Here is a 72,089-nt window from a genome sequence, read left to right as displayed (position 1 = left end):
CCTACACAGCCTAAATCCACGTCAGTCGGGATCCAACAGATTTAAACGGTCAATAAAGTATGCGAACAAACAAATAATTTGCAAGGAAAATACTACTCTGCCGTTTCAAGTTGATCGTTCTTTTTAACCTCTTCATAAAATTATTTTTTTTTTTTCTATTTAGTAATTAAGAAAGTATTTTTAAATATATTGATGTATTTTTTTTATTTTTTAAATATATTTAAATATATTAAAAAAATATAAAAAATAAATAAAAATTAAAAAATAAAAATTAACGCTGGCGGTAAGAGTGGGCGGCAGAGTAGCCCCAACTCTAATTGCAGTCCCTGCGCTGTTGCAGTTGGAAGAAGGGTTCGCAGAGGAAAGTACCAAAATTTTAAGTCAAACGCCTTCATTATACCATTTCCATACACCCACCTGCTGCGTTATATCTTCCCTGTTCACTGCGTCTGTGCGTCAAGCTCTCTCTCTCTCTCTCTCTGTCTCTCTCTCTAATCTTTCAAAAGGATCAATGGCTAACAGTAATCTACCCCGAAGAATTATTAAGGTTCACTTTCCGATCTTTGCCGTTCTGTCTCTCTCTATCTTTCTCTGTATGTTTGTAGATACGTTAATGTTCTTACACGCGGTTTTGATTTTGGTTCTACGTGACATTGGAAATGGACAGGAAACCCAGCGGCTCCTCAGTGAACCAGGTCTCTCTCTCTCTCTCTCTCTCTCTCTCTCTCTCTTTATATATATAATATTTTAAATAATGTCTATTTTCTTATGTGTTTTGGGTCGCTGAATCTGAAATTCTACAATTTGGGTTGGTGGCTTTCCTTCGACAGTGGTGGTAGTTTGGGTTTACACATAAATGCTATCGAAAACTATGCTTATCGTTGAAGAGTGCCTTTTGATTCGCTGTTTTGTTTCATTTGCTGGGATGAGCCCCTGTAAAGAGGAAGAAATGTAAACGACATTTATTTTTGTTTGTGAAGTCTTGATTAATATATGAAAATTGCAATACCTGGCTTGGAGAACGAATTAATTCCTGGTTTTGGTGCGATTTCCCCTGGCTCTTCGTGGCCTGAGATTATTAGAAGGTGTTTGTCCCGTGGTATTTAGACATGGGTAATGCTAGTTAAAGTCTTGAATTGTGCAATTCACGCCTACTCCTTTTGAAGAAAAAATGAGGTCCATCATTAAAAAAAAAAATTATTTTTTCATGTGGGTTCCAGATTTACCCAATTTTTTCAAAAAGAGTGTGCGAGGTTGAACACCCAAAGATTGTAAATATCATTTCTCTTTTGACATCGCATTTAATTTTGTTTTGTTTTCTCATAAGAATAGTAGTATAGTGAGGCAGAGAATTGTAAGTGGCATATCAAGGACAGCGTTTGGGAAAACATGGTCACAGTGGAGTGGTTTATTTCTTTTCATTTTGCCCCTACCCAAACATTGTAACATTTTCCATGTGTTCAAAACATGTTTCTGTGCTGATTTGGGATAGTATACCTCTCAAACAAGCAACAGAATATGCTAGAGTATGCTTGAATGTTAGACAATGGACAGAGTAACAGACACCAAAATCATCATTGTGCTGACAATATTATTTGACATGAGACTCAAGGTACATTTGGTATGCAAAATAGGTCCGTGGAATGGAATAACTATTCCTAATTCCTCTATAGTTTGGGTAGCTTTTGATGACAAGGAAAAGATATCCCTAAAAAATGAGGATTACCTATTCCTCTAAAAAAATTAGAGGAATAGCTATTCCTAGGGTATTAGAATAGGATTTTTTAAAAAAATCTTAAATTAAAATTAAAACACAAATTGTTGAAATACACCCACAGGAATGGCAGAAATAGATGCAAGGAAATGCACTTTTTACCCCCGATGACATCAGGAATGCCTAGGCCGCCCCAATGATAGTCAAGGGTGGCTGGTTGCCATGTTGTATTTTTGAAAAAAATGGTTGAAAAATAAAAGAGGGGTATTTTTAGGAAAAGACTTTTGGATTTGGGTATTAAGTTACCTCGTATATGCCATCTTGTGTACTTGGGATATGCCTATTCTTATTAATACAATCATTTACTTATATAAAAAAAAGTATTTTAGAAAATGACATTGTATATTGCCACCAAACAAAGGCACAGGAATGACATTCCTATTCTTTTGGGAACATTAATGGACTTCCCCTTACCAAACCCACCCCATGCCATCAGCCAAACCACCTCAGACCAGGTGTGCCCAAAAGCTTATTTTGTTTTACTACTTTTTCAAACAGTCTCTTTAGAATTTTTAGTATACCCAAAGTTCAATGTACTTGTTCGTATATATAGCAAAGCAAATGGAAAACAAACCACTTAATGCACTAATTACAGAGTAGGATGCCTGCACTAATGCAATTTTATTTAAGCTTGTGTTGGGGTCACAATATCTTTCTGTCCAGAAGATCATATGTATCAAGGTAACATCATTTGACCGGTTTGTAAGCAACCTATGCACCTTAGCAGTTTATTCAAATGAGTTCAGTTTAGGTAGTGGTACATTTGAATGCTGGAACTTCAATGCTCTAACGGCTCAAGTAAGCCTTCTTTAGTTGTTCTCATTAAATTAATTCTAATCAAGGGCTTACATGTACTTTAGCATGCTTTGTGAAATTTGTATACAGTTCCCAGGCATTTTAATGTTGGAGCTTTAATGTTCTCATGGCCCAATTAAGCATTCTTTAGTTATTCTTGTTAACGTAATTCCATTCAGAGGCTTACATGTATTAAGCATGCTTTGTGAAATTTGCATGCAGCTCCTGGAATAAGTGCCTCTCCTTCTGAGGACAACATGAGATATTTTAATGTTATGATTCTTGGTCCAGCTCAATCTCCTTACGAAGGTAATTAACATATGAAAAAGTAATCTTTTCTCGTAAGCTATTTAATGTCCAGCTCCTATTATGATTTTCCTTTTTTATTTTAATGTCCAGCTCCTGTTACTATATAATGTAAGCTATTTAGTAAGCTAAATATTTAATGTCCAGCTCCTGTTGAGATTTTCTTTTTTCTAGCACGCTATTTAATGTTTGAAAAAGTAAACCTTTTTTTTACTTATGAGCTTCAGGGGTCAGAATAGTTATGATTGTCTCTTGTTCTGTGAATTCTTATGACACAAATAACATAACAGCTGATAGTATCCTCTGGAACTTTTTGGATCGTACGGAATTTAGGAAACTACGTGAATGGATTTGTTGTCACTTGGTTTCTTGTATTAGTTTCTGTTTCACATACTGGTACATGGTGTAATATCATTTTTTTTTATATATGCATAGGTGGAGTTTTCAAGTTAGAATTGTTTCTATCTGAAGAGTACCCAATGGCAGCTCCCAAGGTAATATGATATTTAGATTTCTTTTCATGCTGTGTAATGCTATCTTTTTGGGCTTCTATGGTTGCTTGTCTTGTTTTTATGAAGGCATTCATTCGCCTTATCTTGCTTAAGAGTTCAGATACTGTTATATCTGCTGTTTCAGGTGGTTGCCTGTTTGAAGAGAGGGCTTATTTCTTAAATTGATTTTTGGCCCTCACGCCAAGGATTTAATGTAGGGTTTTAAAATTCTTTGGTCATCTTAAATAAGCAAAATGCTTGGTACACTGGGGTAACGGAAACAGTACATTCACTTTTCACAGGAACAGTAAATGTACATGTGAGGTAATCAAAATGCCTTAAATAATCTGCAAGATCGGAATAATATCTGGGAGTATGGATAAACTTGATAGGTTTTTCTGCCATGGATTTTTTCATGCATGCTTATTCGTTAGCATGCTACATACAAGGTCAAGAAACATTGGCTCAGTGATTGTCAGTTACCAAAACAGTTAATAGGGTTTGAATGTCCATTTACACCATAAAACAATGAAAATTGAGATTTTTGAGGCTTGCCAAAATAAAAATAAAAATAAGAAACAGAGAGAGATAATTGAGGCTTGTAAATTCATTCTGATGAATTATTAGTGTAGGAACATATGGGAAAGATCATCATCTATTTCATTGATGTACAAACATATATATACACTACATACAATTGACACTTATACTCTCACACACTTGCACTAATTACAAACATGTCCTCTAACACTCCAATTTAAGCTGGGGCATATATATCATATAAACCTAGCTCGAAACAAATAAGTTTTAACCGACTCCAACACAAAGACTTAGTAAACACATCTGTGAGTTGATCGGCAGACTTCACAAAAGGTGTAGCAATGTCACCACTTAGTATCTTGTCTCAAATGAACTGACAATCAATCTCTATGTGTTTAGTTCTCATGGAACACAGGATTAGAGGCAATATGCATTGCGGCTTGATTATCAAAAAATAACTGAAGAGGGGGTAGGAGTTGGAAACCCAATCTCATGAAGGAAGTGTTACAACCATGTCAGTTCACTAGTAGTGTGAGCCATTGCCCTATATTCAGCTTTTGCACCAGACTGAGCTACTACTGCTTGTTTCTTACTCTTTTATATAACTTAGTTACCTCCTACAAAGGTACAATATCCAGTAGTCGATCTTCTATCTGAAGGGGATCTTGCCCAATCAACATCTGAAAAGGCTTCAACCCTAAGATGTCCATTTGGTCGATACAGTAATCCAAGGCTAGGTGTTCGCTTAAGATAACGAAGAATATGAATTACAACATCCTAATGTGAGACCTTAGGTGTTTGTAAAAATTGACTCAGTAGACTCATTGCATAAGAGATGTCTGGTTTAGTAATAGTGAGATAATTCAATTTTCCAACAAGTCTTTGATACCTACCTGGACCTCCAAACAAATTCCCTTCCTCTTTCAAGAATTTACGATTTGGGTCTTGATAGGGGTGTCAATAGGTCGTACACCCAACATGCCGGTTTCTTCCAAAAGATCAAGTACATATTTCCTCTGAGTTAGGTTGATACCCTCTTTAGATCTACTAACTTCAATTCCAAGGAAATATCTAAGCTTGCCCAAGTCTTTTGTCTGAAACTAATAATGTAAACACTATTTCAGCCTAGCAATTCCAGCAGTGTCACTCCCAGTAATTACAATGTCGTCCACATATACAACCAACAAAATGTGACCTGCATCACTATGTAGGTAAAATATTGAATGATCTGTTTGGCATCTATGGAGACTATATGCCAAAATAACATCAGAAAACTTCCCAAACCATGTTCGAGGAGATTGTTTGAAACCATATAATGCCTTTTTTTAACTTGCATATTGTACCTCGATACTCCCCCTAAACAACAAACCGAAGTGGTTGCTCCATATAAACTTCTTCATGCAAGTCGCCATGCAGAAATGCATTGTTAACATCCAGCTAAAATAAGGGCTAGTCTAAATTAGTAGCAAGAGAAATCAACACTCGAACAGAGCATATTTTGGCAACCGGGGAGAGAGTTTCCTTGTAATCAATGCCATATGTTTGAGTGTAACCCTTAGCAACCAAGCGGGCTTTTAGACGTTTCACAGAACCATCAGGATGAAATTTGATTGTATATACCCATTTACAGCCAACGAGTTGCTTACCAGGTGGTGCTGGAACAAGATCCCATGTCTCATTATGGTGAAGGGCATTCATGTCATCTTTTATGGTTGTCCTCCGTCCCGGATCAGAAACAACATCTTGAACTGTCTTAGGAACAGAAAGTTTCGAAAGTTAAGAGGTAAAACATGATAATGAAGGAGATAAGGCATGATATGAGACAAATTGACTAATCGGATGTTGAGTAACACAAGATCGAGTACCTTTGCGGAGAACAATAAGTGGAGAGTCTGAAATACTAGGTAACTTAGGATCTGAAGATGGAGACACGATTGGTGAAGGCATGGAAGCAGGTAGCTAGGGGTGTAAAAACTAACCGGAAAACCGGACCTGCCCGAAAATCCGGTTCGGGAACGGTTCCCTTAATTTCAAAAGTGACCGGTTCCGGTTATATGCTTTTTAGAACCAGACCGGACCGGTTCACTATATTATGTATTTTAAATTAATGTTTTTAATATTATATATAATATATATAATTATATAAATTATTATTATATATAAGATAATGTTATAATTTATAATTTTATGTTATAATTTATAACATAAAATTTTAATCTTAAATATGAAAATTTATTTGATCATATGCTTTAAACACAAAATATATATATTAATAACATTTTGTAGCAATTTTTTTTAACAGTTTTTTTTACAGCAGTTTTTTTTATAAAGCAGATTTTTTTAAATAATAATAGATTTTTAATAAAATAGTCTTTTTAAAACAGTTTTCTTTTTTTTTTTTTATGACAAATTTGTATTTTATGAAAACCGGAGGTATCGGTTTAGGAGGGTAACCTGTGCGTAATCGGTTTTCGAAAATGCAAAACCGGTGCATACTGATTCGGTCCTAAATTTTGTCCAAAAGGGGACTGGACCAGACCGGTTCCACCCCTACCAGTAGCTGCGAGCGACGCGAGTAAACCTGTAAAGGAACTAGGGTAGTGGGTGGAGGACTAACGATAGGAGGGGAAAGTGTAAGAGTAGGTAATGATAGAGAATCACACTCAACACTCGAAGCTGTGTCAGAGAAATAGGGTATGGAGTCAAAGAAGGTAATATCAGCACTCATGAAATAGTGTCTAAGATCATGACTATAACAGCGATATCCTTTTTAAGTCCGAGAATAACCAACAAAAAAACACTTGGTAGAATGTGGATCAAGCTTATCAAAACCTGGGCCAAGGTTATGAACATAGCAAACACACCCAAAAATTTTTGGAGGAAGGGTAAATGGTGAAGATGAAGGAAACAAGATAGAGAAGGGAGAGGAACCATCGAGAACTGATGAAGGCATACGGTTAATAAGGTGACAAGCAGTTAGAACACCATCGCTCTAAAATCGTTTAAGAACATGCATATGCAGTAAAAGTGCTCGGGTTACATCTACCAAATGACGATTTTTGCGTTCAGCTATCCCATTCTGTTGGGGTTTATAAGAACATGAAGTTTGATGAATAATTCATTTGCTACTTAAGCAAATAGCAAATGCACTAGATAGATATTCTCTAACATTATCAGAACGCAAAATCTGAACCCTTTTGTTAAATTGAGTTTTAATTTCTTTCCAAAACACTTTGAATATGGAAAGATGTTCAGATCTTGCTTTCATCAGAGACACTTATGTCACACGAGAGTAGTCATCAATAAATGTGACAAAATACTGAAAGGTGTTTGATTCAATGTTGATTGGTCCCCATATATCAGAGTGAACCAATTCAAAAGGACTCGAGGCTTGTTTATCAACCCGAGGTACAAACGACACACAATGATGTTTACTAATTTGACATGCTTCACAAGGAAAGGGAGACACATTTTCAAGATTTCTAAATTGATGCTTCAAAAGGGAAAGAGAGGGGTGAAAGACGACAATGCCATTCGTAATAAGCAAATGATGTGGATGTAAGGGCTCGAGTGGGTGACTGTTTAACATCAAGATAATACAGGCCACCAGCTTCATGCTTGTACCAATCTTGTTTCCCGTCTTGAGATCCTGAAAGACACATGAAGAGGGATAAAATGTTACTGAACATTGAAGACTTTAAGTAATTTTACTGATGGACAGCAAACTAATGGGACAACTAGGAGCATATAGAACAGATGACAAGGATATAGAGTCAGTGAGCTTAGTGGATCCAATGCCTGTAACTTTAGCAAGAGAACCATTAGCGAGAGTAACACTTTTTGGAGATGTCACAGTATCTAACTTAGATAAGACAGAGGACAGACCAGTCAGATGTTCATTTGCTCCTGAATCAATGATCCACAGATCTTGAGTGGATGAGGCAAGACATGCGGATGCTAGACATAAGTGGGTAAGAGTAGCTATGGAGGATGAAGCCCGTGTGGGACCCAAAAACAGCTCATACTCATCCTTCGATATACTAATCATACCTGAGTTGGAGTTAGTTGACTGTGATGTAGCATCTTGGCAAATGTCCTGATTAGCAGACCCAGATGGTCTACCATGTAGATCCCAATGATAGTCCACCGAATGGTTAGTGCTACCATAGTGGGTGCACTTACGAGGCTCTCAACCTCGAGTGCGATTACCTTTGGCATGACGTCCCCCATGTGTACCTCTATCACCTCGGCTTCCATGTCCACTAGGAGCAACATAAGAGGTAACCGCATCTTATAACTGTGACTCAAATTTAGTTGTCATATCTGAGAAACTCTACACAATATCACAACTGAACTTGGAGATTGAAACTCCACACAATATCTGAGAAAAATCACAATTCAACTTGAAAAATCTGAGAAACGCAATCTGGAAATGTAGATACTTAGCCCAAGTACTGGAAAAATAACTCGAATACCAAAATTTCGGTCTTGTATCAGTATGAACCGGGCTGTTTCGAGTCTAAACCGGGATGTTTCAAGCTGTATCAGATGTGTTTCGGGTCTGGACCGGTACCGGTTTAAAAACTGAGCAGAAACAGGAATATGCTATCCTAAACAAGGATAAGAATACCGTATACATGTTACCAAATAGGTGTTATTCTGGATAGGAATACACTTTTACTCCAGGTTTTGGCTATTCAAACTCAAGAATTGGATAGCTTATACTTGCAACCAAACACTTCGGGGCTTCAACCTTTTGCCAGCGATGAAGGCCCATTCTAGCGGCAACGGCGATGATGGTAACCACAAACAAGGCTGGCGAGTCCACCCCTGGTGCCCAGTACAGGAGAAGACGCCGGAGAGTGGCCGAAAACCACTTCAAACACCTTCGATCGCCGACAACAAAGGGAAAATCAATTTGGGCGTGAACCGCCGTACACTACTTAGATCTATCCAATGTACACTACTCTCTGATACCATGTAGAAACATATGGGAAAGATCATCATCTATTTCATTGATGTACAAACACATATATACACTACAGCAATTGACACTTATACCCTCACACACTTGTACTAATTACAAACATGTCCTCTAACAATTAGCAAGTGATGCAATTACTAGTAGTTTGAATCTTCATGCAGCCTATATATTTGATGCAGCAGATATAATCTTTAACCCTGTGTAACCATTTGCTGATAGGTCGAAAATGTGATTTATATGAAACAGTTGATCTGAACTTAATTATTTCACATAGGCGGCTGATACACACCTTGTACTCTTTGTTTGGAAATGAAGAAAAAAATCCAGAGTTTTTCCCTGCTATTGAGTGCAAGGTCAGAGCATTAATTTTTTATATAAAAAGACTCATCCAAAAATGAGGTCTTATCAAAATGATTACATAGATTCAACGATTATACCCTGCTGCATTAAACGTCAGATAAAATAAAGTTACCATCTTGCGTTCTCATATAGGCCTTAATTGTTTCAATTAATAATGATATCTGGAGAGCTTTCAACACGATGTTGAATGAGGCTGGATTTACATTAGTTATAAGGTTTTCATATTAAACTTACTTGGAAGCCACTTTCCATCAAATAGAACATTCAGAGTTGTGAACACCATCTGTGTTATTGTACAGAGTGACAGATGGAGTTTTGGACATACCATGCATAAAATCTTCCTTGGTGTGAAACTAATTGGTGGATTGAGCTGTCTTTTCCCTTCTTATATATCAATCGATTTAATACATTGGTCGCACCGTAGAGGATCAAACATAAGCAGCAAGATTTTAAGTTGGGTGAGCACTGACATAGTCGGGTTCAGATTTGAGCTTATTTTGGGCTTTTTTTAGCTTCATATTTAGCCCATTTTTAAAAAAGAATTTTTTGTGGGCTTTTTCAAATTTTAGTTTTACCAAAAATTAAAAAAAAAAAAAAAAAACTAAATCATTCACTACTAATTTACTTCTATATTAATTATCTAACTTATTTTTATACTAGATTTATACTATAGTGTCTAACTACATTTTTTCATACTATAGTATAACATATTATTTCTAGTGTCTAATTACATGTTTTTATACTATAGTATTATGTACTTATTATATTAGACTTATTTCTATACTAGTATCTAATTTATTTCTATACTAGACATATTTATAGTGTCTAATTACATATTATTATACTATAGTATTACATGCTATTATATTATACTAGTATCTAACTTATTTATAACTTATTTCTACATTAGACTTATTAATAGTGTCTAATTACATGTTATTATACTTTAATAAATTAGTATTATGTGCCATTAACTTATTATGCTAGACTTATTAATTATTTCTATACTAGTGTTTAATTTATTTCTATACAAGGCTTATACTATAGTGTTTAATTTCATGTTATTATACATTAGTATTACATATTATACTAATATCTAACTTATTTCTAATTTAATCATATACTAGACTTTCTAGTGTCTAATTACATGTTATTATGCTTTAGTAAATTAGTATTTTGTGTTATTAACTTATTATACTAGGCTTATTTCAATAATATTATTTAACTTATTTCTATACTTGATTATGTGTGGTAATAATTCCATGATGTTTACATATAATAAACTATTATTAGTTTATTTACATTATAGTTTAAGTATATTATTTTATAATAATTAGCTCATACTAGTATATTATTGAATTTAACTATATAAGTTCTAGTTATATAACTATATAAATATACTACTATATATGATAACTATATAAATAAATACATATTTTAATAGCATATGTGCAATATTGGAGTCAAAGTCGGAGTCGGAGTCGGAGTTGTCGGATTCAGAGGGCAAAGTCGGAGTCGGATCGGATCAGAGTCGGAGTCAATCCAGCGACACCTTCGACTCCGATTGAAAAAAAAAAAAAAAAATCTGACTCCAACTCTGACTCCGACTCCGTTGTGTCGAAGTCAAAGTAGAGCCGGGGTGGAGTCGGATTTGGAGTTGGGTGAGTTAAAGATATATAAAATTTGTACTTATAAAAAAATATATATGAAATTTGTGTCGAAATATTCTTCTGGCATTTTCACGGACACGGTAATTTATGATCTCTAACTACTAATTTTAGCATGTGAGAATTATTCTAGTTTACGATGTACTTATTCTCGATTTAGGCACTTAGTTTCAACTGTTTCAATTCTTTGTACATCACTTACATTTTTTTATAAGTAAAAATATTATATATATCAATAGGAGTAACCAAGTGCACTGGACGTATACAAGAAAACACCTAGTCCATACTAGCTAGCCCTAGATGACCCAAAAAGCCCATGAAAATTAGAAATCTATCCAAAACACATCAAGTCCGAATTGGAATAGAACACACCTCCCCAACCCCAACCCCCACCCCCACCCCCCGTAAGACTAATACTCCACCTGAAACTCCCTTTATGAGGACGTCTTCATAATGTCCTTCCTTTTGTCTTCCCTCGACTTAAGCTACCTCCCTTAACGTTGTAGTTGATTGCCTAAGAAATACGCTTTAACACCTTACTTTTCTTAAAACTTGATTTGGTTTCAAGCGAGTGGTCCGCCTCTAGTGCAGTGAGTAGTATTTTAAATTGGTCTTCACATCCTCCGTATGAAAGCCCCATAATATGTTGAATCTTGTTGACCTTATGCAAAATCCAATCTGATGGTGAACCCTCTATGTTGTTTGTCGGAGGAAGAGAACCAGGGGAACAACATTATCCCCAGACACAGTTCCCAATTGCTCTCCCGACCCGAGACGTTCCTCCTCACAAGGCATCGACGATAAACCCATAATTTCCTCCCCGCATTATCCTACATTCAAATCCCGAACCTCCTCAACAACTATATTGATGTTGTCCATTGTTGCTGTCACCATTAGAGGTTCCTTCACCTCCTGCATAGGTGTCGCCGTTCCATCAACGAGAACATTGCTTGTAGGTGCTCCACCCCCCGAAAACCCTTTCTGTGCTTCTTTCAAAATACTCGAAACCCTAGAAGGACCTCTATCTTCAATTGAAAGTGAACCTTGGAAAAAGGTACTAACCCCAATTGCAACTGGTGACTGAGGGCAGTTAGACGGCAAACCGGCATTAACAATGATGCCGATGTTTGATGACCCTATTTGTGACAGCATCGAAGTGCCCTTTGCCGGCTCACTTGAGGCCTTCAAACCTGTAGGATCTACCCCCCGAGCCCCATCGTCCGTTTTCAACCCACCACCCAAACCCAAGACTAGGTCTAACCCATTATCTACATTAATCATAAGATCTCTCACATACTCCATAACTCTTATCAATTGAATTTTAATAGCCCACAAGACCCACTCCACTTCTCCCACACTCAAACACTCGACCGAGGTAGCCATTCCACCCTGCACCACATGGTGCTGACTCTCCACTTCTCCCAATCTCACTTGACAGCCTTTGTCTCCTATATGTGTCTTACCCTTTCCTTCCGGCGTCGAACTATTCTCGATTGGACTACCCGTCGGTGACCTCAACATTGAGGTGTACGAGGCACCTTTGATTGAGGAAGACCTTCCCACTGTCTTTCCAGCAACGAACCTCCCTCTGTTTGCATGCTTTAGAACAACGGCTTTGGACCCAGTGACGCTTCGAATGGAATTCAGAAAACCTTTCCATCCGATGCCATTTGTGCTATTAGGAATCACCAACAAACCTTTCCTCCTCCCATTCCGGAATTCTGAAAGTTGTAGAAAAATGCCCCTTGTGTTAATATGATGTTGAATGATGAGAACTCCATTACCCATCCTTAACTCCCTGAAGAATCCATCATGACAAATGAGTTCTAAACAATCCTCTATCCCCTTACCAACCAACGAAGCTGTCGTCCCACATAGGCACATGAACTTAACTATCCTTTTACTACGTTCAGAGATGCGAAAGCTGTTTCCTCCCTCTTTAGTAAAAACAAAAAGTTTTTTATTCCACCTTCAACCACCTCTCACCTTCCATCTGAAATGAATCCGCGTCACGCATCATCATCCTCTGGTCCCAAATCACAGCATCATGTCCCAAAACATCAGCTTCCTCTCACTTTGTCATTTCTGGCATCTCCCAAAACATGCAAATCTGATGTAGGTTTGCACCGGCAAAATCAAAGGGGTGGTTTCCTGAGAAAATCCAATTGCCGGAGTGCCTTCAGAAGAGTCGCTTGAGCCCGACGGTATTGTTTGTGGTGGTGGAGGCACATATTCGACATACGACGGTCTAAGAGATCTCCTTGACGATTCTGAATCTCATTGCTGGAGGGAGGACCGACGTCGGAGTCCGTCGGTCTTGTTTTTGTCGGGGAGGCACATGTATGACAGTCGATGATGCCTCCGAGAAATCTCCTTAACGTCTGAGAAACTTGAGAAATTCCAGGTCGCCAGAGGGAGGACCGACGCCAGAAGTGCCCTCAGCAGAAACGCCGAAGTCCGTTGGCCTTGTCTGTGGCGGTGGTGGGGTGTCTTAGGTGAAGGGTGACGCCGGTCAATGCCTTAGGTGAAGGGTGACGGTGGGGTTAGCCTTAGGGTTTTCTCTCTCACTCAGTTACGCAGGCCCCCCCTGAATGACAAAATGCGCTACCTAAATTAAACTAGCCTACATCACTTACATAACAATGTATCCATTTAAATTTCAAGATATTTGTGTTGTAATGTTTTTATTATTTTCTATACACAAAATTATAAGAAAATAGCATAGCTACTAATATTGCATTCTGTTTGTTTATCCTTTTTTGGCCCACATAGAGCCAAATGCATGGTTGAATAAGTGATCTTTTTTTTCCTTTCCCATGCTCCTCAAGCGTGTTCTGTTATATATGAAGAACCTTTTCAAAGAAGTTTAGTTTCTTTTGTTTTTTCCTTGCAATATTTAGATGAGTTTTTTGTTCTCAATCTTGTTGCCTTTCCACTTATTTTTGTTTTTTAAACTGCACTTTTTCCTGACAGGTTCGGTTCCTGACCAAAATATATCATCCTAATATTGATAAGGTAAGTAGTATCTGCTTCTTTTGCTCCTTTCCCTTGCTTGAAATTTGAGGTTTCTTCTTTCTGGATATAAAGAATGTTTATATCAGCTTGGACGGATATGCCTTGATATTCTTAAAGACAAATGGAGTCCAGCCCTCCAAATCCGAACAGTATTGCTGAGGTGATTTCGTGCATCCCCAATAATTTCTTGATTTGGAAATCATCTTCTAGGGAAAAGAAAAAAAAAAAGTATAGGATAGATTTAATATAAACCATGTGGAAATAAAAAGGTAAATAGGAAAGCATGGATAATTTAAATGATGGGATCTTGGGTCGTGAAATGATATTTAAAGCAAAGCGAGATGACTTTACTAACAAGTTGTTACATGATTTACTGGATCAGCATCCAAGCTCTTTTAAGTGCTCCAAACCCTGATGATCCCCTTTCCGAGAACATTGCAAAGCATTGGAAGACAAATGAAACTGAAGCTGTTGAGACAGGTAGTATTTAATTATTTGTAGTTGGCTACTACCAAGATGCTAGCATGAGACCTAAAATAGCTCCATCTTCAATACTGTTTTTAAGGGTACCTACCTTTTATCACTTGTTTTATTTTATTATGTAGAAGCCTAAATTGTTGCTTATTTTCACCATAAGATTTTTTTTTCCTTTTTTTTCACTGTAAGATAATTAATCTGATGTAACCCCTAGGGGTTGGCTCTAGTGGTAAAGGCCTTGGGCTTGGGGGTATTTTCCCCCCAAGTCTAAGGTTCAAATCCTCTTGGATGCGAACAATCTCTAGGGGCCATTGGATTGGGGGATTTTTCCCTTGAATTACCCCAAGGTGCACTTGCGGAAAATTCTTTGCCGAGGGCATGTACACCCTTGGGATTAGTCGGGACATTGTTCCTAAACACCTGGTGCCAATAAAAAATAAAATTAAAAAAAAAAAAGATAATTAATCTGATGTGGTGGAAATGATTTCAGTTGGCTTTACAAGCATTTGTCATTCATGTCATTACTAATTACTAGCCCCTGTTGGTTGGAAACTTGCAGCGAAGGAATGGACTCGTTTATATGCAACCGGAGCTTGATTTTGCTTGGAAGATCGATTTCTGAAGTGTATGTTAAAACTATAACATGAAGGATATGACTTGTGAATTGATCTATGATAGTAGAAAACTTCAAAGAAGCCATCTTCAGGATAAAGGAAAGATGAATATTGTGAAGGAGGTCATCATCTGATAGTCATCTTAATAAAACTACAACGGACTTGGGGAAAAAAGAAAAAAAGGGCTTCAAGGTTGCATGATTATATTGAAGTTTGATATCAATTTTCTACTTATGACGTTCTTGATATGGAACGTTTTGATCAACACAGTTATTCAAAATGTTTATGGGTGCTGCATCTGAGATATGAATAGTTTTGGCTCTTCTCGCTCTCTTCTTCATACAACTTTCTTGAAAAGTTATCGAGGTTGAATACGAGTCAGGAATATGATTTCCTTTATATCTTCAGAGATCAGGAAGCTTTTTCCCAGTGTTGAAACAGGGGCAACGATGATTTTTTTTTTTTTTTTTTCTTATTTTGCGTCCACGACCTTTGCAAAGATGTGCTAAACCAAGTTTTCATGATGGTGACAATAGTTGAAATCTGACAGGGATATGTTTTGACTTATATTCCTATTGTAGATCATCATTTTTATGAGGTGGCATAGTTACATTGGTTCGTAATAAAATGAATTATAAAGTAATTGTAAAAAGGTTGTAAATGTATCATTGTTCTTAGAAGAATCCTATTAGTCTATGAAGTGCTAGACAATCTTCTATAAATGCAAATAAAAGCAAATCTCTAATTTCTTTTTTTTTTTTTTTTTTTTTTTTTTAACTGTGACCTTCAAGGGACCTAATTACCTCTTATAAATAGATGTGGGGTTGGGGAACCTTTTGCTCAACGTTGAAGTAAAAAGAAGGTGCATACGTGTCTAATCTAGCCTAAAGAAATCAAACCCAACTAGCTATATAGTTCGAAACTGTAATCGCTTATTCTCATATGCTCGGTCGGAGATACGAGGGAATTTCCTGCCCGGTTAGGTGCGATCGGAGCATGCTTTGATGGTAGAACCTGTCGGGATGACGCCTATTGATTTGTACAGAATAGAGATTTGTTACATCTCCTACATCTCCATGGGGCATCTTCATACAAGTTTATTAGCCAATAAACGTCTAATTCTTCCATACACCACATTTATAGCAATACTGATAACAATGGATGATTGAATTCTCCTAAAAGAAAAAAATGGATTATTAGAGATTGAGTTGAACTATTGATTAGTCCATTTGTTTGAATTCGAAACTTAATTTGTCTTTGTTCGAACCACCGCTTAGGCCCCCCCATAGGCATACATTTGTGTTACGATATTATCAACTCTAACCATAAAAAGGGCATAGGACTGCAATGACGGTGGAAGTCTGAGATTATTAGACTTATGTATAGTTACTCCTATGGGTTCAAATGATGAGAATCTAATCGACCATAGCAAGATCTAAAAGTTGAGGAGTTGGAAACTTAGAAGGCCAGATGCCTTTGCTCTATATGATTGTGGTGAACTGATAATCTATTGGAGTAGTGCTATATATACTTACAATTTTACTTATAATTTTATATATAAGACCTATTTTATTAATTTTCTTTTTAGATTCAAATTTAGATTTTTAAATTTTATAATCGTCAGCATATCAATAGTTGACATGTCAATATGTATTGTTATGCAAGTAAATTTGTAAGTACAGATAGCATTTTCCAATTGAGAAAGTGGTACTTAAGGGTTTTAATTTCTTGTGAACAGAGAACACGTTTGGGATCTATAGTGCTAGAGCGATTGGGAATGGAGGACAACCTATCCTTTGTTGGAAGGTCATTCCAAACAATTTTATGAAGGAAACGGCTTGAGCATTTTATGAGATTTTAGATTCCACAGACATTGTAATTCATAAAAGTGGAGGGGGAGGATGGGTTGGGATGTCCAATGTAACAATCTTAAAGGTTGATTTAAGACCGATGATTAAGATTTTAAGGATAAATGTTTAAAAAATGAAGGCACTGGCAGGAGAAATGTTTTACGAAAAGAAAATCTTTTTTTAAGAAAAACCCCGCCTAGTGATGTTCTCAAAATGAATGTATGTCCTAGGTACGTAAGGTACATATGGAGTGATGAATGCATGAATGAAAACCTATGTTAGTATATTTTTACTGTATGAAGTAATGCTTACTGAGTATTCGACTCATTTTAGTTTTTATGGAACTAAATGAGCAGAACGCGTTAGGACGGATATAGCCCAAGGGGAAGAGTACGAAAGTCTAGGTATAAGAGTTTTAAATGTATGAGAGGCCTTTGTTTAAGTTTGATGTTTTCCACTATAAACCTCTTTTATTATCAAAATATGTTTTATTTTATAACGTAGAGTCTTGCACCCTGGGTATGGAAGTAAAAAGTTTTAAAAGGATCAGTAACTCCAGTCTCATTTTCTAAAATCATTTTTCTACAAAGTCCCACCACAAGGACGGGGTGTACCCATTGGGCAGATTGCAATGCCGGGTAAATAGTGCACTCAGTGCTGCCCCCTAACTAAAAGGGATTCCCAACTCGTGGCCACAAGAGGAGTCTGGGTCCAAAAGAAGACCGCTAACCCTAGCACACGGGGCGTAATAGTGTGTACCGGCCAATGAAAGTGATAAGAAAGAATGTATGAATGCATTGCATTATTTAAGAAATAAAGGCATAGACGGGAGAAACTTTTTACGAAAAGAAAGCCCATTTTTAAAGAAAAACCCCGTCTAGTGATGTTTTCAAACGAACGAACGCACGCATGCATGTACGTATAGTATGTATGGTATGATGAATGCATGAATGAAAACCTATGTTATTATAATTTGACTATATGAAGTAATGCTTACGAGTCATCGACTCATTTTAGTTTTTATGCATGCCCCTCCCCCCACAAGGATTGAATGAGCAGCATGGGTCAGGACGGACACGGCCCAAGGGGAAGAGCACGAAAGTCTAGGCATGAGTGTTTAAATGTATGAGAGACCTTTTTATTGTTAAAATTGATATTTTCCACTGTAAATCTCTTTTATTCTCAAAACACTTTTTATTTTATAACGTAGAGTCTTGCACCCTGGTATGGAAGTAAAAAGTTTTAAATCGAATTGTACTTTTCGTCGTCCTTTTCTAAAATCATTTTATAAAAAGTCTCACCACAAGGATGGACGTTACATAGTGGTATCAAAGCAAAGCCCAGGTTATGCTAGACTCTATAACATTCTTTTCAAAATAAAAGAGAGAAAACTTTTTTTTCTAAAGAGAAAAGACTTTTTTTTCAAAGAACATTTTTTACAAGAGAACTGCAAGTAAAGAAAAAACCTAGACTGACGTCTTCCCAAGGCATGTCTCGTCCTGCAGTGAGTACAAGAAAGTATTTTTATTCTTATGCTATGATATTTTCAAAGTATGACGTAATTAATACATGCATGTCAGACTGACAACTAGAAAGAGGTAGTAATGCTAAGTGCATAGAATGTTAAAGGTATCAGAGACTGAACGTAGTTAGAGGATAAGCAATGGACAATGGAACGTTAGGACATGTAGCAATAGTTGCTTGCTAACTGAGGATCGGATTAGAAACGTTAGGAAGACTGTAATCGTTAAGAAACCTATGAATGACTACGAGCTAAGCTAGGATCGAAATGGAAAATGAGATGGCAACTTCAAGCCTTGCTAGCAAGAATCGTATTATGGAAGGTACGAGCGCTACATGATGGATGGGCTCAAGTACTTTGGACTGACTTTAAGCATGTTGACGGAGGAGTGACAAGACGTGAGGACAAAGTTTTGTACAAGACGTGACTGAGATGCTAAACGTGCGTGAAGATGCGTAAAGACAATGCGAGGACTAGTATGAACGGGCCCATAGTAAAGGTAAGCAAATTCTTAGAACATTGCGCAAATTCCTAGAACGTTAAGAAAAATCCCTAGAACAGTAAGTAAATTCCGAGGACGGAATTTATTTAAGGTGGGGAGAATGTAACACCTCGCTCCTTTTTGACGTAAGCAAGTTTCGAGGACAAGAATTATGCAATAGTCTGCCCCTTCTCTCTAGCGACTACGAGTCTCGTTATGTGTGCCGAACCTCGATGGCTTGTTTACAAAGATATTATGTGATTTTGAAAGTACGCCCAGTGTTTTAAATGCACTGAAAATATTTATATGAGGTATTCCCAGTGTTACTGAACTAAGCTTGACTTTAAATACGACAATTATAATATTCTTAAAGAGCTCCAAAAATATTATAATTGTCGGAAATCATTTTAATATTATTATTAAAATGATTTCAATTATTTAAAATATTATGAGATTTGAATTATGTTGAAAACTTTAATTAATTAAATGGTTTTATTCTTTTAAAGATATTAAATAAGACTTTCATCATTTTATTAAAGATGAAGGAATATTATTTTATAAACTAAAGTTTAGTTTAAATAATATTCTACCTTAATTCCTCTTAGTGCTTTTAATTAAATTAATGTTTACGCATTTTCAAATCGATGTTTTAATCCTCCACCGTTAGATCATTTTGAATATCCCAAGATAAAGGGATCAGGATTAAAACCCAGACACTCTCTCTTTCTCGCTCACTTTTCCCTCTCCTCTCTCTCTCCTCCCTCTCCCTTACGTCCTGCGCTGCAAGCCTCCTCCCTCTCACCTAATTCTTCCATAGCCTAGCCCGACGGTGCATGGTCTCACCTCCACCACCAACGGCCTCCTCTCACATCGGCAAGCCCCCACCACCGAACCCAGCCTCCACCTCGCAGCCACCTTCCCCGTCGTACGCCCGCAGCAATCCACGCATGGTTTCACCGTGGGCAGCCCTTTCCACAGCTGTACGCTGCCACACACGGCCACCGAGCACCACCATGAGCTTCCCCTTCCCTTCCCCTTCCTCCTCCCCTTGACCCGAAGCCCATAGCTCTCCCTCACACGCACGGGCATTTCTCCTCCCTCACGCATGGGTTCTGCCCTTTCCACCGCCGTATGTTGCCACCCACGGCCGCCAGCCAACGTCTCGAGCTTCCTCTGGCCACTATCGGCCTACCCCAACCACCCCTAGCCCCGATCTGCCCCTCACGCATGCCCACTCTCTCTCTCACTCTCATAGGATCTCCCTCACGCGCAGCTTAGATCCGTCGCCTCCAGCCACCGTGGCGCCACCCCGATCCCACCATCACCTCGCCGAGGTCCTTCCAAGCCCCTCCATGCTCAGCCCCTTCCAGAACCACCACTTTACGTGGTGGACAGCCATTGTACACAGCTAGATATGTCGTGTTCCGCACCCTCACCGCCACCACGAGGTCACCACGAGCCATTCCAAGACCACACTTAGCTATCCAAATGCCCAAACAGCCACTGTACGTGGGTTAGCCGCCACGTACAACCCTTCCAACGTCATCGATTGTGACGATCAGCGAGCAACGCACAGGTTATCCCGTCGATGGTATAACCCTCTATCCCTCATTATTTATGTTATTGGTTGATTGGTTAGGTTGTGGACTGTGTTGTTAGTATTGTAGAGTTCGCTGTGTAGTATGGAGATGTGATGTGCTGTGTATTTGAAGTGTTGAGCGTAGTTGGGAGGTGTGGTGTGAAGCGTTGTGGACTATGCAATGTAGTGTGGTTGTGGAGTATGTGTTGTATTGGTGATGTGGCATGTAGAATGGGAAGAGTGCACGTGAAGTGTACTCTGTGTGGCGTAGCGTGAGTAAATGGAGTACACGTGGAGTATACTCCATGTGATAGAGCGATGCACCATATGGCGGGTATGCTGTAGTGGTGATGTGGCGTAGCGTGTGTGAAAGGAGTACACATGGAGTGTACTCCATGAGATGCAACGACACATCGTGTGTCGTGTCCTGAAGTAGTGTCGAAAATTGTGGAAGTGTCCCGAAGTAGCTGTGATGTGGCCTGTAGTCTAAGGTGACAGGTGTCACCATATTTGACTTATGGCTGGGAGTATGTGTGAAGTAGCAAAATAAGTGTAAGAGTGTGCAGCCGAAGCATGACTGGGGAATGTCACGAAGTGACATGGTTACTGGCAGTCATGCTTGTGATGGGTGAGGAGTTAATGTAGGAATGACATAGTTGGAATGTGACGAAATGTCACGATGTGATAGGAGTACGTGGGGGACCATACTCGTGATAAGTTAGGAGTTGGCGTAGAAATGATGTAACGGGATGCCAGGTGAGTGACACGGTTGCGGTGTAGCTTGTGAGTAGTCTCAAGCTATATGACGTGACGTAAGACGTAGTTATGAATAGAGTCTTGTCGTGTTAAGTGTTGGGATGAACTGTCAAAAGGAATGGGTAGCATGAAGAGTCATGCTAGCTGGGTTAAGAGAAGGTTGGTATCGGAGTATGGCGCTGTCCCTACGAGCATGTGATCAATGTGTTATGTGTTGGTCTTAGGTGATGTAGAGGTAAGGTACATGTGTAGTCTGGTGAGACACATGTGCCGGACGGATTCACATATGTAATAGGTAATCTGTCCTAAACGTGGTTGGTGCTTACGCCTTAGAGTTGACTTAAAGCCGTGTGGCGTGTAGTGACGGTTGTATTGTCTAGGATTGGGATGCATGATTCCGTCGGTCAGAATCATGCGTCGGAATGTGGTCAACAGGAATAGTAAGACAAAGGTCTTAGTATCTTAATCCTACAGTGAATTATGAGTTCACCTTTGGGGATGAGCACTCGAAGTAGAACGTCGAGTTTGGAAGAGGTAGTGACCATAAGTAGATCCCGAAGTTTTTACCATAGTAAAAGGCACGTAAGAGCACGTGATAGAAGGATAGTGTTCCAAGTGATGTGTAGCTCTATTTCTAGTTTTAAGTTACTTATGCATTAGATAGAGAATGACATTAAGGTTATGTGTATGCATGTAGGTTGCCATTTGACACGCACATGAATGGACTGCATGATATGAAAGAAGCGTGGCGTCCAGATAAGTATTATGTTCATACTCTTCTAGAGTTTTCTAAAATACAAGAAACAAAAATGAAATGCTTTTCCCTTATGATGCCTTACTAAATGAAACGAAAAACGTGCTAAGTATAAGTGTTCGAAGGTATTCGTATGTATGACCCTCCTTGGTAGCCCCTTTTTACACACCAAAAAGTATTAATTGTATGCATGTGAATGGATGACTATATGCTGTATCTATTGTCTGTATTTTCCACGAAAAAAAACATTAAGGCTGATGCCTGATACTTTAACTGATGCTTTGAACGACGTGAATAAAGTATTTTGTTTTAAAATATCTCTATGAACTGATGTTTTATGGATGCCACTAACCGATGTTTTGCATGATGCCTTGAAAGATGATATTTAAGCCCATGTTTTTAAATGACGTTTTCTATGAACGAGCTGTTAAATGAAAGATAAAGCTGAAATAAACTGAAAGAAATGACTGAACTGAAAGAAAGGATTGAACGTTTAATGTATGAAAATACGTAACGGCGACATGAATGAATGAAAAAGGGTACCGAATGAATGAATAGATTGCAATGCCGGGTAAGTAGTACTGGTAATACACCCAATGCTGCCCCCTGACTGAAAAGGGATTCCCAACCCGTGACCACGGGCAGAGTCAGGGTCCAAAGGAAAACCGCTAACCCCAACACACAGGGCGTAACAGTGTATACCGGCCAATGAAAGTGATAAGAAAGAATGTATAAACGTATGAATGCATCGTATTATTTAAGAAAAACGTTTTACCAGATTGGCTTTGATACCAAAACAGCAGAATAAAGGAAAAGCCGAAGCTGACTGAAGAAGAAGAGAAGGAAGGGAATGGAAGAATTAGAATAAATTACACAATAATTAAATTATGCAAACTCATATTAAATAGGCGGTTAAACCGGCCATATGCATAAATGAGTATGCAAAATTGGTTGTAATAAACATATAATTTTTATTAAAATTAACAAGCTTAAAGTAATTATAGGCACAAGGTAGTGCATATTTGCACTTACAGAAATTAGGGTATATATGGAGACTCAATATTAGGGAGAGAGGATCAGAAGTGTTTCTTTCGAGTGTGAGTTCTGCCTTAGCACAAGAGTAAGGTTCTCCTTTTATAACATAAGGAGTTCCTGTTTACAATTATTAAAGTAAAACAGTAAATCAATCCGTGAGTGAACAGTAGGAACTGTTTAAGCACGGGCACAGGTGGTATCATCATTATGTCTTCCAGCTGTCTTTGAGGGTGGCTGCTTTAGGCATAAGATGACAAAATAGCATTCGGTCGTCTCTGTGTCTTCCAGCTGTCTCTGAGGGCGGCTGCTTTAGGTACAAAGTGACAAATATCTCAAAGAGGACTCTGGTTAGTCTTCTTTGAACTCAAATAGTAGTCAATCATCTTCCAACTTTGGAATGTCTTCGGAGTCATGACCAAATAGGTTACTGTACGAAGCCTCTGAGGATACTTCTGAATTCTCATCATCTTTAGAATTTTTACTCATGGACTTAGACAGTTGTTGCTCAAGCAATTTTATTAAATCTTTTTTATCAAGTCTGTTGAGGATATTATCTTTGGCAGACTTGGAAGATTTCTTTGAGGATGAGCTGGTGGCTTTTCCTCTTGCTGAAACAGTTGGTGAATTAGGGGCTTGAATCATTAAAGGGTATTCAGGAACAGGTGTACCAGATTTGATTGCTGGGAATTCCTTCTTGTCTTGTAAATCAGGGGTGACTTGAGGAAAATCTTTAATCATCTGGTTGATCATGTTTTCAGTATATCCAAACCTATCCCACCACTTTGTGAAGTAGACTCAGTCAATTATGTTAGCATTTTTCTCATAAGTCTATTTGAAAATCCACGATAGTTTGTAGTTCTTGCAAAAATGGAGTTTATAAGGAAACATGACTGAATGCCGGTTTAATTTTGTACCAGCAACTTGTCGGTAAAATGTAAAAGCTCTAGGGAGCTGCTCAGGAAGATTGTCTAGAGTTAAACCAAATTGGTCCCACCATTAGAGAAACCAATAAGGGAAAGTTCCTTTGAATCTTGTATCAAAATTGATGAATCATGAATGACTCCTATCAAGTACCTGAAAAAACATGAAACGTCTCCAGGCAGTTATATAATCAAAGTAATTATAACTCAGTGCAGATTCTAAGAGTCTTTTGGGAGTCTATGGGTTTGTCCCCCATTCGGCTTCTGTAATGACTCGGAGGATGTAAGCACTATGATAAATTAGTTTGGTAGAATCATTCTTATCATAGATGGGTTTTATGACAAGAGAGTAGGTGAGAATCAAGATACTGGAATAATACTGGAGATTTTTGGATAAATCTTCAGAACCAGTGGAAATTGGGGGGAAAATAAGAAGAGGCTATTTTGAACGGATCTATTAGATCAGAACGGTTAGGTTCTATATGAAACAGATGGGTCATAAATGGCTTCTTCAGATATTCAGATTTTCCTTTTGGGAGGAAAAACTGAGGAGTAATTAAAGCAGGTACTTTTGATGCCATTGCTTTCGCATATGAGTTAAAAGATGTAGAAACCGTAGACGCGAAAGTCGCCGATTGCACAATTTTACCAAGAGGTGTGAACCTATTGGCAATATCCAGTACTGTTGATGAGGCACTGGGCACAGGGGTGGATCCAGACTCATTCTTGATGAGTTTTATACTGGGTATTGGAGGTGGGGGATTCGCTCTCTGTTTTTCTTTTCCTTTCTTCTTGCTCACGCTCATGGTTGGGTGTCTGTAAGAATTCTCTGGTAAGAACATCAGGGATAGAATTATTAGTGCCTTTGATATATTCAATATCAAAATAAAAAACACTTAAAATACCTTGCCATCGTGCAAAAATATGTTTTGATGCAATGTTTTCAACATCTTGTTCTAAAACAAATTTAGCACTTATGCAATCAATTCGAAGTAAAAACTTCTTGTTTAACAAATCAGATTGAAATTTAGAAATACATAGTACTATAGATAAATTTTTTTTTAATAGTACTATATTTTTCTTGTGCAGGATTCTAGGTTCCAGAATGGAATCGAACAATTTGTTCAGAAAAACCTGGTGAAACAGATTGTTTCAGAATGCCTCCATAACCAATGTTAGAGGCATCTGTTTCAACAATTTTAAATGAAGCAGAGGTAGGGATACCAAGGCATGAAAGAGTTTTGACATGTGTTTTGATTTTCCTTACCAAATTTGTATGGATTTCTATCCAAGGAGGAGGATTGGAAATGAGTCGATCGAACAAAGGACGACACTGTTTCCTCATATATTTGTTGAAATCAGCAACATAATTGAGAGATCCTAAGAACCTCTGCAATTGTTTTTTATTAATGATAACATCAGAAAATTTGTCGGCAAAATCAATGGCTCTCTAGATGGGCCTGATTTTACCTTCAGAAATATCATAACCAAGGAATTTGATCTTGGTTTGGAACAATTTGATCTTTTTCGCTGAAACGACAAGACCATTGATTTTAATGATGTCTAGAAACGAATTCAAATGTCTCCAGTGTTCATCAATATATTTAGAAAAAAAATGACATCATCTATATAGACAATGGTAAAAGCAGTGAACGAGTTGAAAACATCGTTCATGATATTTTAGAACTCACTAGGGGTATTTTTGAGACCGAATGGCATTACGTTCCATTCGAAATGACCAAAGGGGGTTACAAAAGCTGTCTTGTACCGGTCTGACTCGGCTATCTGGATTTTGCCAAAATCCAGATTTGAGGTCAAATTTGGAAAAGACTACAGCATCGCTCAACCTATGAATTAAGTCATTTTTGTTGGGAATAGGGTACCTAATCCACTGCAAGACTTTGTTCAAGAGTTTGTAATTAATGACTAGACGATGGGTACCTCTTTCTAGTTCAGCATTTTTTTAGACATAAAAGGCTGGACAAGACCAATGGGACTTGTTGTCTCTAATTATGCCTTTTTTCTTAATATCTGCAATTTCTTTTTTACATAATTCTAAGGTCTGACTATTCATCTGAATGGGTCTGGCTTTAATAGAAATAGTACTTTCATCAAAATTTTTGATATAGGGAAGAGAAACGATGTGTTTCTTCCTATGCCAAAAAGCATTTGGTAAATCAGAATAAATACAAAAAATAAGACGCTTGTTAAAATCCTCAATTTTTGAAATCAAAATTGGCAAAAATAATTGTTCAGAAATATTTTTGTACCTGATTTCCTGTTGGAGGAAATTCAGATGTTTTTCTTTTGCAAAGAGCAAAGATTTCAAACCTTTATCTTAATCAATCTATTGACGAGATGCAAATTTAAATTTGACATTTTGACCAAAATGGTCGGTAGTAATACCGTCTTTTTCAGTCAAAAAAGGATATAAAACAGAAATAAATGGTATGCCTAAAATCACTTTGTCAGACATGTTTCTGACCAAAACAAAAGGGATTTTAAAGCAAATATTGTTTTGACAAACATGAGTGTTGTTAAGCTCATAAGTGATTTTCATCCAAGATCCATTTGCAGAAAATAATTTCTCAGAAGATTTTTCAAAATATTTGTTAGGAATGAGTCCTTCCTGAATATAATTCAGGTATGATCCGGCATCAAAACGGACACGACCCATGGGGAAGAACACAGAAGTCTAGGCGTGTGAGTTTAATTGTATGAGAGGCCTTTTATTTCAAAGATTAATGTTTTCTGTTGTAAACCGATTTTATTCTCAAAGCACATTTTATTTTATAACATAGAGTCTTTCACCCTGGGTACGGAAGTAAAAAGTTTTAAATCGAACGGCAATTCCCGTTGTCCTTTTCTAAAATCATTTTATAAAAAAGTCCATTCACAAAGACGGGCGTTACATAGATTTTCATTGGCCGGTACACACTGTTACGCCCCGTGTGTTAGGATTAGCGGTCTTCTTTTGGACCCGGACTTCTCCCATGGCCACGGGTTATGAATCCCTTTTCAGTCAGGGGGCAGTACTGGGTACACTACCAGTACTACTTACCCAGTATTGCAATCTGCCCATTCAGTACCCTTTTCATTCATTCATGTGGCCATTACGTATTTTTATGCATTAAACGTTCAGTCCTTTCAGTTCTTTCTTACAGTTCATTTCAGCTCTATCTTTCATTTAATAGTTTGTTCATGGAAAACATCATTTAAAAGCATGAGCTTAAACATCGTCTTTTATGGCATCACTTAAAACGTCGATTCGTGGCATCCATAAAACATAAGTTCATAGGGACATTTTAAAACAAAATACTTTATTCGCGTCATTCAAAGCATCAGTTAAAGCATCAGGATCAGCCTCAATGTTTCTTTTCATGGAAAATATAGACAATAGATACAACATATAATCATCCATTCGCATGCGTACAATTAATACTTATGGGTGCGTAAAAAGGGACTTCCAAGTTGGACCGCACATACGTATACCTTCAAACACTTATACTTAACACGTTTTTCGTAAAACATCTTTCATTTCGTTTAGTAAGGCATCGTAAGGGAAAAGCATTTCGTTAGCATTTCGTTTTCGTTTCTTGTATTTTAGAAAACTCTAGAAGAGTATGAACGCAATGCTTACCTAGACTCCATGCTTCTTTCATATCATGCAGTCCATTCATGTGGTGTCAGATGGCAACCTACATTCATACACATAATCTAACGTCATTCTCTATCTAATGCATAAGCAACTTAAACTTGAAATAGAGCTACACATCACTTGAAACACTCTCCTTCTATCCCATGCTCTTACGTGCCTTTTACTATGTTAAACCTTCGGGATCTACTTACATTCACTACCTCTTCCAAACTCGACGTTCTACTTCGAGTGCTCATCCCCTAAGGTGAACCCATAATTCACCATAGGATTAAGACATTAAGACCTTGGTCCTACTCTTCCTGCTGACCACATCCCGACGCATGATTCTGACCGATGGAATCATGCATCCCAATCCTAGACAATACAACCGTCAATGCCTCCATACATTTTAGCTCACATTAAATCATCATTCCCATCCATACACGCCACATGGCTCTAAGTCAACTCTAAGGCTTAAGCACTGTGTAACCATGCTTAGGACAGATTACCCATTACATATGGTAAATCCGTCCAGCACATGTGTCTCACTACACTCGTAGGGACAGCGCCATACTCTGATACCAACCTTCTCTTAACCCGATTTGCATGACTCTTCATGCTACCTGTCCCTTTTGACAGTTCATCCCAACACTTAACATGACAAGACTCAATTCCTAACTACGCCTTATGTCACGTCATATAGTTCGAGACTACTCTCAAGCTACACCGTGACCGTGTCACGTCACCTGGCATCTTGTTATGTCATTTCTATGCCAACTCCAAACTCATAACAAGTAAGGTCCCTCACGTACTCCTGTCACATCGTGACATCTCATCACGTTCCAGCTACGCCATTCCTACACTAACTCCTCACCCATCACAAGCACGACTGCTAGTAACCATGTCATTTCGTGACATTCTCCAGTCATGCTTCCGCTGCGCACTCTTACACTTGTTTTACTACTTCACACATACTCTCAGCCATAAGTTAAACACGGTGACACCTGTCACCTCAGACTACAGGCCACGTCACAGCTACTTCGGAACACTGTTTCACAGTTCCTAACACTACTCACTAGGCTCTACGCCTATCAACCGTACAACCATCCTTATATCTGTGACACGCCACACGATGTGTCGCTACACCTCATGGAGTACACTCCACATGTACTCCCTTCACACATGCTACGCCACATCGCCATTACGACATACCCGTCATATGGTGCATTGCTCCATCACATGGAGTACACTCCATGTGTGTTCCCTTTACTCACGCTACGCCACACAGAGTACACTCCACGTGCACTCTTCCCATTTCACATGCCACGTCACCAATACAGCACATACTCCACAACCACACTGCACAACACCGTCCATAACACTTCACATCACACTTCTCAACCACTCCCAACACTTCACATTCATAGCACACCACATCTCCATACTACACAGCGAACTCCACAATACTAACAGCACATTCCACAACCTAACCAATCCACTAATAGCATAAATAATGAGGGATAGAGGGTTATACCATCGAAAGGATAACCCGTGCATTGCTCACTGATCGTCACAGTTGATGACGTTGAAAGAATTGTACGTGGCGGCTAACCCACGTACAATGGTTGTTTGGGCGTTTGGATAGCTAAGTGTGGTCTTGGAATGGCTCTTGGTGACCTCGTGGTGACGGTGAGGGGGCGGAACACGGCATATCTAGCTGTGTACAGTTGCGGTTAGAAAGGCATAGTGGCTATCCACCACGTAAAGTGGTGGTTCTAGAAGGGGTTGAGCATGAAGGGGCTTGGAAGGACCTCGGCGAGGTGATGGTGGCGTCAGGGTGGCTAGAGGCGGCGAATCTAAGCCACGCGTGAGGGAGTGTCTGTGAGAGAGTGAGAGAGAGAGTGGGCATGCGTGAGGTGTAGATCGGGGCTATGGGTGGTTGGGGTAGGCCGATGGTGGCCAGAGGAAGCTCAAGACGGTGGTTGGCCGCCGCGGGTGGCGCCATACGGCTGTGGAAAGGGGAGAACCCATGCGTGAGGGAGGAGAAATGCCCGTGCATGTGAGGGAGAGCTATGGGCTTCGGGTCAAGGGGAGGAGGAAGGGGAAGCTCATGGTGCTGCTCGGTGGCCGTGGGTGGCCACGTACGGCGGTGGAAAGGGTTGCGCAAGGTGAAACCGTGCATGGGTTGCTGCGGGCGTACGACGGGGAAGGTGGTTGCGAAGTGGAGGCTAGGTTCGGTGGTGGGGGCTCACCGGCGTGAGAGGAGGCCATTGGTGGTCGACCCGATTTTCGTCTTTTAAAACAGCTTGTGGCAAAACTATCTGAAAGCCATGCCGATAGAATTCTCTTGATCATCATTTCTTTCTGTCGTTCAAACAAGCCGCTAGAACTTGCATTCTATCGAAGCTTTAGCATCATATATGGCATGAAACAAAAAATATAGACTTTGATGAGAAGTTCTTTGTTGGATTTGGTGAATCCCATGAAAGTCAACAAAAACTCAAAAACATATTTTCATAGATTTTGCAAGATAATGAATGGAGAACTATCAAGAAACTAATGTAAATAAGTTTTGGCTCTCAAATCATGTCTTCATCAGTGATGGATTTTGAATTTCACACGTCCAAACGGTTTTGACTATGTATATATCTTCCCTTCTGCCAACTCCTCAAAATATAGTCCCTGATTCCAGAAATCAGATAAAGCACCTGATAGAGCCTTAAATAGAAAAATCAAGAAACCCAATAAGGCCACCGTAGCAATCTCTCTTCAAATCAAAACACTTACCTCACCACCGTCGGGAGACACCCAGAAGGCTCCAAAGGTGAGTTTTCCCTTCCTCCACAACATGCGTTGGCCCTACCTTTCTCCTCTATAAATTTTTCATCTACAACAATGATTTAATTTGTGGGATTTGCTTGAGCACCCCAGAAAGTTCCAGCCTAGTCACCATCACACTCCGATCTTCTTTCAATAAGACCGCGCTGATTCCTCTCTTTTCTCCACCGTTCTTGAGCCTAACAAAGCCTAAATTATTTTTTGCTACACAGAAACCTTCGCCATCACAGCCTCAGTGAAACCACCCATTTCGTCACAATCTCTCTTTCCTCTTGACGAGTATTTCACATGGCTTTTCCCTCAAGTGCATATTTGTTTTTCCCTCTCGGTACCAAACCCTTTTTGCTTGCAAATTGTTTTCTTCTCTAATGAGAGATGTGTACCTTTAATTGTTAAATCAAATCATGTTATTTTCCCTGTAGACTCCCTCTGTAAAGCATAAAAACAAGTCAAATTTGCTTTTGTCAATACCGTAGTCTCCCTCAGTAAACCATATGTAACACCCGGACCCAACACCAAACTCGTGTTTGTTTTTTTCTTATATATTATATAGATATATATATATTATTTAGCCTCGTGCACCATTTTTTTTTTTCATCAGTTAATCTATCTCTAGTAGCTCTTCACCACACATCACGTTATTTTTCTTTCCCTCCCCATGTTCAGTAATGCAGCTCACACCCATCAAGCGGCAACAGCTGCAACTGCTGTCCTCCATGCATGTAAGTTTCGCAGCATGCATTCACCCAGCCCCCATCTTGCGGCAACAACCAAAGGGTACCCCTAACATTCACCATACATGCATCACCGTAAGCCCCATGCGTGATATCAGGAAAACAACCCGTCACCCCACGTACACCACCCTAGCAGCATGAGGACTCTCTCTCCCACGTCCAAAACTCCACCCAGCCACAACTACCAGCCTCCATCACACGAAACCACCTCCCCCACACAAACAAGAAAACCACGGCTCCTCCTTGTACAACATATACCACCATCACAGAGGCCTGGCATGTGCTAAGCAAGAAAAAATAGAGCAAAGCTCCCCCACGATAGGACCTCCACGTCGCATCACCACGGACCCATCCTAACGACAACCGACCCAGGATGGCAAATCTCTGCTCAGCCACCGAAGTCCAACCCCCCCTCATTTCGGAAATGCCATGAAAACAACCAACCACCGTGAGACCTAGTACCATACCGAGACTAAACCATGCCTCAACCTGCATAGCCTCCACATAGCCGCCTTGTAAGGCCAACATCACTGCCTCTGCCGCCCACTTCATTCACCCCACGTAATCATCTGCCCAAATGTCACTACCATAACCAGCCGTGAACCCATGTCGGAAAACACCACACTCACTGCAGGACCTCTATTTTTACATCTCAAAACAGGGCACCTCATCTCTTTCGATGCCACCAGCCACGACAAGGGAAGCCCAATGACGCTGACGCCCCAACCACTTTGTGATCTGTCGCTGCCCAACTACCTTGTCGCCGCTGCATTGCTACCCTCTTGGTGAGTATCCCGTGTGGTCTCTCTCCTTCTCATGGTTTACTCTCTTTCTCCCTTCGTGTTTACTCTCTCTCATCTCTCTCTCTCTCTGTGCTCTTCAGCCGCGCCATACACCGTCGACCTAGCCAGTCACTGCTTCCGTTGTCCCTGGCCATTTCTCTCAATGAGCCCAGACTTATTCGGACGGTTTTGTCTTCCTCCAGTTTTTCGTTTGCTTTTTCATAAGGAAGTATTTTCCGTTTCTGGTTTTTGGTTCCTACCTACAGATTTATTTGAATAGTATTAATATGTCGCTTTTTCGTATAGCATTTGTGAAACGTAGTAAAAAAATTATTTTAAGTATATTTATATTACTACATCTATTTTATAAGTCAGTACGCTTTCTTGCCTTTTGATGTTTATTTTTATATTGAGTTTTAAATATAATTAAGTTAATTTTTGAAATGAATTTAAGTTTGTTTTACTATATTTGATAAAACTATATTATAATAAGTTAAGAATATACTTTGAACGGTGATAGTATTTTGTTAGTTTTCTGATAGCTAATAATTATTTTTTTAAAAAACTATTTCTGTAGTATGAATTTAAGTAAACGGAGAGTTTTAGTAAGTCCTTTTAGAAGTTTAACACTTAGTGTTTTGTATAGGTGACGATTGACATTCATTCAGCATAATTGTGGAAAGATTCAGAATAGTACTTAAGAAATCTAGGTAAGCGGGGTTCATATACTAGTTTGCATAAAGAAATGAAATGAGGTTGACTTTGAAAATAAGCATGTTTATTTTTTAAAAGAAATATGAAAACGACCTCAGATGTTTATTCTACATATGCATAAATTATATATAGGAGAAAGTATTTTCTGTTATGACTGATGTAGACATGAGTTAATTTTGTTAATTTTGTTTTTGAACTATGCAAAAAGAGCGAATATGAAAATCTAAGAGTTTTTGTTATGAATAAATGAAGATGTTTTAATTTTGTTTATTTCGAACATGTGAAATGATCTGAAGCTATTTAGTATTTTGTTTTGATATGATGTGTCATCTGAAAACCTTGACATGAAGTTTTGATTCTGTATCTGAATGTGATATGGTTTCGAAGATGTTCCATTCTGTTTCTGTTAAGACCCAGCCACTAGTATAATGGTGGTTTATATCCCTATCACGAGGGTGAAACAAGGTATACGACTCAGCCACAGGTATAATAGTGGTTTATAACCCTACCAAGGGGTGAAACATGGTATACGACCCAGCCACGGGTATAATGGTGGTTTATAACCTTACCACGGAAGTTAAACATGGTACTTGTCCCGATCTGATAATATGAGGTGATATGAATATAATGTTTCAGTTTGGATATGCCCGAGGATTATCTTTTTGGGAACAAGTTTGTTTTTCTGAAAGTTTCGCTTTGATATTTTGTACCAAGTTTTGTTTATGCATTCTAAAAGTAAATATGTTGTTTCTGCATTCTGAAAGTAAATGTTTTGTTATGCATATCGAACTTTATAAATGCTCATGTTTACATGCTAGTATATGTTCATTGATTACTGAGTTGTTGATAACTCACCTCTTATCTCCACAATATTTTTCAGATATTTTAATGTTTCAGCTGAGAATCAATATTATGAAGCATTGGGTGAGATGATTTAAGTATAATGGATTAGGCATCGAAATTTTTTATGAGTATTGGCGATTTTTATTAAGAAATTTTATTGTGTTATGATGAGTTGACATTTTGGAAAATTCGTTATATTGAAGAAATTAGTTTGAATTGAAATTTCTACATGATATTCGGAATTTGGAGTCTATTATTATATTGTTGAAATATGAGTTTAAGTGATAGGAAGTAAATCTCCGACCCCTGCAAGACTGGGGCGTTATAGTTGATACTAGAGCTAGGTTTGAGGTTCTGCAGACTATAAAACATTTGAGGTTTAAATATATGTGGGTTTTAAGAAGTAATTTTTTATTGGAGGTATAGAAATATGAGGATTTAGATTTTGCAGATTCTAAGAAATGATTTTTATAATATTTCAGGTTTTAGATCCGGTAAGCTTATTCTGTAGTCTGTTGGACATGACTTGGATATGATTTATGGTTTAGATTTTGAAGTTGATATAAGTTTGACTGAAAGACAGGTTTGAAGTTCTATAGACTATAGTATATGGGGTTTTGGGTTATCAGGGACTTTAGGAAATAATTTTTAGTCTTGATGTTTGGAATTTTGCGGACTGCATGGAAAAATCTTGTTGGTATTAGAGGTATTCGAATCTTCAGGCTTTAGGAAATATGTCTTATGGAATTTGAGGTGTTGGATTTTGTAGATTTTTTTAACTGATTTCATAACGATTGAGATTTTTAAATTATGTAGACTCATGCTGTGGACTTTACAAATTAACTTGGATAAGATTGAAGGTTTAGATTTTAGAAATATATTGTTACTGCAGTTGCGTGTACATTTTATATATATATATATATATACCTGGTATTCCTCTTAGGATTTTTTTTGTATGTTGGAAAGGGATACAAGGGACTTTGAGTGTAGATACCAATATTCAACGATTGGGTATTTCTTTATGTTCGTCATGTGTATGTTGTGAGAAGCCGAGGATTGAAACGATGGATCACATTTTGGGCGAGGGGGATTTTGCAATGCAGTTGTGGACGAAGGTTTCGAATATGCTGGGAGTTGATTTTGAACAGCAGCAAAGTTGGAGAGAAAGGTTGTTGATTTGGATTTCCAAAGGAAAAAGGTCTTCGCAATTAGAACATTTAAGAGGCATTACCCCAATTTTTATTATATGGATTATTTGGATTCGACGGTGTAAAGCACGCATGGAGGATAAAAAAATGTCAGTTCAAGTGTGTTGGGAACAGATTCTATTTTGGCTTAGGAATATATCAATTAAAATGAGAAGAAAGAAAAGATTAAATATTGTACATATTGATATCCTTCAGAGATGCCAAATTCCTATTGTAGAGGTGTTTAGACATATTCATAGGAGTTAATTTTTTTGGGTATAGCAGCTGATTTTATCCTTTGTGTCCAACGTTATTATTTCCGTTGTTTTGTTTACGTTAAACATATTTTCACGTTTTACATTTTACTTTTATGTTTGACGCTGAGGTGTATGTTTACGTTTGACGTTGAGGTGCATAGTTTATTAATGTTCTATGTTGCGACACCAAATTGCGGTTTATCATTGTTCAGGTATTTAGAATATTTTTTTAGGCTTGTTAGTTTAATTGTTAATTTAGAGTTGGTAATTTTTTTGACACTTGGTTTTGGGTTAGTTTATAGTGATTTATCATGTAAGCCCCCAAGTGTAATGATGTAACCACGGTTTTCTTCAATCATAAGTGAGGGTTTATTAATAAACTTGAGACGGGGCTGCTATGTGTGTGTAGCTACCGGCTCTTTGAAAAAAAATATATATATATATATATATACACACACATAGAGGTTTTTATAAATTCAAAATATTTTATACATATTCATTTTATGGTTAAAACCATTTGCATATGTTTATATGAACTCTATATTTTGAAACGTTTATTAAAATGCAAGTTTTCTATATCCCATCTCGTCGTCAATTATGAAACATTTCGGATCTAAATGCGACTGAAGATGAAAGAGAGTGTTCAAGAGTATAAATGAGTGTGATGAAATTCAAGGTATGAGATTCTACATACTATAATGAGGAGTGTGATGATGTTTAACGTTTGAGATTCTGCAGATTTTATGGATTAAATTTTTTTTTTTTTCGAAAACTGAGGTTTAGAGATGCTGTAAATTTTTTAAAGGTGATTTTGATGAGATTTAAGGTCTTAGAATTTTGCGGACACCCGAATACGATTTTTGATGATATATTAGCACTTGCGGACCGATGAAATATGTCCCACGAAATCTGAACTTTTAGATTTTTGCATATTTTAGGAAAACGATTTTTAAGACATTCGAGATTTTTAATTCTGGTAGGCGTAATTCTATAGACTGTAGGAAATGATTCTGATAAGATTTAAGATTTAGACTTCAGGTTGACTTCTTGGATAGAGTTTTGGTTAGAAACTTGAGGCTTAGACTTGTGATATTGATGTTTTAGAGGCTACAATCATGTTGGTATAATTTCTGAATTTGACTTTGGTGAGTTAAAAATGTATGGACTGGTTAAATGTGGGGTTTAGCTAATTTTAGAGGTACGTGAGTGAGTTACAATGTGTTTATGACTACAAGTTGTTAGAGTACACAGCAGAAGCGCGGTTTTGGTGATATTATAGTTTGAGAGTTTATTTCATTATTTGTATGAGCTTCATGGATTATGTAGAGAGTTCGGGATTATTATTTTGGTCTTTAATTGCATTATTGAGGTTTATATTTTAGACTTGAAATTGCAGTGCGTGCCAACGTATATGGCTCGGGGAAATATGGGAGAATATAATTGACAATATTGGAGAGTTAATTTGGAATATTAGGTTTGAAAAAATGATGGATGATTGAGGTAGGCATGGAATGGTTGTAGCGGTTAAATATTTAGGATTTGCTTGTGGAACTAGCAAATTTCAAAGACGAAATTTTTCTAAAGGTGGAAGGATGCAACACCCGGGCCCAAAACGAAACTCGTGTTTATATATATATATATATATATATATATATATATATATATATTATTCAACCTCGTGCACCATTTTTTATTTTTTATTTTCAAATCTCAGTTAATCTATCTCTGGTTGCTCTTCACCACACATCATGTTATTTTTCTTTCCCTCCCCATGTTCAGTAACGTGGCTCACACCCATTAAGTGGCAATAGCAGCAACCGTTGTCCTCCATGCATGTAAGTTTCGCAGCATGCATTCACCCAGCCCCCATCTCGCGGCAACAACCCAAGGGTAGCCCTAACATTCACCATACATGCATCACTGTAAGCCCCACACGTGATGTCAAGAAAACAACCTGTCACCCCACGTACACCACCCTAGCAACATGAGGACTCTCTCTCCCACGTCCAAAACTCGACCCAGTCACAACTGCGAGCCTCCATCACATGAAAGCACCTTCACTACACAAACAAGAAAACCACGGCTCCTCCTTGTACAACATATACCACCATCACCGAGGCCTGGCCTGTGCTAAGCAAGAAAAAACAAAGCAAAGTTTCCCCATGGTAGGACCTCCATGTCGCATCACCACGGACCCAGCCCAACGACAACCGACCCAGGATGACAAATCTCTGTTCAGCCACCGTAGGCAACCCCCCCCCCCCCCCCCCACCCCCCTTCTCGGAAAAACAGCCAACCATCGTGAGACCTAGTACCAAACCGAGACTAAGCCATGCCTCAACCTCCATAGTCTCCACGTAGTCGCCTTGCAACGCCGACATCACTGCCTCTGCCGCCCACTTCATTCACCCCACATAAACATCTGCCCAGACGTCACTACCATAGCCAGCCGTGAACCCACGTTGGAAAACACCACACTCAACCTCACCGAAGGACCTCTGTTTTTACATCTCAAAACAGGGCACTTCATCTCGTTCAGTACCACCAGCCACGGCAAGGGAAGCCCAATGAAACCGATGCCCCAACCACTCTGTGATCTGCTGTTGCCCAACCACCGTGTCGCCGCCTAATTGCTGCCCTCCCGGTGAGTATCTCGTGCGGTCTCTCTCCCTCTCACAAACTCTCTTTCTCCCTCCGTGTTTACTCTCTCTCTCTCATCTCTCTCTCTTTCACTCTCTGTGCTCTTCAGTCGCGCCGTACACCGTCGACCTAGCTAGCCACCGCTTCCGTCGTCCTTGGCCATTTCTCTTGGGGAGCCCAGACTTATTCGCACGGTTTTGTCTTCCTCCAGTTTTCCGTTTGCTTTTTCATAAGGAAGTATTTTCCGTTTCTGGTTTTTGGTTCCTACCTGCAGATTTATTTGAATAGTATTAATAAGTCACTTTTTCGTATAGCATTTGAAAAGCATAGTAAAGAAATTATGTTAAGTATATTTATATTACTACATCTAGTCTATAAGTCAGTATGCTTTCTTGCCTTTTGATGTTTATTTTGATATTGAGTTTTAAATATAATTAAGTTAATTTTTGAAATGAATTTAAGTTTGTTTTACTATATTTGATAAAACTATATTATAATAACTTAAGAATATACTTTGAACGACAATAGTATTTTGTTAGATTTCTGACCGCTAATAATTATTTTTTAAAAAACTTATTTCCGTAATATGAATTTAAGTAAATAGAAAATTTTAGTAAGTCATTTTAGAAGTTTAGTAACGCTTAGTGTTTTGTATAAGTGACGATTGACATTCATTCAGCACGATTGTGGAAAGATTCATAATAGTACTTAAGATGTTTTGTCTAAACGTGGTTCATATACTAGTTTTGCATAAAAGAAATGAAACGAGGTTGACTTCGAAAATAAGTATGTTTGTTTTTTAAAAGAAATCTAAAAACAACCTCAGATGTTTATTCTACATATGCATAAATTCTATATAAGAGAAAGTATTTTCTGTCATGATTGGTGTAGACATGAGCTAATTTTGTATATTCTGATTTTGAACTATATAAAATGAGCGAATATGAAAATCTAAAAATTTTTGTTAAGAATAAATGAAGATGTTTTGATTCTGTTTATTTTGAACATGTGACATGATTTGAAGCTACTCAATATTTTGTTTTGATATGATGTGTCATCTGAAAACCTTGGCATGAAATTCTGATTCTGTATCTGAATGTGATTTGGTTTCGATGATGTTCCGTTTTGTTTCTGTTAAGGCCCAACCACTGGTATAATGGTGGTTTATAACTCTACCACGAGAGTGAGACATGGTATACGGCCCATCGACAGGTATAATGACGGTTTATAACCCTACCACGGGGGTGAAACCTGGTATACGGCCCAGCCACGGGTATAATAGTGGTTTATAACCTTACCACGGGCGTTAAACATAGTATTTGTCCTGATATGAGTTTATGAGATAATATGAATATAATGTTTCAGTTTCGATATGCCAAAGGATTTTCTTTTTGGGAACAAATTTGTATTTTTGAAAATTTCGATCTGATGTTTTGTACCAAGTTTTATTTATACATTACAAATGTAAATATATTGTTTCTGCATTCTAAAAGTAAATGTTTTGTTCTGCATACCGAATTTTAGAAATGCTCATATTTACATGCTAGTATATGTTATTTGCTTACTGAGTTGTTGATAACTCACCCCTTATTTCTACAATATTTTTCAGATATTTTGATGGTTGAGTTGAGAATCAATATTATGAAGCATTGGGTGAGATGATTTAAGTATAATGGATTAGGCATAGAAAATTTTTATGAGTATTGACGATTTTTTTAAGGAATTTTATTGTGTTATGATGAGTTGGCATTTTGGAAAATTGGTTATATTGACGAAATTAGTTTGAATCGAAATTTCTACATGATATTAGAAATTTGGACTCTATTATTATATCGTTGAAATGTGAGTTTAAGTGATAAGAAGTAACTCTCCAACCCCTATGGGACTAGGGCGTTACACCATAAGCAGGCCAGTCATATTTGCTTCTTAAATCTTAATGGCTAAATTACGTTACAACCCATTTTTTTTTTCAAAAAATTATTTTATTCTTTTCAAGATTGAGATTTGCCTCTAGCTTTTCTGTAAGACACATGTAGAGTTAAAATTATTACAAAAATTCCATCTAGCCTTTCCAGTAAAACATAACCCACGTACCAATTTGAAAACTTTATTATATTATTGCTCTTGAATTATAAATCATGACAAAAAAGTGACTGCTTCTAAGATTTAGGCTTGATTTCACGCAAATTTGTTTTAATTTGGACTCTGTTTTTATGAGAATGACACATATTTTATGGCAGTTAAAATATATTACTAAGTATGGATTTATAATTAGATTATAGTAATAAACTACAAAGGATTCAATTTAAGCATGATTAATTCTATTTTATGAACCGAAATTCTGCTGCTTATTTTAATAGATTAAGATAAAATATAACTATTCCACTAAGTTATAATTTTTTTTTATAAGACACTAAGCTATAATTTGAGAATGAAGATATGTTAAGAATATTAAATAATATTATGATTAGTTCTATATATAAAAAGCTTAAAAAAATTTAAATTATTTTATTCTATATGCATTTACTTGAATAGAATATGATGGGACGTCGTTCTATACTCGGTTAGTGATAGGTCTTTCTAAAAATTTAGTGAAATAGAGATCATGTTTAAACATTTAACTTATTTAGTGACGTTTGATCAATTATTATTAATTATTAATTTTAGATAGTTTAGATAGTAATTATGTATAGTGCATATCTAAATATAGATCTAAAAAACTCCACGCATTGCGCGGGTTATTGGTTCGTAGTCAATTATTTTGGTGTTTTCAAATGAGATCTCTGCATCATTTTCTTTTTGATTGTCAGCTAGGGAAAGCTAAAACATACCTAGACAGCTAGGATTTGAAGGTTCGGATTGACAGTGGTTCATTGAAGACACACATGATTATACTGGCTTGAGGAGCTCATTGTTGACGTTGGTGGAGTGGGGCAGGCTATATTTGAAAGATTTAGAGGTGGGGACTCCATTTGTTCCATACGTATGGTAGTTGGAGTCCGGAGGCCGAATGACAAAATAGGGTGTGAATGTGATAACCCCGTGTTTTATGGTCCATGGCTAGCTACCAATCATGTCATGACAAGTCTTGAAGGGCCCATGGATGATGCCTTGACACGACATGCCCCGACAGCCCCACGATCCATGTCTTGACAATGTTGCTGACATACCCCGACAGCCCCATGGGCAAGGCCTTGACACTATCACTAATATGCCTTGACAACCCCTCGATACTATTGCTGACATGCCCTGACAGCATCACAACAGCTCCACAAGTATGCCATGGTCCCAATCCTGACATGTCCAAACAGCCCCACAGGCACGCCATTATCCCTGCCATGGCATGCCCAGGACAGCCCCACAAGCATGCCATGGCCCCTGCCATGACACGCCCATGATATCCCCATAGGCATGTCATGACCCCTACCATGGCACGCCTAGGATGCCCAGTGAGGCTAGTGACCAGGTCAGCAGCATGCCCAGCACACAGCAGCACAACAGTGTGTGCACGCACGCCAAGCGGGCACGCCTGTGCACAACTAGTGCGAGCGCGCACCAACATGCCCCCAACGTCCAGGCCCTTGCCTAGGTCATGCTAGCCATGCTAGCAAGAAGCCCTAGCACCCAGGCCATGCTAGCCACACGCTAGCAACTATGCCAGCCATGTCAGTCATACTCATGGCCATGCCATGGGCCAGATTAGGCCACCAATGGCCAACATATGACACGGGCCATCATGGGGCCCACCCAAAACTCATTTTACAAGGAGACCTTCTAGAGTTTTCCCACCGTGTTATTGCTTTAATTAGGACATTTAGTCATTTCATTTACATCTTTTGACTTTTTAATCATTTGACACTTTCCTTGGTGGAACGGTTTAGTGTGTTCTTGAAGAACACTTCCGATGTTTTTGCACTTGGACTCTTTTTGGTACAATTCGTGAATCCCAATGAGAGGATTAACACCTTGTAATTCGTGCATAGGTGTTGTCTATTTATCTATCTTTGATTTATCACCTAACAATTCGTGAATAGGTGTTGATTCATTTTATCAATCTTTTGTTATTTTTCATTATCTATTCAAAAGTACAAAAATACATTGATGTTCTTATCTTGTTTAGTTGTTCATATATTTTCTTTGCATTTTCTCGCATACCACACACATCCTAAGCCTCCATCTTTCCAAGGCCATATTTCCCCTAAATTCCACTTACCAAAATTAGCCTTCCCTCGTCCACATTAGCCCTAGCCGAAATTTTCATTGCCTTCATCATTCCATACACATCTTTTGCCTTAGTTAGAAACCCTAGCCTTCCATAAGGACTTTCTAAACTTTAGGAATCCTAACCCTAGCATTCCTTCATCCAACTAAACCCTAGCCAAAACCCTAGAGTCCAACAAGGTAGTTCGTACCTTTTAGGTCTCTTCATCTCATCTTCTAAATCCAATCTTCAAACCCTCCAATCCCTAAAATTACTCACTTCCTAGAATCACTCAAGTCAAACCATTTCCACATCTTTGTTCCATTTCCAAAACTGAAACCCAATCAATCCTTAAACTAATTCCTACAATTAAGGAATCATAGCTCACTCATCTCCATATTTCCAAATCCTACCAAAGATCCTCATCCTCTTGTCATATTTAAATCCTATCTTCCATCTCCAATTCCTTAATTCTAAGAACATCCTTAGAATCACTCAATCCCACCAAAGACATTCCTCATCTTACCTTAGCCAATCCTTAAAGTCAATGAACAACCCTAGACTCATTTAAACACCACCAATTTCTCCTTCCAAACCCTAGCAACCCATCTTAGACTGTAACCATCACTTCCCAATTTCGTAATCCCCCTTAGCCACCACTCAAAACCTTAGCTACACTTCACCATACCAACCATAAATATCATCGAAGTGGTGCCAACATCAAGGGAAACCTTCAAGCTATTTCAAATTGCATCAAACACACCAAATCTTCACTTAGATCACCCTAACTCATCATCATCATCATCATTTCACCACTAAACACCATACCTTCATCGAACCCATCATTATCGTCATAAGTGCAAGACCAAGTAAGTTGGCACGAGTCATCCGGTCATTGCAAGGTGAGGCGAGCTTGCGGAGCCCCCTAATGTTTAGGGACTGGACCGGGGTCCCTAACAGTGAAACTCACATATGGCCTAGAGAGACCCATCATCCAGTTACTTTTTTGTGGCACTTCTACATAGTTTTGAAGATCAAAGGTTGGTGAGCATGATGGTGTGGCGTATATTACATTTTGGAAGTCGGAAGGCAGAAGATCAAACCTGTTTCTGACCTAGAGTAATGGAAAGAAAAAAAAAAAAAGGAAAAACAATATAGGCAAAAGGGTGGGAGGAGCAATTTTTAGAGAGATAATAAGGGTACTTGCCCTGCTCCACATATTACATTTTACGTTGGGAGCCTTGTAAAGTTTCTTTAGCTCGTGCATGCCAATGATCAGCAAATATATTCCCTATTAAAATATCAATACTTATCACTTAACAAGTGCAAGTACCACACAAGCATACACAATTATTTCATACTATGACTGTTAATTTGGGTTGGGTTTGTTTAAAGCCCGGTCTGAAACTCGGGAAACTGGACCCAGGTACACCCGATCTAGATACTGTAAACCCGGAACTCGGGTTTACAATCTGGTACTTTTTTTTTTTTTTTTTTTTTTTTGAAGTTTGAAATTGGATCCACCAAAGGCTACACGTGTGATTTCACCATTTTCAAGTTTTAAAATACACGACGAGCCTATAACCCGCACAATGCGCGGTCCATTATTTATGTTCAATTTTATAATTCTAAATAGTTTATTATATATAATCACTTTCACAATTATTAAAAAAAATATCAAATATATATAAAATAGAACATGAATATATAAAAGAGTTCACTGTACCAATAAATATTTCATAGTTAATTTATAATATTAAAAATGTAATAAATATATATATATATATATTTGATTGTTCAATTTAAAACAATGTAAAATAGATTATATTAGTATGATACAGAGAAAACATATGCTCCACCCTTCCAATTTCACGACACTTTTTAGTTTTTAAATAAAAGTTGGAAGAAAGTCCAAAAAAAACAAAAAAACAAAAAAAAAATTCCTACGCAACTAGAAATTTAAAGATCCAATTTCTGGAGACGGAACTCTGAATAAAATAGAAGAACCCAAAATCAATCTGAAAGGAAAATCATTAAAAATAAGAAGAAAATAGAGGAAGCATTTACCTAATCGGGGTTGAAACCGGCGTCCGTGACTACGTGAAAACGGTATTGTGTTAATCACCTTGTACTCTGATTGAATGAGAACAACGTCGTCTCTCTTGGCTTGGTTTGGGTAGTCAGAATATCTGAGAAGTGTTAAGAATGTTTGTAAATAATAATGAAAAACTAATGAAAAAATAATAATAAAATATTGAATAATAGTAAAAAGTATGTAAAAAGTAATGAATAGTAGAAAAGCAGGTGAAAAGTAATAATAAAGTAAAGAATAACTCTCACTACCCAAACACACCCTTAAGACTCTTACTTAAGTCACTTTCAGTTCCACGAACTACTTCACTTCCACACACTTCGATTCACTTACACACACTTCGGCACTCTTCCACAGACCCCTTGACACGGCTTCTTCCCCCATCTGTTAGGGCTTCTCGCCTCCGGCATCATGACATATTGCCTCTCGCCATAGAAAATAGCAAGTACTCCCGCACGCACTGACTTCGATTACACACACACACACACACACACATATATATATAATATGATCTTAAAATTACACCTAATATGAGAGTAGAAAATAATATTTAGAGGATTTTTTTATCAGTTTAATTAAAAGTGTTTCATTAAAAAAAATAAAAACAGAGAGAGAAGAAAAAAAGACAGTATTTATTTTGATTTTACCCCGAGCCTATAACCTGCACAACGCGCGAACTGTTATTTATACTAAATTTTATAAATGTAAATAGTTGATTATATATAATCACTACTACAACTATTTAAAAAATGTATATGAAATATATATAAAATAGAAAATGCCTATATAAAAGAGTTAATTTTACCAATAAATATTTCATGGAAAATGCCTATATAAAATGTACATGGAGAATGCCTGATTGCCGATCGGTACCTTTTTTCTGCACTGGCTAACGTTGCACTGATACTGTCAGAGATTTAGGCACATTAAAGTTAATTTTTTCTTCAATATATATTTTATTTAAACAAAATGAGAGAGTCTCAAAAAATATATTTAAAAATTATGTCTAGTACTAATGAATAATTATTTTACTTATTTTAGTTTAACAAAAAATGTAGTAAACTGGGTAATTTTCAAAAGGCTCAAAATGATAGTGAAACTGTAATATGCTTGAAGGATATTTGTCGTTTACGGTTTCTTATTCTTCTTTGTTTACTGATGAAAATATGATATAAGATAGTAGGAAGGGTTACCTAATGCATTAAGATAGACTTGTAGATATTGACTCCGAGTTTCGGCCTGAGTTTGAAACCTATGTTCCAGTCTGGGTATACTTGAGTTCTCGGGTCAAAATCCGGATGATCACTCATATTTCAGACTAACTTGGAGTATTTGCGCAGATGAGATTGAAACATCACTATTACCAAATTTCAAAAAAGTGAGAAAAATATGCGGATCCATTTGGGAAAGTTGAGGACAAAATTTGATGTTACCTTTGGGATGAGAAATGTTATTTATAATTTTTTTGACAATCATTATATCATCATCCTCTTATGTGTTATCAAATTATTGAATGATTTTTTTTTTTTGTCAGTCATGTGCAGTTGATGCCATATCAGGAAATGATGGTTAAGAATATGAAAAATATTATCTCTTTTTGGAGATAACAAAATAAAATAAATAATTCAACTTTTTCAAATCTCAAAACAAAAATTATATTAAAAAATAATATTTTATTCAACTTTCATATCATCTTAACTCACTATCTAAACCTTCTCTATTTTTACTCACTCAAAAATTCGAGCTCGGCTTGCCGCTTGGAAACTCTATTTTTGTATCACTCTTGTTTTCTCCTTACAAATTTTGGTTTTGGTTACAATGTATGGGAGTGAGCTAGAGTGAGTACTCAACAAGAGTCCGTATAGTTTTGAAGGAGAGTACTTTGTTTTAACTAACTTATAATGATCGTTAATTCCAAGTAGAATATGTGACGTTATCTATATTACTAAGCATAGATTTCAATTCCATGCTTAGGTATAGTATCTTTCGGCTATGAAACCTTAGTTAAGGCCTGCTATATTATTAATTAAAATTAGACGTTTCTTTTCACAGGCAAATCAAGGGATTTAAATTCCTTAAATCTTCGGCTATAGCTGATAATTTTCTAGATTTCCAGCTGCAAGTAAATCTCACGTTTGTTTTAGTTTAAAGTATAAAATCGGCAAGTTATTGTGTACAAAAGCTTATTGACAAGAGGAAGGGAGAGTAAAATTAACGGAACAAGCCGAGTGACGAGCCTTGCAATGAAATATACATTATTTTCCACGACTAAGTTTGTCTCGCATGTTTGGTCTCTTGTCTACAAAACGAACTATATAAAGAGCCCCATTTTCCTCTTAGCAACCACATTGAAGATAAGTCATATGATCAAGAGCTGTTAATTACCACCAAAAAGACTTTCGCTTTAAGGATCAATGGCAGATCATAAGGCAGGAGGCATTGTGAAGAAAGGGCACGAGGAGGGCATGCAAATGGCCACCTCTCTTCTCCAAGAGTCCAAGCTCCCGCTGGGGCTTCTCCCTCTGGCTGACGTCATTGAAGTCGGGTATGTGAAAGAGACGGGCTACATGTGGATTGTGCAGAGGAAGAAGGTTGAGCACGAGTTCAAGAAGATCAGTAAGCTGGTGAGCTATGATACTGAGATAACAGGCTTCATTCAGAAGAACAAGATCAAGAAGCTCAAGGGAGTGAAGGCTAAGGAGCTCATGCTATGGCCTCCAGTGAGTGAGATCACCGCCGATGATTCACCAACTGGGAAGATTCAGTTCAAGAGTCTTGCTGGGATTACAAAGACTTTCCCTGTTGAGGCATTTGCTGCTGGCCAGTAAAGAAATTTTGCATGGCCTTCGTCCTTTGCCTTTGCATGATTTGCCATTTAGTTTCTTGTGGAAGTTCCCTCCCCTCTCCCTTTATTATATGAGCCTCTTTGCATGGTTTTCTTATACGAGGACAGTGGGTTGGCTCAGTGTTTTAAGGTTGAATGACAGTTGTTGCAGTGAGAATAAAATTTGAAAGTATTTTTAGTATTTGTCACTGGATTTGGTTATATTCTAAATTCATCCCGGTTCTCTTCCTCCTTGCTAAAATCACACCATATCTTTGACGAAAGCGTCAATGGGCCACATCCCACTGTATAGCATAAAAGGGTCGGATTCCTCAACTTTACGACTCTCTTACAAATACGGTTTTCGAGGGGAATAATTCAGAACAGCAGTATGCTTTCCAGTGTACTTTCCAATCAATGCTTCTGCAGACTCAGAGGAGTTACATTAATTTCATTAAATTTATTTTTAAAATTAAATAAAAAATACATATTTTTCGTAAATTTAAAATCTCATTAAATATAACTTTACATTAAATTAGTCAAAATAATAATATCATATTATTTTTTTAATAATAATATTTTTAATTTATTTGTTTCATATTTTACAATTACACTAATTATATATTAATTAATAATTTAATTTAATACTTAAATTATTATTTTCCAACTTAAATATATTGTGGCTTAAAATTAAAAAACAATAATTTAAATAAATAAAATAATAGTTATAGAGTGAACAATTAGTCTTCAAATTTGGAGATGAACTTAAATGTATTATAGATCAAAGTTGAAGATTTTTGTATGCTGTGAATTCAATATTGTGATTTTAAACACAAATTCATCAAATTTTAAAAATGACAAGTCCAATGCCAATACTCTAAGTAGTCAGCACCTCCATACTCTAAACACCATGTCCACACCACATAATAAGTACATCCCCAACAATCATTTCCATTTTCCCATTCCATCTCCCATCTCTCCCTACAGCTGCAACTGGAGGGACAACAAATAGTGTTCTTGGGTGGGCTTTTCTATTGAGATGAGAAATCAAGACTTTAATTTGTCCAAAAGAATGGTTTTTGGTTCAGGCCAATGGCCTCCTAAGTTAAGGCACCTTAATCCGCTGTTTCAGTGCTTACCACCTCTCCAAATGACCCGAAATATGTCTAAATATGTAACTAAAAGAATAAAAGGGGGAGGAGTTGTCGAGGGATGTGGCAATATATCAAAACGTTCAGGATCTTTAGCGAAAGGCCATCCTCAGAAAGTGACAGAAGTTGCAAAAAGCATAGCCAGCTTTTAAGAGAAGCAAGTACTGATGACACCACCCAAACTTAGGAGACACTTGAGGACCCGCAGTGGGGTGTTGAAGTGATTAGAAGCAAACATTGTTGTTGCAGCTGTTTAAAATCAAGCTGGGTGGTAGGTAGATACAAAGGCAGAATATAACAATGATTTCATATCCTGCAACCTTGTACCAGGAAAAACATTATAGTGGGCAATGTCGGTGGGGATATTAAACCCATGATTTTCTTAGCTTTCATTTAAGCACATAGGGTAATCACTTCAGCAGGGAAAAGGAAGGGATTCCCGCAAAAGCTATATTACAAAAAATTTGCATATTAAATACCATTCACATACCATGAAGCCTGTTTGTGTCTGGTGAAAATTTTAGCCAAATATTCCAGCATATATCAAGGTTGAGGGTTTCGTGGGCACCGGGAAAGCCACTCCCTTGTTGTGTAGTGCACTTTCATCTTTGGACCAAAACAAACAGACAAATGTGAAGGAAGGAACCAGCCAGCCACAATTTACCCTCTCATTGCTTTCAATGCTTGGATATATCTACGTACACAGTGTTGCTAACAGCAACTATCACTTTCTTCTCTCTCATTCTCTCATATGTAGGTTTTAACAAAGCAGACAATATAATAAATTGTACAAATTTTCAGCTCTTTCCTCAAAATATAGAACATGAGGATATAAGAATAAGTCTGACAAAAAATTAGGACAACTAGTGGAACTGAAAAGTAGAAGAATGAATCACAGATATCAAAATGGAAAGAAAATATAATCCCGCAAATATGAACTAAGACGCTAATTTCCGGAGGGTTTTTCTGATTTAAAGCTCTATGAAACAATTATGAAGGTAATTGCCTAACAGGTAGAACTAATAATCCTAGAATGAGTTGAGTAGATATGGTGAATACTGGACAGTTACCATAGAATGGCTGTATGGTTGGGCATTGCTCTAGGTACTGCAATTCCTCACTGAGTCCTCCAATAATTGATGGGTTGGGCGGATTAGCTCCATCACTTTCTCTCCATTCCTATATATCTTAAATGTTGGAACGGTTCTTATGTTCTCAGCTTTTGCCACTGCTAAGAGATCCTCCACATCCACCTTCAATCAAAAAACATTAAAATTGTTTACAGAGCCAGCATAAAATCATCAGAAGGATTATAACAGGGAAAGAAACCAGACATGACTTCTGAAAATTCATGAATACAATGAAAACATACACAGAAAAAGCTCATTTTGAATACCATATGGAAAGCAGTGGAGTTATTATTACTTTTTATAGTTGGAATGCAGTGGAATGATCTAAATAATACAAGCTAGGTAAAGACCCTGAAGTCACCTACCTTAAAGAAATTAACAGATGGATATCGAACACACAGCATATTTATGAATGGGGATATTTCTTCACATTGTTCATTTGATTCCACTTTGAAATGAAGTACTGAAACGCCTGGAATTCCAAATTTTCATTCAGACAGGGTTGATATAAAATGACGGGTGGAGCTGGTAGTATAATAAGCAACACCAGGAGCAAATAAAAACACTGAACTCACCAGGAGAAGATACTGCCGCTTTAAACTTATTTAGGTTGGAAATATCTTCTACTTCACCACCAAAGTTCATACCAACTTCCCCTCCATGAGATTCCTGTAACGCAATTTGTGCACGCTGTAGAGATTCAGCAACCTCGTTGTCTCCAGGAAGTTCCCTCCTCAATAACTCGTAATCTCTCACAGCTTCCACCCACCTCTCAAGCTATAACATCCCACAAGAAGCGATGCCAACTAGTTAAATATAACTTAACAAACTGAAAAATCAGAGTAAAACAGCACCGTGAACACAAATAATGGCATGCCAACTCACCCTTGCATTTGAGACCGCCCTCCTCAGAAGGGCCTTGGTGTAATTGGGTTGGATTTTGAGGGCCTGGTTGCAGTCTTCAACAGATTGTTCCCATAGTCCAAGCTTAGACCAACAAATTGCTCTATTACAGGAGAGAACAGAATTGGAGCTATCATATTTTAGGCCTTCTCCATAGGCCGAACAGGCTTCAGCAAACCTTCCAGAGCTAAAGAGATCATTCCCCAGGGAGCGAGCTCTTGCCACCATTTTCACATTGGTTAACATCCTCGAAACCTCAACATTACTATAATCAATCAGGCCAGCCTTCTCTGCTGCCACAATAGCATTTTCAAACCTGCAAGGAATCTTCTAAATGTTCTCACTCACCCCAAAAGCCATAACTACTCTGCATTTGAGTTTTATACATCATAGCATACCTTCCCAATGCCATCTCAATCTGGGCTCGGACATAGAGCAGGTAAGATTCAGCAAGCATACCAAAGAACTTGGTTTGTGAGCAGGAAGGAGGAAAATTGTCCAACTTAGGAATGTTCAGTAGAATAGACTCTGCTTCTTCAAGGTTATGGAGCTTTAGAAGGGCTTCAGCTTTACAAGCAACAAGCTGTAAATACTATTTTAATAAGTTGCCAGTTTATACTTCGCTCCACATAAATTTGAAAATTGAGATACTTCAGCCTAGGGCTCTACCTGAGGGGAGGAATCTGCTCCTACTTCCATGGCCGCATCAGATTCCCTAATTGCACTCTTCCAATCACCTATCTTTCGAGAATCTGCACATCGGTTCAGATGCTTCTCCAATGACTTTAGCTTCTGCAAGTCAGATTGATCAGGCTGTTGACCAGTGAAATATAGGTGGCGCTGAGCGTATTCGACCAGCCCAAAACTGTAGAAAATCGCGACTAGTAAGTTAAATGATCCGTGAATGTTAATCCAATGATCTTATTAATCTTGCAGATGGTAACAATTACTCAAGACAAACTTATTCTTCTAAACATGAATTTGTAAAGCCAAAGGTTCAGTACTCAACTTATGAGTCAAAATTCAAAAAAAAAAAATTAGAAACCAGTCTTACCTTCTCCCAGTATTAAACGAAGGAATCAGAAATGATAGCAACTTTAACAACCACTGAACCAGGAATCATCCATTCCAATTGGGTATATTACGGACCGGAATACAACAAACTAGGGTGACAGATACAACAACGAAATTTCGGAGCCGACTCCAGCTCACCAGTGCAAAAGAATATTAAAGTTAGCAAAAGCCAATCACTCAATGAGAAGACGCACACAAATGCACCAAAACCAATGTAAACACAACGAAGATCAAAACAACACGGAGCAATCAGACTAATCTAAGCAAAAATCCCCAAAACAGAAAGAAACATTCTTTCCAAGGAACATGATCAAGCAATCAAAATAGAAACAAAAAATAAAATATAAAAAACAACAGTTGAAACCATAAACTTCCAATTCTAGTTGCAACACTCACCGGAGATAAAGAGATGCCAACCTCTGGTGTGCCCTCCCATAACCAGGATCCAATCTCACTGCCTCCTCACACTCCGACGCCGCCTCGCCCAATCTCCCCAGTGCCGTCAATGCCGCCGCCCGATTACTCCTGTAGGCCGCATTATCCGGCCACAGCGAAACAGCCCGAGCATACAAGGACAAGGCCTCCGCAAAATGCCCTCTCCTGTAAAGTTCATTCCCAGCCTTTTTAACCTCCTCGGGATCAGTACTCGCCATTGCACGCTTAAGCATCACCGCTTCTCCTGCAAACTGTATATTCCCAGTTACATTAGTGTCTGCAGCACTTCCAGCGGAAGCCCATTTAGCACCACCACGCATTATGCTACCGTGGCCATAGTTACCAGTCCCAGAACCCAAAACATCAGTCCTAGAGGCATTTTTAGGAGCGGTACCAGCCTTTAAGATTTTCCCAGGGGAGCAAATGTTGCCACTGGGTAATGCATTCGTGCTCGAACACGATGAAGCTGAAGTTGCTCCGTTGCCAGAGGCATTGTTGCTAGCACTACTGAAGCTTCTACCTGAGTAGATCAATGGAGGTCCAGCAGAGACCGATCGCCGATGACCCGGTTTCGAACTATGGTTACTTTTAACGGATCGGAGGCTCTCGGGGGTAATTGGGCTGGTTTCGGACAAACCGGAGGGCTCACTGGAGAGATTGTTTGGCTTACTCTCGGATCTCTTAACCAATTGGTTGTTGTTATTCTTACCCGAAATGGATCCAGACGAGCTCGAACTGCAGCTCGAAGTGGCTGCACCACCACAACTACCATTGGCAACGGAGCCCCGAGTAGTAGTCATCAGGGGAGAGACGGGCGAGCCCAGATCGAGTTCTCTGAAGTCGGGCTTGTTTTGGTCGCAACCAAGCGAGTTCTGGAACCGAGTTATTAAGGAATCGACGCCCATTTCTTGTATGGGTTTCGCAGAATGTGACATGTCGTACAAGTCTAAAGATTGTTTGTGAAGAGTTGGAGATGTTTGCGGGGCTAGAAGTACGTTCTATCGGCAATGTTTGCGCTTAACAGTACAAATAGGACGAGATGTAATAGCAGAGAAACTTTGAGGCAGAGACAGAGATGGAGGGAGATGGGGATCTCGTGATATAAGAGGGATGAAGCAAAGAATGAATGTGAGTTATGGAAAGTGATTTTAAGAGAGAGGTAGACGTAGTGGAAAAGGGAAAAGCAAAATAGATACTTACCGCTTGTTTTTATCTTTTTCTCTCTCTTAAGATCTTCTATTCCCATCTTCTTGTCTCTTTTATCAAGCATTTCTCTCGGAGAGGTTTAGATAGCTTGGTAGCGAATTAAAATTATATGAGAAGAGATGAAATAAAAATTGAGATTTTGTTTAGATTGAGATGAGCTCTTATTTTATTATTATAATTTTTATAAATTTTTATATAAAATATAATAAATAATTCAATTTATTTAAATTTTAAAATAATAATAATATTAAAAAAATAATATTTTAACAATATTTAATTTAACTTTTAACTTACATCTCAATTCACTATCCAAACCTAATATAAAAGTTAAAAAAATATTGTTTGAATGTTATTTTTATTTTGAGTTTTGAAAATGTTGAATTGTTTATTGTATTTTGTGTATGAGTTTGAGAAAGTTGTAATGATTCGATGAAATGAGTTGGGTAGCTCTCTCAATCCAAAAAACCCCTTAGTGATCAACATGCAATCCTCTCGACTCGCTAATTTTAGCATGAGATGAGATGAGATGAAATGAAAATTAAAAGTCAAATAAAATATTATTATAATTTTATTTTTATTTTGAGATTGAAAAAATTGAATTGTTTATTGTGTTTTGTGTGTGAGCTTGAGAAAATTCTAATGACTAAATGAGATGAGTTGAGAGGTTTTCTCAATCCAAACAACCCTGTTGATGCCGTGTTTCATACGCTGGGCAATGAGGCCTCTCCACTGCTTTGTCCCTGCAAGGTTTGATGAGAGGGGCTCAATGGGTATGATATATGTCTGATGCCTAAGTCAGAATTCTTGTTAACAGTGGGAGTGTAATATGAAATCAAGGGGAAAGAGAGAGAGAGAGAGAGAGAGAGAGAGAGAGAGAGGTCCCTCTACATGCGTTCTTGGCGTTTATGTAAAGTAGGCCAAGGTGGTCCCCATGGCTACCAGTGGATCGTGTCAAGTCGCACCGTGCGCCATTCTGGTTGCAGAGTCCATTCTAACGTGCCTACCATCACCCTGTCATGCTGCACCCAACCTGTCTCTTCTCGTTCCTACACGTCTATGTTGGCAAGTCGGGGATAGTGTTCCCACTACCCTGGTGGCAGGGGTAATGATGCTCATTTAATGCGGCGTGTCGATCCTTGTGTGACGATTCCTTTGTGCACTTAATGCAACATGTCCACTATTTAATCATCTAGACTGCAGGGCATGCTGGGGTGTGACCCTCATTCCTGCTGGCACAAGCCCTCCCTTAGGCTAAACCCAGTCTCCCTTTTTTCTTCCATCCTCGTTGGGCTATTTTTCTCGGCCCACTGGGCCCTAATGGGGTGAACCCCATGCGGCCCAGGAGTGGGAACTTGTTCCCTCCTCAAACCCCTTAGCGATCAACATGCAATCCTCTCGTGTAAAGCCCAGGCCTGAGGCCAAGACCAAATGAATCCCAGCCCTCAGGATGATACGATGTCATTTAGGTAAGAATTTTTTTTTTTTGGTTCTATTTCTCTTCCCTTCTGTTTCTCTCCCACCCCGACGGTTTTACTTTTCCTCTCTCTCTTCAATTTTGTTCTACCCAAATTTCTCTCGTTCTCGCATCCCATCTCCCCACGAATTATTTTTACAGTTTCTTTTCTCTTCTTTTCTCACTTTCTATTTCACTCACAACAGAAACCTTCTCGCTCTCTCACTTTCTTGCATTTTGGATGAATTTGAGTCTCCATTGGTGCCGTCTTCATACTTGACAACGGTAAGTGTTCCCTCCCTCCGAATCTCGTCCATTTACCCCCAACACCGTGAACCACCAACTAATGTTGCTGAGCTCTCTCTCCTGCATGATGGAATTCTTGAGACCCACTAACTCATGCCTGCATCCTTCACCACTGTACCACGTTATGGCCACCCCGAACTGTTACACACCCCAAGCCGCAGGCTGCCTTCTATGTTATATTCCAACCAAGGTTGTTTCCTCAGTCCGTGAACCACCATGAAACAACCAAGGCGCATGGCCACTTCCACCCAATTAATACCGCAAGCCACACCCACGGAAGAATACCTCAACGCCGTAAGAAATGCTCCATCGCAACCTCTGTTTTAAGAAGTGTAAACAGAGCAATCTATCTTCTTGCTCCTTGGCTCGGTTCCACCCTCTCCATGCCCTCACCATGAAGCCCACATAGTACTGTCCGAAGTCCTTATGTGATCTCTCCTCCTCACTAGTTCTCTTTCAATAAGCCTTTACCGCACCCCTCTGCTATACACAAATGAATACCTTATTTTTCAAATAAAATATAAGTGATTTCTTTGAGCCTTCCGTAAAGTTTATTACGCATAGTAAAGTAAACTTTTGAGATGAAATTTCATTTATTTCCCTCTAAGTTATAAGTCAAATTATAAATGCATTTTGAAATTGTATTTTTGTTGGGTTTGATTTTATAATGGAGATAAGTTTGATTGCAGAAAATTATAGAGCTATTTTTAGTGTTCTTTGTCTCACTTTATATTTAACGTAAAATATTTAAAGACATTAATTATATTATCTGATATTAATTTTATAATTTTATTTTGGTAGTAAATTGTAAGTTAAGCATATTATATGAAATAAATCTTGGATAGTTCTAAATTAGATATGATTAGTAATTTACGATGATTTTTTTAATATAAGTATTATTAAGAATGTTTTATGAATTACTATTGCTTAAGAAATTTATGATTTCCTACTAGATTATATGTTGAAAGTATTAAATTATCTTTTAATCATAGTTTATAGAGATATGAGTTTTTAATATGATTAAGTTAATTTTCGAAATGAATTTAAGTTGCTTTGCCATATTTGATAAAATTATTTTATACTAAGTTAAGATTATTTTTAATGATAATATATTTATTAGATTTCTGATAACTAGATAGTTATCAAAGCTATTTTCTGTAGTATGAATTTAGGTAAATGAAGAGTTTTAGCTAGTTCTTTTAGAAGTTTAGTAACGCTTAGTATTTTGTATAGGTGACTATTGACATTCATTCAGCATGATTGTGGAAAGATTATGAATAGCTATAAAGTCCAGATAAGCGGGATTTTTATGCTAGATTTGCATAAAATGAAATGAAATGGGGTTGGTTTGTAAGAATGTGCATGTTGTTTTAAAAAGAAAAGGTGAAAAACAACCTCTGTATATATTTTGCATTTACTCATGAGATATGTATGAAAGAGAAAAGAAATGCTTTTCACATGAATAGTATAGACATGAGTAATATTTGACATGTTTCTAAAATGTACAAAAGAGCGAATATGAAAATTGAGATTTTTGTACATATGATGTGAAAATGATTTGGATCTATTTTTGATGAAATGGAGATGATGTAAATATGTTTAGCACGTGGTTTGATATGATATGGATATGAAAAACCTTTGGCATACTTATCTGTTTTGATTCTGATTTTGATTCTGAATATGGTTCTGATATGGTGATACTGGTTCACGTGATATGATTGGTACCAACATGATATGATATGATATGATATGAGTGCACCCACTTTGAAAAAGTGACATTTTATGTGTTCTTTCCTATGTGCACACTCGGACCTTCGAGATTGAAAAATGAGAAGTTTCACAATATGAAACTACCTGATTTGGCCATTGGGGATTGTACAACTCTACCACAGGGGTTAAATATGGTATATGATATGATATGACATGATATGATTCCTTATCTCAGAGGTTAGAGCCTAGGCCTAAAAGACCGAACTTTTAGGTCTGGCTTGGATAGTGAGTTGAGATGAGATGAAATGAGATGATATGAAAGTTGAATAAAATATTGTTAGAATATTATTTTTTAATTTTACTTTTGTTTTGGAATTTGAAAATTTTGAATTATTTATTATATTTTGTTTGAAAGTTTGAGAAAGATGTAATAATTAGATGAGATGAAATTAAATGAGTTGAGATAGTTTTACTATTCAAACCACGCCTTAGTGCTTACTGCTTTGCACAATTTGTGAACAAGTTTTAACGAGGCTTTTAGGAAATGTTTCGCTACGGTACTCTTCCTTAGTTAGCAAAACAGCTGTTGATGAAATCTTTTGACTCTATCATGGAATGTGTGTCTTTGCCATCTTGGAGTCTTGGTGTAACACCCTACATCTATGGAAGACTAGTGAATCATACCTCATACTTATTAGGAAGAGAGGTTTTTTACATTAATTTATAGTGATTCACAGGAAGTTTCAATTATAATCTTAAATAATGATCATTTTAGAATATAAGCAAAAATCCAAATATGGCTTAGCTTTTGCTTAGACTTTTACAAATGTTATTAGAGTCAATTAAGCAAGAAGTGTGGTTTAAGTTGTCCAACAACCAGAGAAGAACAAACACCCCTTGGTTTAATCATTGTTTTGCTTAGAAAACTAAATCGTAGGGGCGATGAGCTTAGTTGAAGTTCAAAATTCGAAGTGAAATCTTTTTTATTTTCATATCACTAATCGTCATGAGAAAAAAAGAGAGAACAAAATTGTAACGCCCCGTTCTCAGAGGTCCAGAGAGTTAGCTCTTAATACCTAATATCAACTTAAATAACACAACTATAAAATCCAGAAAAAAAAACTCCATAAAATATTAATTCATTTACTCAACCCAAAAATCTATGTTCCTTCATAGGGATAACAAAAAAGTTCTCAATAACATAAATTAAAAACTCTCCAAAGACTCGAAAATATCCTAAATTCATCAATCAAAATACCGAAAGTAAATCAATTTACTAATTACAACTCTCGAATATGCACTTGTACCCTCAGACACTTATTCCACTATGATCATAACACCTTGCTAAAACTTCTTACTCTTGTTCTCCAGCTAGACCATCAAAATTATCTAAAAAATATATGGAGATAAGGGGTGAGTTATCAACAACTCAGTAAGCAAAGAACATATACTAGTGTGTAAACATGAGCATTTGCAGAGTTCAGAATGCAGAACAAAATATTTTCTTTCAGAATGCAGAATCAGAATATTGTTTTCAAAATGCAGCGTCAGAACATGTTATCAAAAATATCAGAGCGAAAATTCAAAAATATTCATAATCAAAATCCCTTTGGCATAGCATAAACTGAAACATCACATCTTATCTTATCATATCAGAACAAATACCATATTTAATCCCCGTGGTAGGGTTGTGCAAACCCCGGTAGCTAACCGAGTAGAAACAGAATGTGAATTTTCCCCTTATTCATTCTCGGAGCCTCGAGTGTGCACATATGAAAGACCATGCAAAAAACTATTTTGTTTCCAAAGTGGGTGCACCAGAAACAGAAAAGTTGGTACCAACTGAACAGAGGCCACAGTTTTACACCTGTGGTAAGGTCAGAACGGAACAGAAATAGAAACAGAATGTTATGCCAGAGGTTTTCAGAAAACACATCAGATCATATCATAATACAGAAAATCTTCAGAACAGAACAAAATCATATCACAAAACATAATTTATGCACAAAATTTCATATTTGCTATTTTTTTCAAAGTTGAGAAACATAATGTCAAAAATAAGCTCATGTCTACACTAGTCATGACAAAAAATACTTTCTTCTTAAACAGAATCTCATGAATAATGCAAAACAAATAACTGAGGTAGTTCAAATTTATTTTCAAAATCAAATATGTATATTTTTCAAAAATCAACCTCAGCTCATTTTATTTTAATGCAAAGTCAAACATAAGAATCCCGTTTACCTGGACTTCTTAGCTTTTTTAGAAATTTTCCTAAAAAATGTCAAACAATAATTAAGCGTCACCTATAAAATAATCACGTAATTCTTGTAAATTTTTAATTAATCACGTATTTCGATATTTAATTCTAAGCTTTTAAAATAACCTATTTGATTCCTCAAAACCTAAAATTACAAATCATCGCTTTCTAAATCATCAATGTTGATTTAATAAATTTGACTAAAACATTTAAAAGTTTGACCTATTTATTATTGAAAACAAACTATAAAGTTTAATACTAGATAAGATAATTATCCCAAAATATTTTAAAATAAACCATAACTATTTTTAAATTGACTAAATCATATCTAAAGTGTAAAAACAACATTACACCAATATTGTTTACTCTTAAAATAAATCTTTACTTAATAACATGTTAAAATACTTAAGTGATTTTCTATAATCATAATTATATAAGAGTGTACTAATACATACTAAAAGTTTAAAAGCACATTAATATAACATGTAGTAAAGGGTATTAATGCAATTTCATTCAATTCTTTGAAAACCAGCAAAACCTGCGTAAAACAAATAACTTGCATGGCAGGGCTTACTCAAGGAGAAATCACAAGGTAGCGTGTGACGTAGCGAGGGGCTAGACAGACAGTGGTGATCTCGGTGGAGCACTTAGAGAGAGAGAGAGAGAGAGCAATACGATGAGGGAGACAGATAGTGAGGAGAGACAGAGAAAGAGAGAATGGAAACTCACCATGAATGGAGGAGTTGCATATGGTGCGGAGAAGAAGGTGGCTGTCTCGACAGCGTCATACATGCAGGAAGGAGTTGTGCAAAGAGCTGGGAGATGGACAGTGGCAACATCAGCGGCTGGGTGGTATAGCCGTAACTCACGATGGCTGAAACGAAGTGCTTTGTTTTGATGAGCAAAAATAGGGGTCTTTGGTTCTCTATGCAGGTGGCTGCCGATCTCACGTGGGCTGGGCACGGAGGTGAAGGGCGGAGGTTTAAACGGCTGATGGTTGAGTGGGTCACGACGGCTTATGGAGGTGTAGGCCAGGTTCGTCGGGAAGGCGGCTGCGATGGCTTCACGCGGCATGCAACGCGGTGCACGTTACGTGGAGTAGGAAGGCAGAGACTTCCTGTTTAGGGGCTGTTTCTATGGTGGAAAGGAGTGTGAAGCAGGAGAGATAGGCCGCGACTTGTTGGGGAAAGAAAAGTGTAAGCGGCAACCCTAGTTTATCAAATTGATGAACTGATAAACGTGATTATATATATGTATATCTATTACACAACTGTTGCCATGAATGTTGTGGGGATAGGGATGTTCATGCCATGGAGAAACGGACGAGTAAAACACACTAGATGAAGCCGTGCACGACAAGAAAACTGTGGGGCTATGCGATGAATTGTGAAGTTGCTGTGTGAATAAATAGATGTTTGAAACAAAACAAAAACAAAATGAGGAGAATATAGAGGTGTACGTGCATAAGATGATAAGTGCATAAATATATATCAAAGGGCAGTATGAAAACCCTAGAGAAATGAGGGAGACGTGCGTGCGGATGGAAATATAGTTGTGCGTATGCATGGAGTGGATAAAAATACACTAGAGACGTGTAAAGGTGGGGAGAGTTTTCTTTTTTTTTTTTTTTTAAAGAAAACCAATTTGCGATTGGGTCTCTGGTTTAAAAAAAAAATGGCGCGGGCCATACGATGATCGTGTAGAGTTCATTTCAAAAAAAAAAATAATAATAATTATAGAGACAAGTCCATTGGAAAAAAAATTGATAACCGATAAAACTAAAATGGGCCAATAAAATAGAATTTGAAGAACAAAAAATTCAACTGGTCTTCTCATATAATTAACTCAAAAATATAAAAATAAGCTTGGCGCTAGGCCTTGGTGTTACAAAAATAAGTCATTCAATAAGATTGGTTGAATGGAAGATGGCAGTCCCACATAAGGGAATCGCCCTTAATCCAACAAAGAATATTATTATCCCAAAGTTTAAAATGTAATTAACCGTTTCATTGCATAAATGATATAAAAATGTTGTTGCTCTTCTACATCTAATCTCTCTCACCCCCTCTCCTCATATTTCTCATCTCATTTTCTCCCTTTTGCAATTTCTTTTTCCCTCACTATTACTCAACTTAAACTAGAGATTGAGCTAATTTTTTTTTCCTTGAATGTGTAGTTGTTATTCTTTTGTCAATTTCATCACTATAGGTATCTCTTCAATTTTTATCTTTGTATGCGTTTTTTCGACACGGCGTTCTGAATTTGAATTATGTAAATATATTGATTACATATTTTTTTCAAACCAAAAAAATGGATCATGTTTAATCTTTGGAGATTGGCTTCTAAATCAGCTAGTGAAAACCACCCAATTGACACGTTACAATCAACACACCAATTTCAGGCTAAAATTAGTGAGTCGAGATGTAACGCCCCGGTTCCGGATGGGTTGGAGAGTTATTCCTCGTCACTTATAACCATGTCTCAACCATATAGTCATAGACTCTAAACAATAAACCCACTGTTTCTAATCAACTACTCCAATATGATTAATCTAAATACCACAAAATCTCAAAATAAACAACAACCTTCCAGAATACCAAGTTGAGTAAGCAAAACAGAACTATTGAATAAAATCTCCAATAACCAAAATACCATCTTTGTACTTAATCCACTATACTCACTAGCCTTATATATGATTTCTAGTCTTGATCCCCAGCTGTATCATCAAAATTATTTGAAAAATATTATGTAGATAAGGGATGAGTTATCAATAACTCAGTAAATAGAAAACATATACTAGTATGTAAACATGAGCATTTTCAAAAAGTCCAGTATGCAGAAACAAAACATTTAATTTTCATATGCAGATCTTAGAAACGTGTTATAAGAAAACCCAAGCGACTTTTCAATCTTTTCATACTAAAAGAAACCAATTGTTCATATTCAAAGATCATTTTCATATTCAAAGACCATTTTCATTTTCAAAAACTAACTGTTCATAATCAAAAACACTTTTCATATTCAAAGACCATTTTCATACTAAAAACTCAAAAACACTTTTCATATTCAAAGACCATTTTCATATTAAAAAATGCTTTGGCATAACATAACAGAACATCTTCATCTTATCGAATGAACACAAAGAGAGGACAAAACCATAACCATACCTTGATGATTTAAAACCTAATGATTACATGAAGAAGAGAAGAATAAAGAACATCAACATGACATGACTATATATAATGAAGAGTACTCCGAGAAGATCATGGACAAAGGGACAAAATCGACGCAACACCATCGAGAAGTTAAATGGGAGATGTAACACACCAGATATTTGAAATGAAATCATTGAAATGCTCTCTTTGAGAGATCCTCTAGAAAAATGATAGGGAAAAATGAGAGAGAAAAAGGGAGAAAGAGAAAGGAAAAAGTCTGTAACATTCCAGAATGATGCTACAAGACAATGTGTCTAGTATGTATACTTCCAGGCCTCTAACGAAAAGAAGGAAAAGGCCAAAGGGCCAGTTCAGAAACAACTTAAAGGCAACAGATATAAGAACACCTATCAGCCCAAGGAACATTCTCCCAGCCCACTAACCAACCAAATTAAGCAACAACATAATAAGTAGATTGAACCCATTGGCCTAGGCCATTACATAATATTCCCTTGAGTTAAACTAGTTGACTACTCTTAAATGTTTTAGCCAAGTACACCAAAGCCCCCATTCTTCTATCTCCATATTGTTGTGCCTCCATTTCAAACCCTATATTTGATTTAGGGTTGATGACAATTCCTCCCCCATTAAGGGCCCGTTTGGAACTTGGACTTAATTGAGATCAACTCAATTTAGTCTATTTTTAAACTGAGTCTAACATTCAAATACCCAACTCTCAAATCACTAAATTCATTTAAACTTAAAATATCTTTACACTTGGGGCCCACAACCTTTCAACTTAACACCTCTTTACATTCAAGACCCGCAACCTTTTTCAACTTCTCATAAATACATCTAAAATCATCTTAACATCCAAACACATCTAAACTTGTCTTAGGTGGGCCTCACAAAATTCACTACACCATCTCAACTCACTACTATAAATATAGAACTCAACTTGTCTCAACTACGCTCTACATCCAAATGAGGCCTAAAACACCTTTGCCTGGAAGTTGTGGGAAGGTCTCTCTCAGCTTTGAGTACACTTCCCAGGTCGCATCGTTGTTGCTTTATCCCGGCCAGTGGACTAGCAGATCCACCTTTGACTCGATTTCCAGCCTTGACCATGCGATAGGCTAAAATCTCCTCTATCTCTGGCCTGAGGATCCCTTGTTCATCCATGGGAGGTAGCTCCGGCACCACTGCTATTGAACAACCCGATTTCCTCTTCAGATGTGGAACATGGAAAGTGGAGTGTATCTTGGAAGAGGAGGGTAGATCTAATCGGTAAGCAACGTTCCCTACCCTTGGTAGTATCTGTAATGGCCCAAAACATTTTGGGGCTAGCTTGAGATTTCGACCATGAGCTATGGAGGTCTTCTGATACGGTTGCAATTTTAGGTAAACCCACTCCCATTCCTCGTATTCTTGGTCCTTTCCTCTTAGATCTGCGTACTTTTTCATTCTGTATTCGGCTTTGTGCAGATTATGTTAGAGCAAGCTTAAGATCTTATCTCTACTTTGGAGGGGGTAGCCATATAGGACGTCAAAGGGGGTGATTTTTGTGGACATATGTGGAGTGGAATTATACCACCACTCTACCAGTGGAATCCATGATGACTAGTCCTTCGGGTAGCCCCCGTAAAACATCGTAAGTAATTTTCGAGTGTCTTGTTCACTACCTCTATCTAACCATCGGTTTATGGGTGATATGCAGTACTTAGTGACATCTGGACTCCTGCAAATTGAAAATTTCTTGCCAAAAGTTACTTGCAAAAGTTTTATCCCGATTTGAGACTATTGAGAGTGGGACTCCATGTAGCTTAAAAATGTGCTTGAGAAATAGTTTTGTAGTGTCTTTAGCTATGTAAGGATGTTTGAGGGGAGTCATGTGGCAATACTTGGTAAGCTTGTCCACCACGACCCAGAGGCTATTGAACCCATTAGAGTTGGGGAGGCCCTCCACAAAATTCATTTTTATATGGGTCCAAGACCGAGTAGGGATGGGAAGGGGTCGTAACAACCCACTCGGGAGTGTATCTGAGGACTTAACTCTTTGATGGAGGTCACATCCTCGGATGAACTGCCTAACATCATTTTTTTGGCCTGGCCAAAAGAAATCATTTCTAACCCTCTGTATAGTTTTATCATACCCAAAGTGCACACCCCTTGGGCTGGCGTGTGCTAGCTCCAATAGTCTCCTCTTAAACTCTCCATCTTGGAGAATATAGAGTCGGTTCTTACGCAATAATAGATCTTCGCTCATTAAATATCATCACCCAACTCATCTTCTAAAAAGAGAGTGATAAGATCTTGTATCTGAGGATCTGTAGTGTAAGCAGCCTTTAGGTCATCTATTGAACCCACTGTTCGCATAAAATATAATCCGCAAGTGCTCAGAATTGTAACAAGTAGTGAAGTGTTTCAAAGAAAACGGTTATCGAACCCATAGGGAATAATTATGCTATTGATTATTGAAATTGACTAAATTAATTACTATTTAAAAAACTAAAATTTGAAGAATAGTTTATATAAATTAAACCAAAGAAATGAACATTAAAATTAAGATTTTAAAAATAATAAAAATAGATCTAGAGCATTTGACTTCACCTAGCAAATCCCACACAATTTATTCTTTCTTGTGTTATACAATCCCAATTATCCCAAGTTGATGATAAAAATCCCTTAGCTATTCAATATTTTCTCTTGAACAATTCCAAAAATATCTCCAACTAATAACTCCATATCTCTATGTGAATTTAACTAATTAGATACTCATTAAGTTCTTTTGATTTTTCTCGAAAATCACACTGTGGTAAATCATCTCTGCTTCGCTCAACTAATGGTGTTTAATCCTAGAGCTTTAATCACAAATCACCTCTCGGTCTCATTGTAATCCAAAAGATAGAACAATAGTTAGATAAAAAATTGTAAGCATTAATAACAAGAAATAAACATTCAATCATGGAAATATTGAAAATAAAATGACTTGGAATATAAACTGTGTGTTCAATGCTAAGCTACATCAAAGCTCTAGAAAATAAAATTAGTTCATAATGAATTAACAAGAAAAAGAATAAAACTGGTGTTCTTCGTTAGAGTTAGTTGATGAAACATACGGCTCTTGCCTCTGCTCCCCCAGATCTGCCTCATTGAAAGAAACTCAAATAATAAACTCTAAACTCTCGAAACCAAAACTCAGACACGCTAAAACTCAAAACTAAAACTAAGATTACGAACCAAGACTCCATATTCATCCCATAAGAAGGGATTAAATAGATGTCAAAACTCAAGCCCAGAAACAAAATAAATGTGGCTACAATCTAACCTAAAAATCTGGAAAATAGTTTCTAAAGATAGATGTTAACATAAAAGGAAATTATCCCAAGAATATTGGAATTATCTAAAATGGAAGATTCAGTGATATGAGGCTTGATTTATGGAGATCGAGAGGATTTGGTAGTCAGTAAATTGATTACAGAACTCGGGAAGATCCCATCGGGTAGATGCTATATGCGCTGGATAAAATTGGCAGGCATGGAGGTCACAAATGAATGGGTTTGGAGGTCACAAATGAACGAGCGTGGAGGTCACAAAGACCACATGGCCCTCTTCTCACCTACCGAGTGGAAAGACTCCTGACTTGGATGAAAGACTCTTCTCGCCAACCTACCGAGCGATAAAGCTACTCGCCTATTCTGATCGCCATTGGGTCTCCTCACTTACTGAGAGGAATGATTATTCTCTTTGCTTCTCGCAGTACAAGGCTCCTCACCCAAATCTCATCGGCTCTCTTCAGATCTCACTGCCTCTCATCGGTCTAAATCCGTAGTCTCTTCTTTTGTACCAAAATGCTCTCATTTTGCACTAAATCTTCTCATTCATTCAAATACAAGAAAATAAATAAAAATATGTAGAAAGAAAATAAAATCAATAATATTGAAGGGAAAATGATATTTTTCATAAATAAAAGAGTGATAAAAATCACATAAAAATAACACTTATCACCCACCTTAGGAAATATTATCAGCATCAATTGTAACACCCGAGATCAGCACCAAGCTGCTTTCTAAAATTTCTAGATTTATGCATATGGAAAGCTAGTTGATTTTTCGAATATTTATATGGGCCGATATATATTTTTTTTAGGAGACAAGTTGGAATATTGTAGAATTTTGGTTTAAGGCTCAAAACTTAGAAAATAGTCATTTCATTTATTTTACTACCATTCTTGGACCCAAATGATTTTGAAATGGGCCAGAAGCCCAAGCCCGTGGGAACTTAGGATTCCACTCCATGCACACACACGTCTCCCTCACTTCTCTAGGGTTTGTGTTATTTTTTGTTGGCTTATATTTAACCCTTCGTGCATGAAGAAAACTGAAGAAAAGTATTGTCGTCTCCTTCCCCATCTCTCTAGTGCGCTAAAGCCGCCACCCTCCCCAACCTCCACGCTGCCGCTTAGCACTCCCCAAGCCCTCGTATCACAGTCCTCCGCCCCCCACCGTGCACTTATGCAGTGCACCACCCACGGCCAACAGAGGAATAGCATCACCACGGGTAGCACCACGTGAGACGCCGAGTCCACAAATCGCACTGCAAGAGACTCACCACGCACGGCCAAAAACCAGTCTACAGTTTCACGATTTTACTCAACCATCACACGGGAACTGCAGCTTCCCAAAGGTCAGGCCACTTCATGCTCCTCCACAACGCTGCCATAAGCCACCACCGTGACCCAGACGTGAACGCACTAGTGTAGCCACCATTAGGCATCCTGCAAAAACCTCTGTCCTCACTCCCGAAACAGAGGATGTGTTCCTCCTACCTTGAGCCACTGCGACAACTGCCCACCGAGAGCTCCTTCATGTTATGGCCCCAAAAACCACCGGTGAAGATTTCCGTCACCCCAGGTCCGCCTCTCGCCACCTCCGCCACACGGTAATCTCCCTTTCCGTTTTCTCTCTCATGCTCAACTTGCTCATCCCGTAACCTCTATCTCCCTTACGGTTGATTCTCTCTCTCTTTCGCTCATCTCTTTCTCTCTCTCAATGTTCCGCCGTCGTGACTCCACCACCTCCCACTGGCCTGCCCCTTTGCGACCTCCTTCAGTCACGGTGAACCTCCATATCGTGTACGTAGCCTCTGTTTCCTTCAAATAGTTTTGGTGTACGTAAGTATACTACATGGTTCTAAGTTATATTTTACACTAATATTATTAATTACTTTTTTACCCTTTGAACTACAAGTTATGCTAAGGTGCTTTAAAAATTTTATTAAGTGTTAATAAACTCTTATTTAATTATGATTATAGAAAATTATTTTTAACATGGTATTAAGTAAAGTTTTATTTTTAAAAGTAAACAATATTGGTGTAATGTTATTTTTACATTTTTGATATCATTTATCTATTAAAAAATAGTTATGGTTTATTTTAAAATATTTTGGGATAAGTATATTATCTCGTATTAAACTTTATAAGTTGTTTTCAATAATAAATAGGTCAAACTTATAAATGTTTAAGCCAAAGTTATTAAATCAACATTGATAATTTTAGAAAGTGATGATTTGTAATTTTAGGTTATGAGGAATTAAATAGGTTATTTTAGAAGTTTAGGATTAAATGTTGAAATACGTGATTAATTAGAAATTTCTAAGAATTACGTTGTTATGTTATAGGTGACAATTAATAATTGTTCGGCATTTTGAGGAAATTCCTGAAAAGTTAAGAAGTCCAGGTAAGCGGAGTTTCTATACTAGAATTTGCATTAAAATAAAATGAGCTGAGATTATTTTTGGAAAATATACATATTTGATTTTGAAAAGAAATTTGAATTATCTCAGTTATTGGTTCTGCATTATTCATGAGATTCTGTTTAAGAAGAAATCATTTTCTGTCATGAATGGTGTAGACATGAGCTTATTTTTGATATTCTGTTTTTGAACTTTGAAAAGAGAGCGAATATGAAATTTTGTGTATAAATTATGTTGTGATATGATTTTGTTCTGTTTTGACGATTTTCTGTACTCTGATATGATTTCTGAAAACCTTTGGCATAACATTCTGTTTCTATTTCTGTTTCGTTCTGACCTTGCCACGGGTGTAAAACTGTGACCTCTGTTCAGGTTGGTACCAATTTTTCTGTTTCTGGTGCACCCACTTTGGAAATAAAGTGGTTTTCTGCGTGGTCTTTCCTATGTGCACACTCAAGGCTCCGAGAATGAATAAGGGGAAGATTCACATTCTGTTTCCGCTCGGTTAGCTACCGAGGTTTGCACAACCCTACCACGGGGGTTAAACATGGTATTTGTTCTGATATGATAAGATAAGATGTGATGTTTCAGTTTATGTTATGCCAAATGGATTTTGATTATGAATATTTTTGAACTTTCGCTCTGATATTTTTTATAACATGTTCTGACGTTGCATTATGAAAATGTTATTCTGATTCTGCATTCTGAAAGAAAATATTTTGTTCCTGCATTCTGAATTTTGTAAATGCTCATGTTTACATACTAGTATATGTCCTCTGCTTACTGAGTTGTTGATAACTCACACCTTATCTCCAATTATTTTTCAGATAATTTTGATGGTTCAACTAGAGAACAAGAATAGGAAGTTTTAGCAAGGTGTGACGTCCGTAGTGGAATAAGTGCCCGAGGGTACAAGTGTTTGGTTGAGAGTCTTAGTTAGTAATTTGGTTATTTTCAGTTATTTTGATTCGATGGACTAAGGATATTTTCGAGTCCTTTGGAGAATTTCAATTTATTTTATTAAGAATTATGTACTGTCCTTATGAAGGAACATAGATTTTTAGTTTAAGTAAATGAATATTTTTGTGGAGTTTTTGGATTATTTATAATTGTGATTTTTTAGTTGATATTTAGGTTACAAGAGCTAACTCTTTGGACCTCCGGGAACAAGGCGTTACATCAATGCCCCTTCTTCTTCCTGCCCTTTTCTAGATAGTGCATCAGTAGCTCAATTTTTAGAACCCTTCTTATATTCCACCACAAACTCATAGCCCATGAGTTTCGAAACCCATTTTTGTTGCATGGAGGTTCCCACCTTTTGATCGATTAGGTGTTTAAGGCTTTGCTGATCTATTTCAATAATGAAGACTCTTCCCAAGAGGTAGGGCTCCATTTCACCACTGTTGAAACAAGAGCAAACAACTCCTATTGTATCATTGACTATTATTTTTGGAATATAGAACTTGTGGTTTGGACCTTCCTTTGGGGCGTTACAAATGGTATCAAAGCCTATTCTAACTAGAAATGTGGGACTTGAGCCATGCCACCTATAACAAACAAGCCCAAAGAGGACGTTGAGAATTTAAGGGGGGTTGATTGTAATATCTCTCATATGATAAGGATAAGGGTAGGTGGTGTATGTGATCCCACATTGTTTGGAAATGAGAAGTTCTTACTCTTTATAAGGTTCTAATGGGACTCCAATTGTATAATTGACTAGTCCTTTTGGAGTGTAGGCCATGTGGTTTGGGCCTTCCATTGGAGTGTTACAATCACAGTAATAGCATAGACCCTTATCTCTCATTTCTTTCATTTGTTGGTTTATTTTCTGGATTTGGAGGTTGGGTATGGGAATACTTTTGCTGTTTCTTCTGGGGGCAAATTTGGTTTTTATAAGATACTTTGGGCAGGAGAATACATAAGCCCATATCTGGGTTTTTGTTTTGGATAAGTTTAGGTTTTCCTCTTGGATTTTAGCTAGGCTATAGGTAGAAATTAGGGTTGGTGGATTAAACATTCTAACTGGGAGCCTAATTTCATCACGTAATGCACTAAGAAAACAACTCAACTTATATTGGTCAGACAAAAACCCTTTAATCAATTGGATAACATTTCAAGCCTATCCTTGTAGTCTTATACTAACCCTACTTGCCTTAACCGAGTCAATGTCTCCATTAGGTCATTATAGGCATGTGGTCCAAATCAGATCAACAATGCCTTAAGAAATAAGTCTCAATCACCCATTTGTCCAGATTCCTCAAGATCTTGCAACCAGGTTAGGGCTTTCCCTTCCATATGAAAAGAAGCTAACTTGATTTTATGTTGTGACAGAGTATTGTGGAAAGAAAAGAATTGTTGTACCTTGTAGATCCAACCAGCTGGATCTTCTCTATGGAAAATTGGAAAGTCCAAGTGAATGATCCTGGCATGCACATCACCTCTAGGCCTCGGGTTGGGGTCATCTTCCATGTGTTGTCCACTTGATGTTGACCTTCCAGGGCTATGACTATTGGTTCTCCTCTGTAGCTCCACTATGAGAGCAGAAAGCTACTAAATGACTGAGTCAGATTGCCATTTTAGGGCAATATCAGATTTTAGGTTGTGGTATTAGGTTTGTAAATTCTGATTTTTGCTGTCTATGGCTTCTTTTAGGGCATTAAGCCCATCTTGTAGCTGTGTCAACCTTGTTCCTTCTGCCATGCTTGTAATTGATATTCACAGCGACCGGTATCTCTCTGATACCAGTTTGCAGCACACCAGATATTTGAAATAAAATCACTAAAACACTCTTTGTGGGGAGCTCCTACAGGAAAATGAGAGGGAAAAATGAGAGAGAGAAAGAGAGAGAGAAAGGAAAAAGTCTACGACATTCCAAAATGGTGCTATAAGACAATGCCTCTAATGCGTATACTGTCATGCTTTTAATGGAAACAAGGAAAAGGCCAGAGGGCCAGTTTGGAAACAACTTAAAATCAACAGAAATAAGAACACCTATCGCCCAAGGAACATACTCACAAACTCACTTACTAAGCAAATTAAGCAACAACATAACAAGTAGATTGAGCCCATTGGCCCAGCTCATTACATATTACTCCCTTCGGTTAAACAAGCTAACTACTTGTAAGTGTTTGACCCAAGTACACCGAAGTCCCGCTTCTTCTCTCTCGATCCTTCTATCTCCATATCGTCGTGCCTCAATTGCAAACCCTAGATCTGATTTAGGGTTAATGATAGGAGATTAGAGAAGAACATAGGATCATGGGTTAAGATCATTTCTTTTTCATATAGACGGATTAGTTTTGGAGAGTCAAACCTTTGAAATCGCAAATCAACTAAAATCATTTAGTTTTTGCATGAATTATATTTTATATGCCTTATTATACTAGCATTATATATGGTATACGAATATATACATCCAATATATCTTCTAGGGTTTTTCAAAAATTTTCATGTTGAAACTATTAGTAATTAATTACTAAATAGTTAATTAGATTTACTATTATAAAATTAATTAACTAAAGAAATAAAGATCTTTTAGAGGTTAAACATATTCAATTGGTAAATATGAAAAATATACTTAAAAGTAGTTTTTTATTTAAATTATTATTTTAAACTAATAAGTTTCGATATATATTTAGAGACTTAGTAGGACGTAGGCATTTTCAAAACCCTAAAGAGTAGATTGTGACACAACAGGTTGGCTTCTAAAATTAATCAGATTCTTAGACGCTCAATCTTTATAGTCAGTGAGTCTTCTCTCTTCCAGCGTTGTGAGCGAAGGTAGAAGGGAAGTGTAGTCTTGGCTTACTCTCTTAAGAGAGTATGGGTGATTAGTCACTCACTTTAGTGGGGTGGGAAGAGAACATGGAGGAACTCGAGGAATTCTGGGACAATCTTAAACTCTCAGAAGAAGAAAATTCTTCGATTGAATTGGATTCGAAAATCCAAGAGGAGTTGTAGAAAGGTGAACAAAGTCTTGTGGGGAAGATTTTTCAGACAGGTCAGTAGGGCAGGAGTAGTCAGATCAACAATGGCCAAAGTCTAGAGGTTGAGTAAACCAGCAACCTTTTTGGAGATAAAACCCAAACTTTTTATCATTTCATTTGCAAATCAGATTGACAAATTGAGAACTATGGGTGAGAGACCTTGGCTATTTGACAACCATTTGCTCATACTCAAACCGTTCGATGGATCCTCTCAACCACTCTCGATGTCAATCAACACTGAGGCATTATGGGCTCAGCCTCATAATCTCCCCTTGGCATGCATGAATAGAGATACTGGGAACATCATCGGGAATTTCTTAGGCAAGGTGTTGGAAGTAGATGTTAACAAAGATGGAATAGGATGGGGCTAGTTTTTGTGAATTAAGATAGAAATCAATCTGGGTAAGCCTTTAGCCAGAGGTCACACAATAAATTTGCAAGGCAAAAGAATTTGGGTATCGCTAAAGTATGAGAAGTTACCCCGAATGTGCTTCAATTGTGGGTGCATACTTCATGGACCACAAGGATCTGAAAGGAAGGGGAACCTAAAATCTAATAGACATAGAATAGAACAACAATGTAGGTCTTGGTTGGGAGTAAAGTCTATGCGCTGCAGAAAAAGTTCAAAACCAAAGGCTTTCGAACGAGATACAAATCGTGGAGAGTCAAATCAGCAAGGTCGTTTCCATGGATGGAGGAAAAATATTGATCCCTATCCCGATACGATGGTGAACGGCGATTCCATGAGTGGAACAAAATTAAGGAACAACAAGAATATTGGCGAAAATCAAGGAGGTTCAAAATTTGAAAGTGGATCTGATTTCTAAGGGATAAAAGGTGAATAAGGATGATGAGGCATATTTTGGGGTTTACAGAGCAGTTTTAGGAGATATGAGG

The 72,089-nt window shown here is 37.5% G+C and overlaps 3 protein-coding genes and 1 long non-coding RNA gene across 5 annotated transcripts; 3 read left to right on the top strand and 1 right to left on the bottom strand.

Annotated features, from left to right (window-relative positions):
* Window positions 1–320: 320 nt before the first annotated feature.
* On the top strand, window positions 321–15,197 carry LOC121250550 (ubiquitin-conjugating enzyme E2 35-like). Its single transcript, XM_041149687.1, has 8 exons — window positions 321–547; window positions 668–695; window positions 2,792–2,878; window positions 3,311–3,369; window positions 13,891–13,932; window positions 14,019–14,092; window positions 14,315–14,412; window positions 14,969–15,197. The coding sequence occupies exons 1-8, from the start codon at window positions 512–514 to the stop codon at window positions 15,004–15,006; spliced, it is 462 nt and encodes a 153-aa protein (XP_041005621.1). The 5' UTR covers window positions 321–511; the 3' UTR covers window positions 15,007–15,197.
* LOC121250551 lies at window positions 7,435–8,595 on the top strand. Its single transcript, XR_005937807.1, has 2 exons — window positions 7,435–8,127; window positions 8,173–8,595. It is a non-coding gene; the product is annotated as an uncharacterized LOC121250551 (long non-coding RNA).
* Window positions 15,198–46,259: 31,062 nt separating the features above from the next.
* On the top strand, window positions 46,260–46,673 carry LOC121249398. Its single transcript, XM_041148107.1, has one exon. It carries the CDS (start codon window positions 46,260–46,262, stop codon window positions 46,671–46,673), a length of 414 nt encoding a protein of 137 aa, XP_041004041.1.
* A 1,859-nt stretch (window positions 46,674–48,532) lies between these two features.
* Window positions 48,533–52,529, bottom strand: LOC121250717 (inactive TPR repeat-containing thioredoxin TTL3-like). Of its 2 annotated transcripts, XM_041149911.1 has the most exons (7): window positions 51,324–52,527; window positions 50,523–50,718; window positions 50,252–50,436; window positions 49,836–50,169; window positions 49,526–49,727; window positions 49,316–49,422; window positions 48,533–49,073 (listed from the first exon to the last, which is right to left on the bottom strand). In XM_041149911.1, exons 1-7 carry the CDS (start codon window positions 52,295–52,297, stop codon window positions 48,921–48,923), a joined length of 2,151 nt encoding a protein of 716 aa, XP_041005845.1. In that variant the 5' UTR covers window positions 52,298–52,527; the 3' UTR covers window positions 48,533–48,920. The 2 variants fall into 2 exon arrangements, with proteins under 2 accessions (XP_041005845.1, XP_041005846.1); XM_041149912.1 differs by lacking the exon at window positions 49,316–49,422 and having other exon boundaries at window positions 51,324–52,529.
* Between the last annotated feature and the right edge of the window lie 19,560 nt (window positions 52,530–72,089).

Source organism: Juglans microcarpa x Juglans regia, chromosome 2D (assembly GCF_004785595.1).
Source record: "Juglans microcarpa x Juglans regia isolate MS1-56 chromosome 2D, Jm3101_v1.0, whole genome shotgun sequence".
Classification (NCBI taxonomy): Eukaryota; Viridiplantae; Streptophyta; class Magnoliopsida; order Fagales; family Juglandaceae; genus Juglans; species Juglans microcarpa x Juglans regia.
This window is presented reverse-complemented; position numbering and strand designations above follow the sequence as displayed.

What these genes read in the sequence shown, in the direction of transcription:
- LOC121250717 (XM_041149911.1), bottom strand. Translation starts at nt 52,297, where the DNA reads ATGTCACATTCTGCGAAACCCATACAAGAAATGGGCGTCGATTCCTTA. An exon ending in GGGCGGTCTCAAATGCAAGG is followed by an intron (nt 49,728 to 49,835) that starts GTGAGTTGGCAT and finishes GGGATGTTATAG; the next exon opens with CTTGAGAGGTGGGTGGAAGC. An exon ending in CATCTGTTAATTTCTTTAAG is followed by an intron (nt 49,074 to 49,315) that starts GTAGGTGACTTC and finishes TTTTGATTGAAG; the next exon opens with GTGGATGTGGAGGATCTCTT.
- LOC121250550 (XM_041149687.1), top strand. Translation starts at nt 512, where the DNA reads ATGGCTAACAGTAATCTACCCCGAAGAATTATTAAG. An exon ending in TACCCCGAAGAATTATTAAG is followed by an intron (nt 548 to 667) that starts GTTCACTTTCCG and finishes GGAAATGGACAG; the next exon opens with GAAACCCAGCGGCTCCTCAG. An exon ending in GCGGCTCCTCAGTGAACCAG is followed by an intron (nt 696 to 2,791) that starts GTCTCTCTCTCT and finishes ATTTGCATGCAG; the next exon opens with CTCCTGGAATAAGTGCCTCT.
- LOC121249398 (XM_041148107.1), top strand. Translation starts at nt 46,260, where the DNA reads ATGGCAGATCATAAGGCAGGAGGCATTGTGAAGAAAGGGCACGAGGAG.